Here is a 72,089-nt window from a genome sequence, read left to right as displayed (position 1 = left end):
GGACTTGCTAATGGAGGACTGGTCACTGGGAGAACCATAACTACCCAGGATGCACATTCCATCTAGAAATCCCAGAGGCTTGCACCTTGAGACAATCTGTGGGAGAAAAGACATCAAAGGGAAATGTGTTATAGCAACGGTAGAAAAATGTTTTCTTGTCCACCTTTATTGCAAGTTCTTCATTACTGCCAAGTGGCCAGCTGGTACATTTTTCTCTTTCTTTGGCCCAAGTCCATTTACAAGACCTACACTGGGCTACATCATCGGGCAGGCTCCATTGGACTTTGTCACAGTACATACTGCAAATTAATTCCATGTGCTACAGAAGGGAGGGGCTCATATTCTCATAAGACTTGTAGACTCTTGGAGTGTTAGAGCTGAAAAAGCTCTATTATTTATAAAATCATCTAATTCCTTTATATCACAGATGAGGTAGAAACTTGGGCCGAGGGAGCTTGAATCATTTGTCTGAGGACTCACCACAGGAGCCAGGGCCGGTACCCTAAGTGATGACTTCAGGCTTAGGTCACTTTTCCATCATACCACAATCAGATTTTGTAGTTGGAATTGACCACATTTGGCTGTGAATAAACGACAATCCTCTTGATTAATATTTCCAACACTAAAGGCACTCTTGTCCTCTTGATCATTTTACTGTCTACCCATGGTACGTGATAGTAGTGATAGCTACTATTGCTGATGAAGTAATGCCTAGTAAGTAGTGCCTGGGCTGCAGACCTATCCAACTTCTGGCTGACCCCTTACTAGGAGTGAGGACTCTGATAGGTTTGGCAGAGTCCCAGCCTCTCAGAGCATCTCTTTCTTCTTCTCTGGTACCCACTTCAAAGGACTGTAGTGAGGATGACATGACATATGCAGGAAGAGTTCTTAGCATGGGGCCTGGCACATAGTGAGTGAGCCCCTGATCCCTAAAGAACATTGCCCACTGTTCCAAGTCATGAATACAGAGGTAGGTTCTGTTTTCACCAAGCTCATATTCCAACCAAAATTAACACATATATGCATCTCTACTTGGAGAGAAATGTTTAAAGTATTTCCTCTTAGATAAAGGCACAATGTTTCATGAAATAAACAGATGATTTGGGTTAATTATCTAACTGAGCCAGGGAAACAACCCCATCCTTATTGTTCAGAATTCAATTCAGACCTGCAGAGCAGGGTCTACCTTGGTATGGAGAGTCCTGTCACATATTTCTCATCTTCTCTTTCTCTCTCAGTCCTCTGTAACATTCACATGTGGTGGGGCTGACTTTATTTGGGCTGTTTTAACAACTGCATCCAATTACATCACTGGCTTATTTTAAAAATGATTGAATATAGGAAAAGCAAAATTATAAAGTCAGCAGAATTTCTTTTTGGCAGTACCTCACCTCTCATTCTCTGATCATCTTTCCCTACTTCACACCCTAAACATCCAGTCCCTTTTTGTAACTCTGATTCCTAAAAGCCCCAGCCCTGTCACTCTCATACACTCTGACAGAGTCCCAGGGCCTGAGTGACCTTTTCCTACACTGTCCCCCTGCACACCCTTTACATTTCCCATTTCTTAAGTTGACAGATACAGATGTGAGAATTGGATCATAAAGAAGGTTGTGCACCAAAGAATTGTTGCCTTCTAACTGTGGTGCTGGAGAAGACTTGAGAGTCCCTTGGACAACAAGGAGGCAAAACCAGTCAATCCTAAAGGAAATCAACCCTGAATATTCATTGGAAGGACTGATGCTGAAGCTGAAGCTCCAATATTTTGGCCACCTGATGCGAAGAGCTGATTCATTGGAAAAGACACTGATGCTGGGAAAGACTGAAAGCAGGGGAAGGGGACGACAGAGTTTGGATGGCGTCACTGAGTCAACGAACATGAGTTTAGGTAAACTCTGGGAGATGATGAAGGACAGGGAGGCCTGGTGTGCTGCAGGCCATGCAGTCGCAAAGAGTCAGACACAACTTAGTGAGTGGACAACAATGACAAAGTTGACAAGTCACGTTAAGCATTTTGAGGAAAGAAAATTGAGCTAGTTCAGTCTTCAAAGTGCACTCGACTGGTGATCCAGCTAATTCAACCATATTTTTCACTCTTTCAAAGAAGAAACTTTCAGCCCAAAATGCAGTGGATTTTTCTAAGTTGAGATCTACTCTTCAGTAGGAATGTCTGAGTGAGAGAATTTAAGTCATGTGACCCAAAGAGAGTCACCCAAATGTCCCAATGTTCTGAAAGCTTCAGGGATCACTCATCTCTTTAATACCAACTGACATGGAATGTGTCCCATTCTCTACAGCCCTGTGATGTCAGCTTTCTTTGCCTTGCATTTCTCCAGCTCCTAAGGAATAGTGACATGTTAAACAAATCCATCAGGTAGTGATTTATCAGTTCTTTCTCTGATCTGCTGCTCTGAACATCTTTGCCAGATTCCTCTTTCCACATTACAACCCTGCTCCAGGCTGCCATTCTGCTTTATATGGCTAGGCACTAAATATTGACTCAACATCCACCCTGAGTTTTCCAAAACACAATAAACACCAGGTTAGGTATTTACAAAATTTTACTAGCTTGAGACTATCCCTTGAGAATTGCAATGCAAAAGAAAATAAAATTCAAAATAAAAAATGACTGCTTATAGAACCCAACATCATACTCCTTCCAAAAATATTTCCTACCATCTCTCCTTTAAACATCCCCACCCCATCCTATCCTTTGTGCTGAACTTGTCCTGTGTTCCAGGCTTTGGATCATCTATTGATTCTATAGGAATTATAGAAATGAACTTGTGAGATATCTGCAAAAATATTTCCTCAGTTGGTCCCAGATTCTATGGAACAAGATGGGTTGAGGGGTCAAAGGACATGAGTCAACCAGGAGAGAGACTAACTTTTTCCAGCTGAATTCTTCTCCAGAGATGTCCTAGGAAGACATTTCTTAGAATGATACTTGGCTCAGGAAAACAGGGGATCTCCCAGGATCTGCTTCTGAAATGCATTCAATTGAGAGGGGAAAAAAACACCTCTTTCTCAGGTTTAGCTTCTCCTCAGAGGGGTTGCCCACCTAGGCTCTGTTTCCTCTCAGGTTTTGCCTAATTCTCAGAGATGAGTACACATTTGCCGATTTACTTACTCATTCAGCAATTATTCACCAAGTACTTATTGCATGCCAGGTGCATTGGTAGCTGTCAGGGAGGAAAGAATGAAATAAGATCCTTGGCCCTTTCCTAATGGAGCCTCAGTTAGCAGAGGAGTTAGGCAATGAACATCTAGAAGCAACTCTTCCATATATAAATTGCAAACTGCTGTAAAGGAAAAGAACATGGCTCTCTGAGAGTAACTGGGGAGCTGCCTTTGAGATTGGGTACAGGAAAAACCTTATGACCGTGAGGTGTTTAATCTGAGAATGAAGGATTAGAAGGAACTAGCTAAATGAAGAGAACTGTACAGGCATGGAAGTGCGTGAGTATGGGGCGGGAGGGAGGAGGAAAGAAGAGGAAAAGCATTTACCCCTAAATGAGCAGTCTGTGCAAAAGGCCCTAAGGTCTTTTAAAGAAATGGTGGGGGTGGGGTGTGAAGGATAGGGATGTAGGCTGGCCAGGGGAGAGGGAGGGGAAGCTAGGGTATCTGGGTTATGGTGAAGCAGAGGTTGGCAGAGTTACAAATGGACTATTTTTTTAAGGGTATTCACTTTAAGCCTCAATAATGAGTTTCCTTTTTATTCTAAATATAAAGGGAAGGTCATGAAGAAGGAGACTGTAGTGATCAGTATTATGGTTTCTTAAAGATCACTCTGAAGAGGTGAGGAATTGGCAAAAATGAAGTGGGGAGATGAGTTATTGGACTTGTCCAGGTGATGGGTGGGGGCTTCCCTCATAGCGCATTTGGTAAAGAATCTGCCTGCAATGCAGGAGACCTGGGTTCGATTGCTGGGTTGGGAAGATCCCCTGGAGAAGGAAATGGCAACACACTCCAGTATTTCTTGCCTGGAGAATCCCATGGACAGTGGAGCCTAGCAAGTTACAGTCCATGGGGTTGCTAGAGTCGGACACAACTTAGCGACTAAAGAGAGAGAGGTGATTGGTGATCGTGACGAGAACAGTGGAGATGGGCAAAAGGGAAATGACTCGAAAAATTATGGAGGAAGAATAGCCAGGACTTGATGAAGGTTTAGGGCTTCCCTGGTTGCTCGGACAGTAAAGAATTCACCTGGGATGCAGGAGATCCACGTTTGATCCCTGGGTTGGGAAGATTCCCTAGAGAAGGGAATAGCTACCAACTTCAGTATCCTTGCCTGGAGAATAAAATGGACAGAAGAGTCTGGTTGGCTACAGTATATGATGAAGGTTTAGACATAGAGCAGGAGGAATCAATGACTCCCAGAGCTTCACAAAGGAGCCTTCTGGTGTCTTGCAAATTCACTGTATTCATAAGTAGAGATTTCTTGAACTGCATGCTTCAAACACATACATATATTTTATGCTCTTTACACTCTGTAGACTATACTTAAAAACATATATTTACATAAGGTTTCTGGCTGGGGAGCCTTGGGGATAGCAGCATCCTTTTCTCAGCTGTGGAGGCCCAGGTAGGACAGGTTTCAGTGGGAGTTGGGGGAAGAATCAAGGGTGCTGAGACCCCTGTGAGGCACCTATGTGGACATGGCACATAGGCAGCTGTATTTGTGCATCTAGAACTTGGAGGGGAGACCTGGGAGAAACATTATGGACTGTTCTCATTTTTAGAATTGTACTGCTGCATTCTAAGGACAGTCAGATAAGAAATAATAAACCACACCTTCTGAAAAAAGTTGTAGAAAGTTAAACTTAATATTCATAAAATATTAAGAAGTTTTCTACACAGACTGTTTCTGGTTTCTATTGAAATTGCAAAGGTCTGACGGTAACCAGAAGCCCTACAGGGTCTTCACTGCATGTAGCATTGCTGAAATTCTGGCAGCAGAGAAAATACACATAAGGACCATTTTTAAAAATTATGATTGGCCTAAATTTTATTATTCTTCAAAACCTTTCACAAAACCACAGTGCAGCTGTTTGTATGTTTTTGAAGTGGTTCATAACATATAGACCAAATGTCATGACACCCATGCTTTCCAAAATTTGGGGGGAAAAAAATAATCAGAAAGAAACATTCAAATCAAGCATAAAAATTTTAAAGACCTAAAGGAAATGGTAAGTCACTATGGTTACTTTGTTAGTTGAATATCTGCTAGTTATCAACCATTGGCCATATCTCCCAAATTCACACCTTCTTTTTCTAAGCTTGTAGTTGTAACGTGGGGAATTGAAATTATCCAGATAATTAAATTTTTTTAAATGACCATATGAATGAATCAAATAATCAGGCATTTCCTCTGAAATTATAATTATTATTTAATGATCTGATTATATATTTCTCTGTATCAGTGATCCTTTCAAGATGAGTGAATCTTAGATGATACAATGAAAACAAATATAAAAATAAATATGTACTTTTGTGTTTATACGTGCACACACAACTTTTACTGCTGCTGCTGCTAAGTCGCTTCAATGGTGTCCGACTCTGTGCAATCCCAACTTTTACTACTGACATGCAAATGCAACCATTATGGGATAATGTTTACTATAGAGTAGTTAAGAAATATAAACCCTGCTAGGAATTTGCTCCATGAAGAAATCTGTTTAGAAAGAGATCTGCCACCCACTGAAGAGAACACACTTCAGATCTGGAGCTTATTTACAACTATTTCAGAATGGCAAACTGCATGAGAGTCAAACAAAACATGTAAGCTGCCTCCACCTTAATTATGGTGTGAGCCTCCTAGTGATTTCTGTGGGACTGGGAGAATCATTTTCTGGCCCATCACCATCCAGTTTATACCAAGTCACTAGAGATACCAAAGCAGTTTTGAAACCCCTAAATCCCAATAAATTATACAAATGATCCGTCAAAAGCAAGTTTGATTTATTAGGCACCAAGGCTGGCCAAGACACCCAGGGGAGCCATCCAAGAGCTACTGATAGAAAATACAGAAAGACCGGAGGGCAGAAATGCAACAGGAAAAGACACAAGGGCCTACAGTGCAAACATGGCTGCCTTTGCACATGCATAGCCCCATCGTGTGCACAGTTTTGAAGAGCCAGTCCAGACTCAAAGGACGAGGGCACAGCAATGAACAATGAACAATGCATAGCATGAATGAGGGGCCGCAGTGCTAAGTGCCAATAAGGAAATAATCAGCATGTGTATTCTAAATAGCTACTGGAGGTCCAAGAGACCATAAAACTAAAAGCAGCCAAAGGATACAGGTTCAGCTTATTGGTGGGAGAAAGATGAACATACTGACGTTTAGCAGCTGCAGAGAAATCAGTGCTGTGGAAGAAGGGCTGAGCAGAGAGCTGGAAATCAGACTCCTGGAGCTTGAATCCAGACTCAGCCCCTTCCTAACAGTGTACTGTACTAAGTCCCTTCAGTTGAGTCCAGCTCTTTGTGATCCTATAGACTATAGCCTGCTGGCTCCTCTGTCCATGGGATTCTTCAGGCAAGAATACTGGGGTAGATCGCCATGCCCTCCTCCAATGGATCTTCCTGACCCAGGGATTGAACCCAGGTCTCCTGTGTCTCCTGCTTTGGCAGACAGGTTCTTTACCAACGCCACCTGGAAAGCCCCTCCTAACTGTGTAGTTGGCAAACTCAGGTGCTTCTCTGTGCCTTGGTTTTCTGATCTATAAAATAAGAACAATAATGAGGTCTTTTTAATAATAATGTTTCTCTTCAGATTAAATGAGTTAAATCTTGTAAAGTACTTAAAACAACGTTAAATAAGTAGGCACTTAATATGTAAATGTTCTGTATTGTTATTTGGTGCCAATGAAAACAATTAGCTCAATAGCAAGTTATTCTCTAGACATTAATCTTGGGGACATAATTCATGTTTTGCAAGAAGACAAGAGAATAAACTTATAAGTTTGTCTGTGTCATCACTTACTTTAATTTCTACTGAAAAATGAGGGAGAGTGGATGACCTGAGAGAACCTTGGTCCTTCTCTCTGTTAATTGAACTTGCTGTAAATCCATGGCCATGTCTTCACTGTCCCAGTTGGAACTAAGACACTGGAGACACACAGATATTTAGTACACAAGTATTTTTATATAAATCATGTGCTAAGCTATGTGTAGGGGTATAAAGTGTAATAAAACTGACCTCGGCTCTTACAGTAAATTGTGCAATCACCTTGTGAAATGTAGGCGATCTGACACATAGTTCATGCTCAGTAAACAAGACCACTTTGCAGTCTCATCCCACATGTTAAAGCTTTCTTGGACACACCTTAAATTCTCTAGTACTTCCCAGTTGGAACACAGGGAAAGCAAACCAGGATTTTCCAGTATTCATCTTAATTTTCAAGCCCCATTGCTTACTGTTTTCATGAATTGAAAAAAAAAAATGTTATTTTCCATTGTATTAAAGACTTCCTTTGGTGGTTCCCCACACAGAGAGGAAATGAGATGCATCTATAACCTATTCTGTCATTTCATGCTATTTTTTGCTTATTTAAGATTGTTCCCCATTGAACAATTGACTAACTACAACTGACTCATGTCTTGATATTTCCTCCACTAGTTTTTAACACTTAAACAATGTTAGATAGATTTTGTGATGATAGAATTTTGCTGATATGGATAATGAATCTAGTTCATGATAGAAAATAATAATTTATAGTCCTGGAAAATTGACTCCTACAAGGCAGAAAACAAAATTTAGAAATGTAAATAGAAATCATATTGTAAAATATCTTTGCTGTCTCAATCTGGAACTAATATTTCATATTATTAGAATAGTAAAAAAAAAAGACTTCTATTACATTCATTTGTCCATTTCAGGGTATCATAAATGTTTATACTATATAGATTAAAATTGAAAACTGGACACTTAGAATTTTGTCAACAAAGAACATTGCAAAGAATAATTCAAATGAGAAGTGAATGAATATTGATTACTAGAAGGAAGTATTTTCTCTATTCTAAGTAGTATGTATTTAGTATTTTAAATTATAAAAAGGGGTAATTGTTATGCCAAATTAATATTATTGTGAAAAATTCTCAAAAGAAATATGAATTTATTTTTGGAATGGAGTTTAGTCACCCATAGTAAAACCATCATCCTAGATTTTCTATTTTCTAATGTCTAATGTCACAGTCCATTCATATTTTTTGACCTTCTATAATTCATTCATTCATTCAACAGGTATATTTATTGAGTGACTACCTTGAACACTGAAGTGGGATCAGAGTTGCAGAAGAGAATGAGACAGATGAAATCTTTGTCCCTCTGAGGTGGTATCACCTAGTTCCTGATACCTATCTTAAAAAAAGTGCTGTCCTAAATTCCATGAGAAAAAGAGATTCCTTTGCACTCAAGGCTGGTAAAGAATAGTCAAGGTAAAAACATCAGCATTTTATAGACTTATAGCAATATAATTAAAAAGAAAAGTGATGTATAATAGAAAGATTCTTCATTTACCAAAGACCTGTTATGTATTAAGTTATGTGCTAAACATTGCATATACATTATTTCATTTAACATCATGAAAATCTAATATTACACCATAATTATTCCCATTCACTATTTTTGCCTGGAGAATCCCATGGACAGAGGAGCCTGGCAGGCTATGGTCCATAGGGTCGCAAAGAATTGGACACCACTGAAGTTACTTAGCATGCAATGCATAATCAAAGTATGCTTTGCTTTTCAACGAAAGCTGCACAGCTCTTAAATGAGTATGAAGTTCGACACAGATCTGAGGACCAATCTGTGTTCTTTAACACCATGCTCAATAAATTCTGACTATGGGACTTCCCTGGTAGTCCAATAGTTAAGAATCTACCTCCAGTGCAGAGAACGTGGGTTCCATCCCTGGTTGGAGAACTTAGATCCCACATGCCGAGGGGCAACTAAGCCCACTCCCACAGCGAAAACTCAGTGCTTGGCTGATACTAGAGATTGTTGCAGCACCATAAATTGCTGAGTAATAAAGGAAACCATTTAGAGATGAAAACACAGTAACTGTTCAGAAGTTCTTTATTAGAAAGTCTAGCTGTAAGGCTGTGGAATTAGCATTTACGCAAGGAGCTAAGGGTGGTGCAATGCAATCTGATAAATACATGTGACAGTAATGCTTAACACATGGAAAAGTTGGGTGGCCCAAAGTGAATGCATTGTTCAAGAGGAGGATGCAGCATTCCCAAGCTCTGTTTCACCTTGGTTTGCACCATTCCATTGCATTAGTTCATGGTCTGTTTTGAGTCATTCAAAGATCATCTGATTAGAGAGTTGTTTTCTCAGTCTTTTTCCAGGCACCTCCCATCATGTACTTGTATCTGACCCCTTGTTCCCTGTTTAAGGAAAGTATGAAAATAGCAGTCTCATTCTTTCCAAGTCTTGGAGAAGAATGCCAGACAAGGAGGTTGTTAACCCAAACGGCATGGACACCGTGACAGCAAGCGTGTCATGAGTCAGCGATAGTTAGATTCCATCTCAAGGGCTGCATTCTCCAAGATGCTCACATCCTGACAGACTGTAAATACAGGGGATTTCTCTTTTGTCTGTCTTTAATAAGTTTCCTGATGAAGTCAACTAAAATTCAGGATAATTTGAAATCAAAAGATCTTCTAAGCCATCACAAAAGAAAAAAGCATCCAAGGCAAAGAGAAAACCAGGAATCCTGAAAGTTCAGCAAGCACCAAAGTTGGCTTTTATGTTAGGGCTGAAACTGGAAGATTTGGAGCTTCCATTCTGTTGGCTGTGTGGGGAAAAAGGATGGAGAGATAATACTCAGGGCTGAGAATGTTCCTCCTGCCTCCCAGTCTACTGCTGTGGACATAGAAAGATTCTGGGGGTGCTTCTCTTACTGCTCCCTTCCCCAAACAAGTCAGAACTACAATGAGATGGCAAAGAGGAGAGTGTGGAGAACAGTGGATATGGGTCTGGGACTTGCCCTTCCCTTCCTCTCATCTACATGGTATAAGAAGCCGCCAAGACCTGCACCCTTCTCATCCGCTCTTTGGATCCCACAGGAGTGAATGATACTTTCTGGTAAGTGTACCATTAAAGTCACAGAGCACATGCTTGACCCTGACAGCGAGCACAATGGACTGTGAAGGCTGAAAGCACAGCCCTGCACCACAATCTGCTCTTGTGCCCCTAAGATCCCAGAGATGAACCTGCATGCGTCTTTCATAGATTGGAAGGTGGGCAGTCACCTGGAGGGTACTCTGGAGGCTAAGTTTATTTATACGCCTGGCAGGATTTACACCATGGTCTATGTTTCTCCAGGCCACACTCTCAGATTTCTAGCAAGGTTACTTTGCAGGACTTCTGTAATTGGTTCAAGCCCTCACTGTAACTCTTTGGAGTCTCTTTGGGTAACTACAGATGGGGTGCTAGGACCAGAGACCATCAGAAATACTCATTGCTACCATTTACCGTCTCTGACCTGATACTGCCAGGTCCTCACCATGTGACAGGTCATCCCCATTTTATTGATGTTACAACTGGAGATTTGGAAGGCTCTAGGAATCCACCACAATTGCACAGCTAATTGGTGAGAAAGTCTGGATGCTCCAGCCTGCACTCTAGGGCTACCACACACAGCCTCTGTCCCACCAGCTCCCCCCACTGTCAGCTGCCTTTCTCAGGAACCAGCAGCAATGCCTCTTGGAAGTTGTGAATGGTGGCTGATCCTGGTGTCAATAACTCCAGTAACCCACGTCTGTTCAGTTATGGCAGAGCAATACTTAACAACTCTCTGAGTTTCAAGCTAGGACTTTTTAATACAGCAGGCTAAAGCTAAAACATTTCCAACACTTGAGAGAAATGGGATTCCTAAAATTCTGAAGTTATATTGTTTCCATTTTGGATATCTTATTAAAAAAAACAGCCCAGTTACAATGATCACAGGAAAAACTTTTCTTTTTCCTCTAATTGAATAAGCACAACATATGGTGAGGCGTGTAATCTCTAGGGCTGTGTGTTCTTCCAGACAGAGCTTTCTCATGATCCACAGGACTGGAGTTGAATGTCCTTGGGGCCTTACAGATAAATCACTTCTTTTCTGATTGTGTTAATATTCAGCTGTTATTGAGCTGGTCAATTCTTCAGCTCTGTGAGATCATGGCATACATTTCTGGAAACCCATTCATTTTTACCAGTTGCCTTCCCTCAAAACACATGAAACTGGCTTGAACAAAATATATTGAGTTACGTTTGGAGAGAGTGCTAAAAAAGCCGAACTGATGATCCTCCGAAATCTGCTTGTCACCTACTGTGAGTTTCAAATCATGCCATGAAGAATAAAGTACTGCCAGGAGTGTCTCGGATAAAGTGTCAAAAATGTCTGATTTAATTGTTAGCGTAAGGATTTAAGATGCTGTTTTTCCCTGGTGCTAACACCTCTCATTGATTCGGGAGCATTTCCATTTGTTGTTTAACAGAAACAGCCTTGGTATTTATAGGCCTATCACTCTAGAAGGGAAGCATTTGCAATTTGCACTTTCAATTTTGACTCCTAGACTTCTTTTTTCTTTAAACACCCTTCAAGTGGGTGTCAGACAGCAATTCAATGAATGCTTTGTAAGCGGTTGCACAGAGCGGTTCTCGTCCCCATAGGCAAACATTTCAGAAAGATCCCCAGAATCCATTGCTAATTAAAATCTAAGTTGATGAGCCCCAGTTAGGCCCAACCTTTTATAGTCGGGGCATGTGGGTTCATTTGTGTGTGTTCACGTGTGTGTGCCTGCACCCTACAACTGGAGTCACATCTTCTGGCAGATTGTATTATCTGTAAGTTGTGGCATCAATATGTATTTACATCTCGTTCCACATGTTTTTCTTATGGTGAACTGTTAGCATCCCTCCGGCAGGATATGGACTTTTTGTTTTCTCTTTTTGAACTTGAAGGTATCTTTGTAAATTCTTTGATAAAATGTAGTAGAAAAGGTGCCTCTTGACTTCTGGGGTTCAGTTGCAAAAAGGCAACACATGCTCTGCCTCTCTCTTTGCCTTCCTCTCTGTCTCTCTCCCTCCCGCCTTCTCTCCCTGCTGCCTCTGGGACGCAGTCACCAGGTTATCAGGAAGCCCAGGTCGCCTGGAAAGACCACAGTGGGTGGATACTCTTGTCAACAGCCCCAACATGAGCCGGTACCTAACTGCAACCTCTGTGAGACCTTGAGCCACAACCAATCAGCACATCACCCCCTAACCCACAGAAACTGCCAGAGATAATATGTGATTATTGTTATTTTAAGTCATTACATTTTGGAGAGATGTGTGATGATGTAAATAGGTAACTAAAGCATACTCATTTATCCTTTTCCCTGATTTGGAGACCAATCAGTTCAAAAATACCCTTTTCCAATTTTGGAATTACAAATTCAAGCAATAATTTCAAATGGAATTTTTATTATTAATTGGCTTGTTAAAAACAATAGTTAACAAAACTAAGAGTAAACCATAATATAAAGTATGGACTTTTGGTGGTTATAATGTGTCAATATAGTTTCATCAGTCATGACAAATGTCCTGCTCAGATGGGAAGGTGTTGATCATGGGGGAGATTATGCAGGAGGTGTATGGAAATCTCTGTATCTTTTCCTCAATTTTACTCTGAATCTCAAACTTTTCTAAAAACATTGTCTTAATAAAAAACACAGAAACACTGAATTAATACTAACAGTTTAAAAAATTAACATTTGGGCTTCCCTGGTGGTCAGTGGTAAAGAATCTGCCTGCCAAAGCAGGGGACACAGGTTTGATCCCTGGTTCCGGAAGATCCCACATGCTGCAGAGCAACTAAGCCTGTGCGCCACAACTACTGAGCCTGTGCTCTAGAGGCCTCGATCTGCAACTACTTAAGCCCAAGCACCCTAGACCCCATGCTCACCAACAAGAGAAGCCATTGCAATGAGAAGCATGCGCACTGCAACTAGAGAGTAGCCCCCACTCGCCACAGCTAGAGAAAAGCCTGTGTAGCAATGAAGACCCAGCACACACACACAAAAAGTTAACATATACTGAGAACATAGTATGTACCAGGCATGGTTCTAAGTGCTTAATATGTATCAACACATGCATCTTTGAAATAAACCTGCAAGGTGAGCACAATTAACTACAAAGATATACTACCATGAGAATTTACAGAACGCCCAGGAAATCAGCAGCCCTTCATGCTCTGGGATTAGAAAAATAGGCCCCAGACATGAGTGAAGCTGGGGTATAGGGAGGCCTGGCTATTTGGTAGGCAAGTAAGAAAAAAGCAAATCCTCCTTCCTTCACATGCATTCAGCTAGTATTCCCTGAGCCCCCTCACTCCTACACCTTGTTCCCGGAGCTGCGGATAGAGCAGGGAACAGAGTGGGTAAACCCTGCCCAGGAGGAGCTGACATCCAGTGTTCCAGGCACTGTCTCTGCTGGTTTCCTAGGATGACGGCAGGGGATCTCACTGTGCCTTCCACAATGCGCCCTCCTGTTCTGCTGAGTCATCAGACGCTGAAAAGGAGCGCATTATGGGTATGTTCAGGGTCACAAGCGCATTCTCTACTCTTCCCTAACTTCAAGTAAAAGGGCACACCTCATGGAAGCAAAGCCAGGGGAGAAAGAGGACATTTTCAATATCAAATCAGTACCAACTCAATTTTTTTAAAAAAAGAAAAAGGAGCTTTGGTAATCATTTATGATGGAAGGAAGGAGGGAGGCTATGATGGACACAGGAAACTCTGGACATGGCTTGGGAAGCAGCACACTGGGGTTAGGACTTAGTCCAGGCAAGCCTGGGGTCCCTGGAAGCCTCAGGGACTAAGTTAGATGAGGATGTGGGAAGGAATCCAAAGGAATATTTTTCTTGGAAATTATTCCAGGGTCTCAGAATCAGCCCAGATGGAGACACGAAGGGCTACAAAAATCACCACCATTTCCGAGTCACACAAAGGTCATACAGAAGAGCTGGTTCATATGAAAAACTGCCTGCAAAAAGATTCATCAGTACCATCTTTGTAGACTCCAGAGGAACCTATTTGCAGGGCAGCAGTGGAGACACAGACATAGAAAGCAGTCTTATGGAATGGCGGGGGTGGGGGGTGGGGGGGAGAGGAAGGAGAGGGTGAGAGGTATGGAGAAAGTAACATGGAAATATATACATTATCATGTGTAAAATAGATAGCCAAGGAAATTTGCTGTGTATCCCAGGGAACTCAAACCAGGACTCTGTAACAACCTAGAGAGGGTGGGATGGGGAGGGAGGTTCATGAAGGAAGGGGTATATGTATACCTACGGCTGATTTATATTGATGTTTGTCAGAAACCAACACAATATTGTAAAGCAATTATCCTTCAATTAAAAATTAATAAATTTAATTATGAAGAGAAGAAAAAAATAAACAGATGAGTTAAAAAAAAAAAACTGCCTACAATTTCTGTTCCACTGAGTTCTGAGGATTTGTAAGAGGAAGAATGAAGCTATGAAGCTACCTGAGACGATTCAGGGACTGCTCACCTGAGCTAAGCTGCAGATTTTGCAGAGCACTAGGAAGTCGTAAGTGCAGATGGACTCCTCTAGCTAAACAGGAGGCATGTGGAGAGCCCTTCCCTAGGCTCCAAGCTGGGGAGAGAGCCTGGCCAAACAACTGTTGGCGCTTCACAACACAGAAACCCAAGCCAGTAAGGTGGCTCATAAGGAAAGACTGGAAGCTCTGCCAGGGCACTAACGACTTTCCAACAAACCTGCAATGGAAGTGCACGGCCAAGAGGTGGTTAGCTCGGAATCCACCTCTGTACTCAGCGGATCTCTCCACTGTCTTGTGAGAAACGATGATTTTCCCTTTCTATGATCAAGTTAATTCAAAATCTTAACTTCATTAGCTTCTGAATTTCTATTAAAATCTCAAAGATTTCTGGCAGTCTTTCATTACAACTATGGCTAAGAGGAAGCAAATAAAATCTGGGAATCTTAACAGAGATGCCTGCTATTTCTTTACCAAAGAGTTCATAAGACAAACTTGCTCTCTAGGATTTCTTCAGATTTTGTCAAATGGCAGAGGTAAATGTGTCATTTAAATAAAAATTCCCCAAACTAAAGCTCATTTAAATGGAGAAAAATCACAAAGAGAGTGACCTGTGCTTGGAACACATGTACCCAAGATAAAAAGTGTTGAGTTTAAAATTGAGAAAGTATTAAAGTATATTTTATGTCGTATTAGGAGTAAGCTTCATATTTGAAGTCAAAACAAAAATGTTCTTTCTTTTTCTTAGTAGTTATTTCAGGCTTCTTTTGCCCCACATTAATTGAGAAGCAGGGAAATAAACAGTGCTTCATCTGACCACAGGGAGGGAACCAAACTCTCTGGGCTTAGCTTTCTACTGGGCATTCTGTACCTGGTCAGGAGAAGGTGGTTACTCTTCTTCCCTCTTCTTCTGATAAAAGAATACTCAGCCATCTTTGAATGGAAGCAGAATCTTTACCTGTATAATGAGATGTAACTTTAAAGAAAATAAATGAAAATACACTTTGGAAGGTAAATGGTTATACAAATAGGTAGGTTTTTTTTTTTCCCCCCCTGAGATGTTATATAACAGAAAAATTAAAACCTCTGTACAAAAACCACAGTCTCAAGGGAGCAAGGACAAATATATTTGCCACATCTATGAGCAATTAAAGGTTATATTTTCCTATTTATAAATAACATTCAAGTCAACCAGTAGAAACATGACTTATAACCCAGTAGAAAAAGTTGAGAAAGGATATGAACAGGCAGTTTACAGAAGACAATGCAAAAAGCCAGTTAGCATGAAAAAGAGGCTTGTCTCATTCCTTAGTGAAAATGTAATTTAAACATTAATGAGATTTCATGTTTCATTTTCTCAGAAAAGCAAAAATTAAACATTTGAAGTTTGTGCTGTCAAAGATCTGGGAAATATGGGCTTCTATAAATTGTAGATGAGATAATAATAGGGTATAATTTTACTACAGGAATATTTGCCAATTCCTATCAACATATGACACATGTGCTTTTAAAGCCAACAATTCTACTGCATGTACACATACCCAGATAAAAAAAAATTACAGCTAAGAATTTCCCTGGGGAGTTCCCTGGTGGTCTAGTAGTTAGTATTCAGTGCTTCCACTGCTGTGGCCTGGGCTTCAATCCATGATTGGGGAACTAAACTCTTGCAAGCTGCAGGACATGGCTATAAATAAATAAATAAGAATTTTCCTGGATATACTTGAAAAAGTATATATTAATGTGTACATGTGTAAATATGTGTGTGAGGGTGTAGGGTGACCATATCTTCACTCATATGGGTTTTCATTGGACTATTGTTTGTAAAAGACTAAAACTGGATACAGTTAGAGTCGATCAGTGGGGGTTAGGCAAATTATAGGAAGATGACCTAATAAAACAATGTAAAATCATTGAGAAGATGGAGTTAGATTTGTATGAAATTAAATGGAAATATCTCATAATGTAAGTGAAAAAAGCAAAGGATGGCATAGTACACCTAGTATGATCCTTTTGCTATAAAGTAAGAAAAGATATATATATAGAGAGAGAGATGCAATTATATGCAATGCCCTCCTCACTCTAAGATATATAAAAAACCATAAATCAGTTACATTTTGGAGGCATCTTGAGAACTGAAATTTGGGGCAAGAGAAAAAAAAATATTTTTCATATTATATATTTTTAGATTTTCTAACAAAATACATTATTAATTTCATCTGATAAAAATTCTCACAAGGTTATCTGAGCAAGGAAATTGTAGTTCAAATCTTGTTTTCTTCTTTGTACTTATCTGCATTAAAAAAATGCTATTAACTATTTCATTAAAATATGCATATCTTCCTCACTTGTTTTCTTGCATGTCGAGAATCAGAATTGAATTCCTCTACCAGTTATATAAACAAAGTCTGCCAGATTCAAAGAGAAATTAAAAGAAACATTTTTAAGAGAAGAAGTAGATAAAGATTAGGCTACTGATGTGCATCTCAATAAATACCTCTATTGTAAAATAGCAATAGATTTTCTAGTCATCATTTTCATGTGATTCTTCTGCTTATATCAGTGCACATCTTGGGGTGATTCACATGTCCTTAGTTAAAACACTTTAAAAAAGTAAAGAATATATATACACACACACGCACTCGTGTGTGTGTGTGTATAAGAGTACACCAAAGTACATAAAAGAAATCTGGTGGCCATGTTCAGTAAGTATTCTATTTTATGCAAATAAATTTGAATTATACTAGAAAATACATAATTAGATATTAATATTTAGCTGTTATAATAGTTGTGACAGTTATAAAGAGCATTTAGTATCAGAATAAAGTCAGGGCACATTTCCAGACAGATGAAGTTTTTTCCCCCAAGGTAGCATCACTTTAAAAAAAATTTCCAAAATAGTCCAAAAAAGAAAAAGAAATTCTGAATAGCTTTATGCTATTAAACAAATTGGATTGCTAGTTAAAACCTGCCAACAACCACAATACATACACTACAAGTGCTAAAATCCAAAACAGACAATACCTAGGCTAATAATCCATATGGAAATAGATTAGAATTGGAGACATTAGTATGAACTCCTGCTTGGCTTAATATAGACACACATAGTTACACACGGAAATAGTTACAAATAATATATTGTGGTAGTGAAGAAATCCAGATATCTATATGAAAAAAAAGATCTCTTACATCATAGCATAGAAAAAAATTAACTTAAAATAGATCACAGAACTAAAGGTAAAACTTAACTATAAAATTGCTTAAAAAAACCACATAAGAATAAAAATCTTTGTACCCCTGGGACAGGCAAAGATTTTTAGACGGAACACAGAAAGCCAGAAGGTTCAAACCATAAGTTTAAAAAATTCATAAATTTTATTTAATCGAATTAAAAACATTTTCTCTTTTGAAAGACATTACTATGAATATTGATTCCCTGGTGGCTCAGATAGTAAAGCCTCTACGTGCAATGCGGGAGACCTGCATTCCATCCCTGGGTAGGGAAGATCCCCTGAAGAAGGAAATGGCAACCCACTCCAGTACTCCTGCCTAGAAAATTCCATGGATGGAGGAACCTGGTGGGCTACAGTCTATGGGGTCGCAAAGAGTTGGACACGACTGAGTGACTTCACTTTCTTTCACTATGAAAATAAAAGGCGAACCACAAAATGGAAGAAAATATTTCTAATATGTAGCTCTGACATAGGACTTTATTCAGAATACATCAAGACATATCACAATTCAATAGTAAGACAAACGATGTGGTTAATAAACGAGCAAAAGATTTGAAAATACAGGCTAGAAAAGAACATGACAGCCAATAAGAAAGAAAAGAAAGTGAACTTGCTCAGTCGTGTCTGACTCTTTGTGACCCCATGGACTGTAGCCCACCAGATTCCTCCATCCATGGAATTTTCTAGGCGAGAATACTGGAGTGGGTTGCCATTTCCTTCCCCAAGGGAGTTTTCCCAATCCAGGGATCGAACACGGGTCTCCTGCGTTGCATATAGAGGCTTTGCCATCTGAGCCACCAGGGAATCGTGCGAAAATGTGTTCAACATGTTGTCATGAAGCACACAAAAACTAAAATCATAATGAGATTCCATTATATATTCACTGAAATAGCTGGAATTAATAAGACTGAAAAAAATCAAACGTCACTGAGAATATGAAGCAATTGGAATTTTCATACTGTTTTGTTGGAAATATAAAATGGTAATATCAAATTGAAAAAAATATTTAGGAGCTTCCTATAAAGTTAGACATACAGCTACTCCTAAGTAATTGCCCAAGAGAAAGAAAAGAAAATATAGCCATACAGTAACTGGTATACAAATGTTCATAGCAGTATTTTTCATGATGCAAAAATACCGGGGAGGGACTCCCCAGACATCTATCAAGCAGAAGAATAGAAAAACTAGGATATGCCCATACAATGAAATATTACCCACCAATAACAAAGATCAAGCAACTGATTTATGCAACAAAATAGAGGAAAAATAGAGGAATCTCAAAATAATGTGTTGACTGAAAGAAATAAGAATACATTATTTTTATTTTTCCACTTGTATAAAATTTAGAAAATGCAAACTAATAATGAGAAAAAAATAGATTTTTTTCATTAGTTGCCTGGTGACAAAGGCAGGGAGTAAATTGGCTTTTTAAAGGGGTAAGAGGATATTTTGGCAGAGAGGGGTGATAAAAATATTCTGTATCTTAATTGCAGTGATATTTCTTGGGTGTATTGACATGTCAAAGCTCAAGTAATTGTACTTGTTATATGTATGCACTTTATTGTACATAAATTATACTGCAACAAAATTATTTTCAAGGGTCACATACCTGTTGTTTTGGAGGGAACACCAAGAATTGAAAGAAAAATACACTAGAGTTGGAGTAAAGGATAAAAGCCAAGCTTTAGAGCTAGCTGATACATATCAGGAAGAAAGATACTTAAGGGAAAGATATCCTGGGTCCTAATTATAAGAGTCGGGCAACTTAAGAGCTCTGACTCTGCCATCTTCAAAGGTTCTAGTGTTCATCTTCCTGATAGATGTTATCTGATCAAGTCACAGACTGATTCAAGCCTTCCTTACCTCCTTCCTATGCTCTCCATCTTCAGTAAAGCGATGGGTACTGAGCTAAACACCTTAAAACTGTGCTAGGTAAATTATTTTATGTTCACCTAATGTCTCAGATAGTGATGTCTGCAAATTGTTTAATGGCCTCATCCATTTTCACCCCCACGCCATTTGAAACATTTGAATTTCAACAGGGCATTCCTATACTCAGTAGTAGAACCCACAGTGAGCACTCTCTCTGAAGGTGGAATGCAGGCATTGTGGCTGGGGAAGGGCAGAGTTGAGCTGGCCAGTGGAACTTTAGGCTCAGCTCCTGTAACTATGAAATGCTCTTCCCTCTAACACTAGGCTCAGTCCTGACAAGTCATAAAAGAATGCAGGGTTTTTAATGGAAGGAAAATCTTGTATAGACAAGATGAGTTTTCACCTTTACAAATTTGTTATGGCACACAAAATCAGAGTCTTGGAAAAATAGTTCTTTTATGAACAGCTTCAGAGTTCTTCCTCTGTTATCTGGATCATGTGGTCCAATAGAGGACTCAGGTGCAAAGATGGGGCACACATACTCTATTTGACCTTTCCAGAACACTGACCTAGTTCTTTCAACTGCTTGCCCCTCTGTGAAAGGAATCCACTAGGATCAGAGGATATATATATATATATATGTGTGTGTGTGTGTGTGTGTTTATATATATATATACACACACACATATATAAAGCAGGTATGTAAAAGCAGGTATGTTATTTTGAGTGGGCAGCTCTTAAACCTCTCTCTTGTGGGAAATGTTAACATCTGAAGCAATCAAAAATTATATGGCATGTATAGTAATCATTTCACAGACTAATAATTTTCCTTCTCTTCTCCTCTTTCCTTTCCTCATTGCCGTCCATAGTGGTTTGAGTTGTGTCCTACAAAAAGATATGTCAAAGTCCTTACCACCAATATCTGGTGATTTTTTTTGAAAAGAGCATCTTTGCAGATGTAATTAGTTAAGGATCTCGAGATGAAGTCATCCTGGATTTAGAGTCCTAAATTGAATAATTGGTATCTCTATAAGAGTAAACACAGAAAAAGAGCCATGCAAAGACAAAGGCAGAGACTGGAGTGATACAGCTACAAGTCAAGAAATGTCAAGGATTTCCGGGAGACAGCAGCAGCTAGGAAGAAGTGAGGAAAGATTTTCCTCAAGTGTCTTCAGAGGGAACATTGCTCTGGTTTGGCCTTCTGGCCACCAGAACTGTGAAAGAATAGATTCCTGTTGTTTTCAGCCACCAGTTCAGTTAAGTTCAGTCGTTTAGTCATGTCCGACTCTTGGTGACCCCATGGACTGCAGCACACCAGGCTTCCCTGTCCATCACCAACTCCTGGAGTTTACTCAAACTCATGTCCACCTAGTCGGTGATACCATCCAACCATTTCATCCTCTTGTTGTCCCCTTCTCCTCCAGCCTTCAATCTTTCCCAGCATCAGGGTCTTTTCCAGTGAGTCAGTTCTTCCCATCAGGTGGCCAAAGTATTGGAGTTTCACCTTCAGCATCAGTCTTTTCAATGAATATTCAGGACTGATTTCCTTTAGGATTGATTGGTTGGATCCACCAAGTCTGTGCTAATTTGTTACGGCAGCCCCAGGAAAGTAATACATGGGCCAATCCTGTAACTCCATCAAAATTGCCAGCAATACTTTAGATAAATCATGCTCCAAAGCTATGAGCTATGTCAGAAAAACTTGACTCTGAAATTAGAGTCCAGAGTTTTTCATAAGTCCATTGGAATATAAAAGTGAAAGTCTAAGCAATATCATGCAGAGAAAAGAAAAAGGCTGTGGTAAGATTACCAATGGCTACCATTCTTTTGGAAAATAATCTTGTATAATCCTTTAAAAAAATTTTATTGGAGTATAGTAGTTTTAAAATGTTATGTTAGTTTTACTGTACAGCAAAGTGAATCAGCTACATGTCTACATATATCCCCTCTTTTTTGGAATCTGCTGTTACCTTGTAAAGTTGAAGATGTGCACAGTCTTTGAGCATAACCTCTGCAATGGAGAGAAACTGTTGCACATGAGGACAAAAGTTGGAACTTTTAAAAAACTTTATTGTTCCTAATAGCCACAAACTGGAAAAAAAAAATCCAAATGCCCATCAACAGGATGACAACAGATGAAATGCCCTGCATACTTATAAACAGCATGTTATCCTACAGTGAATATTCATGAACTATAGCTACATGCAACAAACTGAATGAATTTTTCAAACATAATGTTGAACCAAAAAAAAAAAAAAAACAGGACAAGAATGTACACTTAGTATGCGTCCACCTATAGAAAATCCTGAAAATAATCCTCAAAATGAAATTCTATTATTTGGAGATGCATCTTCAGATAATAAAGCTATAAGGCAGAGCAAGAGAGTGATTACTATGAAATTTAGATAGAAGTTAACTCTTATAGGCAAAGCAAGTGGCTATGATGAGGGGAGCTATAAACACTTTGGTGATGTTTCTTTTTATTTAGCTCTGTGGTTGTTTCACAAATGTTTATATTTTTATTTTCTGTACCTTTATTCATTATTTGTTGTTCCATTCTCAGTCATGTCCAACTCTTTGGACCACGTGGACTGCAGCACGCCAGGCTCCCCTATCCTTCTTAGTGTCTTATATATAAAATAATTTAAATATTTTTTAAAAAATTTTTTGGAAAAGAATAAAGAATAAAAAGAAAAGAATCTATAGATGCTTTAAGAGCATAAAATGTTCCAGTTCCCCTTGAATAAATTTGTATGTTTTCGTATGGTTCTTTCACATTCTTCTTTCCTGTTCTAATTTCTAGTCTGTCAGCTAAAGTCTTAGTCAAGGCATTTCCTACTAAAACCTAAGGTTCTGGAAAAGAAAGGGAATATGATGAAAAAGCTCAACAGATCTTAATTGTTGCCTCGAGGTCAGGCTGTGTGGGCATGTGGTATTTAGCTTTGCCGTAGATGAGCTCCCTGGAGGCTGCTAAGTGGTGGCAGAGACTGGGTGGAGATGCAGATAGGTTTGTATGTAGAGGGAGGCCAGCTGATGCGCTGCACTTTGCCATCATGCAGTCTCCTTGGAGCCTCAGCTGTGAGAAGATCTTACTTCTGTTTTACTCATGAGATTTTTAAAGAAGTTAAAAGACTAGTCCAAAGTCTCAACTTTGGTAAATGACAGGGGTGGAATTGGAAACTAGGTTTTCTCCATCCTAATGCAGTGACTTTCTAAAAATTTTATTTTATCAATATATTGAAGTTTAGTTGATTAACAATGTTGCATTAGTTTCAGGTGTATAGCAAAGTGATATGCTAGAGAGCGTGGGAAAGCTATATTAAGCTGTATGGTGATTTCATGGGTATTTACATTTTTATTTTCTATACCTTTGTTTTATTTTCTATAACTTTATTCATTATGAAAGTGAAAGTGAAGTCACTCAATCATGGCCAACTCTTTTTGACCCCATGGACTGTAGCCTACCAGGCTCCTACGTCCATGGGATTTTCCAGGCAAGAGTTCTGGGAGTGTGTTGCCATTTCCTTATTCACTATATTCTCTTATATATAAAATATTTTTAGTATTTTTAAAAATGAATTTTTTGAAGAGAGGTAAAGGATAAAAAAGAGAAGAATCTGTGTGTTAGTTGCTCAGGCATATCCAACTCTTTGCAACACCATGGACTGTAGCTCCTCTGTCCAAGGAATTCTTTAAGCAAGAATACTGGAGTGGGTTGCCATTTCCTTCTCCCAGGGGATCTTCCTGACTCAGGGATCTAACCTGGTCTCCTGTATTGTAGGCAGATTCTTTACTTTCTGAGCCACCAGGGAAGTGTAAAAGAATCTCCACTGATGCTTTAAAAGCATAAAATGTTCCAGTCCATACACATGTAGCTTTTATTTTTCAAATTCTTTTCCCATTGAGGTTATTAAAGAGTATTGAGCAGAGTTCCCTGTGCTCTACAACAATCAACCAGTAGGTCCTGGTTGATTTTCTATTTTAAATATAGCAGTGTAATGCAGTGACTTTTAATGGAGTTTTGCAGCAAACTTACCAATATCAGCATACCTGTACAGGAGACTTGGTGGTACTAAACTGCTTTGATGCAAACATCTCAAACTCTAGCTATGGAGACATGTGCTGAGAGACACTTGGCTATGCAGAATACAGAAAACATTTAAACTAATCATAGTACCTCTGAGAATTTTGTCCTTTGTAATGCTTTTACTCATGGCACAGTCAAAACACAAAACTGATATTTCTTGTGGTGGTTTGTGCTCTTAGCAAAGTTCTCTGTTTATCTTCCTTATGGTTGATATTTCATCCCCCTACCCAAATACTTATGCTTTCTTAGCCAAGCCCCAGTTCTTTACACACTCAAAGCAGTGAATTACTTGGTAAAACATTTCAGATAAACAGATATAATCATATCTCTGTTTGGACTTCATGCTGGAGGGAGTGTGCAGAGACCCCAGCTATTTCATATTGCAGAGACCCAACTTTTTTCATATTGCTGCCTTTGATACCAATAAATCAACCATTTACAATACTGCCAAGAAATCCCCCAGGCCTTTGTGAGGATATATGAAAAGGCTGAACAAATATCAGCATTTTATCCTCATTCCTGTCCTCAAAGCCTTTACAAACTTACACAAGCTCTTTTTCATGGTGTCTTCCACACAGAGGATGTCTGAAATCTACTGAAACCATTCCTGGTACTGATACTTCAGTTTGGGAGTTGAATAGCAAACATTGCCTCTCTTAAATGTTTTGATAAAGCAATAGAAATAAAACAGAAGCTTAAATGAAGCCCAAACTAAGGTCTCAGTTGGCATCAATTTGGATGTATTTCTCTTACTTTCCACAGTTGATTCTTTCCTACACTCTAAGACTCGGGCTTATCTGAGTTATCAGTTTTGTAGAATGGTAAAGCTTTGTGAAGACCATTAGAATCTGGGGGATAGAGACAAGGCAAAGATGGCAATGTAAAGAAAAGGACACGCAGTGACAAAAGTGTTTGCTTATTATCAATTGAATTACATGTGATGCTCTGTCTAGGCATATTTCGGTAGTACTCTAACATGGGTCTGGCTGCCTGATGGATATGTCTGTCAAAACAGCCTTCAAATCACCCCCTTTCTCTCTCCTGAGAGTTACCTCCATAGGACAAATGCACACACCCTCATCATGCAACATAATCTTTCTGTCATTGCCATACTTGCATTTAAAATGAAATACAAGAAGAGAATGAGTTAAAATATCAGTACAAACCTTTTGAAAAATTAGGAAGCCCTACATTTAGAGTTTATCTGTTAAATTGGAACAGCACATGTATCATATAATCAATATGTAAAAACAAAGCTATTAGTTCATTTTTAAGAATCTGGTGGAGTTTAAGGAAAGGCCATGGAGAGAAAGACTGTCATCTTGAGCTAGAATCCAGCATACCTGAAATGGATTACACTAGTAGTCCAAGGAACATTCACATTCCTTTCTCAGTGTTCTGATTGTACGTCTGTAGGCAAATGAAGTTGCATCTGATGTGAAAATATCCAAAGAAGTAAGGAGAAGCAAATCTATATGGATTCTTAAACCAAAGTCTGCAGAAAGAATTTTAAGTATTTTCAGACTTGAAGGATATCTTCACTTGGAATTGCTGGAAGACTCAGAACTGATAAACCTCAGTTCTCAAATCTGTAAGTTGGGGATAGTTGTACCGTATTCAATGGGTTGCAGCACTGGTTTAATGAGATCATATAAAGAATTTAACAAGAAGTCAAATACTTAGTAATTGCTTAATAAAATGACAATGAACAATTATATGTACAGTTTCCCAGAAATAATCATTTGTATATGAAATTTCAGGTTCTCAGAGTAAATAATAGGAAAACTACTACAGCCTGGAATGTTGTGTTCAGCCTACAAACCAGATTTTCCTCCATTATGTTATTTGCTGCTCACAGTCAGCTTGAGTTTCTGTATTTCCACATTTCAGAGGACAACAAGGCCAGTCACTTTAGAAGTTCATAAACAAATAAAAAGCAGGAATGTTGCCTTACACTTAATGCCAGTATTATACACACATATAAAAGTTGGTTTCAACTAGTTTAAACTAATATCCCTTTGAACTATATTTTTATAATTTTGACCATGACAAAATGTTCTTTGAATCATATTCTGACTACTCTGTCCAAGAAATGCCCTATTCACTGAGAGCTCTTTAATTTTCTTTTTGTGCCTCTTTCTTATATATATATATATATATATATATATATATATATATATATGGTAGAAATGTAGGAACATTTATCTAAAGGCTTCTCATGGGATTTTAATTCACTGTTATCTTAGGAACCTGAGGGGATGAAATATAGGTACAAAGAATTTAGTGGCCTTTCCCTTGTTTTTAACAAAAGCCTTATCCAGTTTTCTATGGAATAGGTTAATGATAATTTATTATAGAAAAGTTGCGTTATATCTGTGAAGTTCTGTTGTTTTCATGGGAATTATGTGGTCATTAAAACTATTCAGTAGTTCCTTAAAAGCAAGTGACACCTATTCTAGGTAAGGCAATAAGCTAGCAGTTGCTGCCTGCCCACCAGAATCACCTAGAGCTTTCAGAAATGATTCATGTCTGTGCCTCACCCCTGAGAAATGCTGACTTAATTGGTCTGCAGTGGGGCCTGAACACTGCTGATTAAAGGTGCTCCACATGTTTCATGTCTGTAGCCAAGACAGAGAATTACTGGGACATAGCTGAGAATTACTGTGATCCATGAATATAAAACAAGCAAGCAACGTTTAAACCTCCCCTCAAGGAGCTTCAGATTCGACTTAGGAAAATATACTTTTAAAATTCACTGACATTCTTTAAAAAGGTGTTAAATGATGCAATCTCTGATACGTCCCATACCCCTTTTATCTTTCTGTCTATCTCTCATCTCTTACTCTCTAGTAATAGAAGACCAGAGAAATAGAGAAATCACACCTTGAAATAAAAAGTAGAAACATCACAGGCCACTTAATAATATGCTGTTACAGATTCCTCTAGTCGTGTGGAAAAGGAATATTTTTTTTTTTTAAGAAACAAAATGTACCCACTAAGTGTCCAGGAATTATCACAGATGCTTGGGGAGTGTGGTCATTGTGAAAACTGGGCATTGAAAACTGATAGTGCTGGCTTTATTTAAGGTTGTTGATGCTCATTTGTTTGGTGATAAAATCGCAATCCCATGCTCTCCCATTAGCTGAATTTCATTCCTGCCTTCCCAGCTGAAGTGCACAGAGCTCTCACACAACCCCTGTGCTGCTATTGTACCGGGAGGAGCCAAGTTGGCCTTGTTAATAGGCTATGCCAAAAGCTGGAGCAGCCCCAGCAGAGGCAATCTGATTCCAATCTGGGGATGAAAGTACAATCCCCCCTGCCAGGTTTAAATTGAGAGCATATTACTCATTTTTAGTTAATTTCCCAGCCTGCAGAACAATTCGGCACATGTGCTCCATGTATGTTCCCTCAGCTGCTTCCTTAGGGACCCTGACCTTGAGGGGATAGTTGTAATTGGGGGAAAATGTTAATAAATGACAGTCATAGTCAAATACCCTATTTATGTAAGAAAATGCATGTATTAAAACTAAAAGCAGAACAAACGCAAGAGAAGTAGATTAATACATTTTTCTTGTCTCAGGTTTAATTCTTTCATAATGTCAAGCTTGGAAGCACCATGGAGGTGAGGGAGTGAAATGCAATGGTTCTCAAACCACAAGTGCTGGAAAGAAACATGGTCACAGCAAGTAAGTGTGGGAGAAGCCATCCTGTTCATGGGAAAAACATACCTGCCTGCAGGTTTTAAATCTGCTTCATCTGGGTAGACTTCTTGGAGGTGTATTGAAAACTTTGAAGGAGATTTTGCAATCTTTTCCTTCCATCCTTTTCAAGTGTATCCTTTTAAGTATTAATCATTGTTGCTATCGCCTACATGATGGAAGCGCCCATGATTCAGAAAAATGTGTAATCATCAAAACTCCTGTGAATTCAGTAATGTTTTATGTGCTGTTTGTGCCAAGTAGATTCGTCGTGTTTGACTCTTTGCCACCCTATGGGCTGTATCCTGCCAAGCTCCTCTGTCCATGGGATTCTCCAGGCAAAAATACTGCAGTGAGTTGCCATGCCTTCCTCCAGGGGATCTTCCTAACCCAAGGATCAAAACCGGGTGTCTTATGTCTCCTGCATTGGCAGGTGCACCAACTGGGAAGCCCCAATCATCAAAATTCCTATGAATTAAGTAATTTTATATATATATATATGTGTGTGTGTGTCTCTGTGTGTTATCATGTTACACACATGTATTTACATTTATATATTTATACTGCTTTATGTGTTTATATATGTGTGCATATTTATGTAATTAAGTGTAATTATACTTGCATACATTTGAAAAATATGATTCATACAGGTCACCTGAATAAATACATATTTTTCAGTCCATGGTGTCCTTTCCTTTGATAGCCCAGAATAATTCCCAGGTCCTCATCTTAGGTATCTGCAGTATGTCCAGCCCCTCATACTATGTTCCTGGGAAGAATGCTTTTCCTTCTAACTCATTCTTCTCTTCCTACTCCCCACCTTGCCTTCACAGCTCCGGTCCTTCTATCCAAATCCATCACCCCATGGACATACACTCTTCTTCCTTTGCTAAATATTCCTAGGACACTACTGTTGTACAAACAACTTTCACTCAAGATTTGGGACTAAAAGAAGGGTGCAATCATTTGAAAATCGAATAGCATGCATCTCTGTTCTGTCATCTGTCCAGCATTCCTTACCAAATCCTCTTTCTCCTCCCTCTCTGTCTCTTCTCAGGATCTAGCCTGACTCCATTTTGCTGGAATCTGGTCTCTTCTAACCAAGAATTTCTCCCATGTCTGACACTCCTCCTTCAACAGTCTTCCTCCTTTTCCACCTCAGGTTCCCCCACCAAAGCACTCAGATTCCCACCTGCCCTGTCTTTGACATCAAGATAAAATGAAAATCTCTGTTCTTTTATTACACAGAGAAATTTTCATGCTTTCTCTATTACTCTCCTGGACACTATGGCTAACTTAAAAAGCCCCAGTGAGTGTCTTTCCTTTGGGTTTCCCCAAACAATCCACCTGAATGTCAGTCAACTTCTAACATCCCAGCTTTCCTCCCTACCACAAACAGGGCTGAGGGTTACTGATTTGGCTGCAGCAGTGGTTGGTGCACCCCTTTGAGTCAAATCCCCTGCATCGTGGCCCAGTCAGTGGTCCAAAGCCCCTCCAGCCTGGAAATAGGTGATCTATACATTCCTCAAACTATCTCGTGGGCAGATGTGGCTGTTGAGGCAGTTTTCTTTTCTCTCCACTTTATCTTGAGTTTTCCTCCTTTTCCTTCTCTTCAGTTGCTTTCTGCGTGTGAGCTAAGTTGCTTCAGTCATGTCCAATTCTTTGCAACCCTATGGACTCTAGTCTGCCAAGCTTTTCTGTCCATGGGATTCTCCAGGCAAGTATACTGGAGTGGGTTGTCATGCCCTCCTCCAGGGGATCTTCCCGACCCAGGGATCAAACCTGCGTCTCTGCATTGGCAGGCAGATTCTTTACCACTAGCGCTACCTGGGAAGCCCCACTTGCTTTCTATAAGGAAGCTAAAGAATACTTACAGATAAAGGGGTAAAAAGAAAGTTAGTGAAGTATTCATTCTTCCAGAGGCATTACATTTTAATGCACAACATAGTCTTAAGCCAAGATAGTTTCAGGCAAGAGTGTCTCTGGCTGGGGGATATTAATCACCCAGAAGCCAGTGGAGATATATCTTTGGGGGAAGGGAGCCTCCCCAGCCCTTGAGAATCATGCAGCATACCATGACTTCCTATGTCATCTTCCCACTCGTTTCCCCTTTCATAAACCAGCTTACTTAATAGAGAAATTAAAATGGATGCTCTCCAAGTAAAATCATGTTTCCCTTCTCCAGGCTACTGGTTTACTATCTCATTTATGCTTCTTTCATTGTCCTCCAAATCGATCACAGCTCAGCCCTGAGTTCCTAGTTGATGCTAAGTAGATTCTTACATAAGAAATCCTAGTGCCCAGATCTTACGGAGCATTGATCTATTTCCAAAAGTCAGAAATAGGCATTTTTCTTCTTCTGAAAGGAAGTTAATCAAATGGAAAACTCACCAATCAGGATGTAGACTTGCATTTTGGAATAGTGCCAAGTAAATATTCAGTGACTGGCATTATGTTGCAGAGGTTAGGATTTTGAATCAAAATGAGATCCGCCAGGTCTGGCAACTCAGCTCTGACACTAACCAGGTGACCCAGGGCAGGTTACTTAATATGTCTGGTTTACTTTCATCCTATGTGAAATGGGAATAATAAAGTACCTCTCCCATGGTTTGGTGCATAATGAAGTGGGGCAATTCCATTTTAGTGCTCAAAACAGAATATATTTTTTAAAAAAGAATATAACAAGAAATTCAAATGTGCCTCCTCATGTCTGCTTTCACTGAGGCATCTGTGTGATGGGTATTGATGTCGAGGTGACTGTGAGACTGAATTCAGAAATTACAAAGAGAAGTGCAATGAATTGGCTATACAACTCTTGAACTCCCCGCCTCTTTGAAACTATCAAAAGTAAAGAGAGGAGCAAAGGAGTAACCATTTATGAAGGGTTTTCTTTGGAGACAGCCAGAGCTGTTGTGAGCCTCTATGATTCCTTTTGGGATTGGAGATTCAGGTATATGGCTTATTATCCTTTAACCCACTGTTTTTTTAACTTTGAAGTGAGAATGGTCTTCAATAGGACCGCTTTGAGACCTTGATGTACCTTGTCTGGGGCCAGCGAACATTATGAAACCAGACTTGACTCCTGCTCCATTCATTCTGAGGGCGGAGACAGAGATCATCTAAGTGCCTGGGTAGCAGAGAAAGGACCGAGCTGCTGGGTTAGGGCAGCTGCAGAGCCATTATTTGTAAGGGCAAAGGATGCAGCGTTCTCCACTGACCAAATGGAGACCACCCAGTAGAGAGAAAGTTACCTAGTACTAGTCGTGTCAGACAGAGTTGCCTGAGAGGGGTGGAGCACCCCAGGATCCAGAGCTGGAAAGGAATGCCAGTGTGTTAGAGGCTGTGAAAAGAACCGCACGTGACCACCTAATATAAAGAGGCATAAGCTGGTTCATGTTTATTGCAAGAGGGTGGATCCAGCCAAGCTTCTTCAATAAGATGTGGGAAGAGTCAAGAAAGTGTTGCAGAAAGAAATGCCAGCTTGTTTAGCATTTGTCAGGTTGTACAGAGATCTGTTCAAGGAAGACACTTCCTGGCCATCTCTCACCACTCTGTTTGCTGTGTCTCTGGCCTGAAATGGTCAGGAACTGGCTAGCAAGCCGCCAGCTGGTTGCATGGGTTCTTCAGAGAAACAGAACCAATAGGATGTATGTGTGTGTGGTGAGAGACAATGGAGATAGGATTAAGATATCCATCTATCAGGATATTTATTTTAAGGAATTGGCTTCCACAGTTGTGGGGCCTGGCAAGTCTAAAATCTGCAGGCAGTGTTGGTTGGCCGGCCAGACCTCCAGGAAGGAGTCGCAGTTGGAAGAGTCTAGAGGCAGTCTGCAAGCAGAATTCCTTCTCGCTTGAAGGAGCTCAGTCTTGTTTTCTTAAGGCTTTCAACTGATTGGTTGAGGCCCATTCACATCACAGAGGACTGTCTCCTTTACACAAAGTGTGCTGATTTAAATATTAATTCCATCAAAGTTTAAAAAGGATAGTAAGACACCAGAAAGAATAAAACAAAATATGTCTTTTGACTATTCCATAATTATTTATGGATAATATACCAGTTACAAGTGCTGGGCAGCTAGTAAATGTTCAATAAATATTCACTATTGATATTATATATACATACATGTATGATAATTTCCTATCAATAGGACATTTTATATATATATATATAAAAATATGTGTGTGTTGATATATATGTTAACATTACATCTTGATGGTGATGCAAATTAGCCTGATAACCTAAAACAGATGCATAGATTTCACTGAACTGATTGACCGGTGGGAAGAACAAAAAAATGAAGTATTTACTTCTTTTATGAAGTTATATTTCAATTACTGTGCTTTATGTATTGATGTTTCACATAAGTATATCATCTGAACTTTTCTCTGTGGTGGGATAAATATAAACTTTGAAATTTAAGTATGTTCATGTCCTGGCAAACACAATTGCCTTTGTTGGTGTTTATTATTGTCTATAGCTGGGGGCAATATTGATTCAGGTAAACAAATAATTAGCTTGCTCATTTGAAGTAGGAAGGTGTAATTAATGAATTTGCTTAACGTTCTACCTTGCTGCAGACACATAGCCCTTTGGGTCATTGTTCTTTCATTCTCAGTCTCTCTCTCACTCTCTCACTTTCTCCACCTACTGCTATCTCTGTTCACAATATACCTGCTTATTCTGCTACTTTGGATTCCAGAAAATATAGTTGCATATGGTACTTAAAGTAAGGTGTTGACTCAGACACATCAGTTAACCTGGCCCGATGCTAATGTTCAAAGGTACTTTTTTTAGATGTTATTTTCTTGGCTGTGCAAGCAGTTTTTTAACAGATGCTTTTAAAATTGAAGATGAATATCAATAAGAATAAATTCGATGTCTGGATGTAGCAGGCTTGCATTAGGACAGAAATAGACTCTATTACGCAAATAAACCCTTTCAGTTATAGCCTTTTGTTCAGTTGCTAAGTCATGTCTGACTCTTTGTGACTCCATGAACTGCAGCACTCCAGGCTCTCCTGTCCTTCACCATCTCTCTCAATTTGCTCAAACTCATGTCCATTGAGTCGTGATGCCATCCAACCATCTCATCCTTTGTCATCCCCTTCTCCTCTTGCCCTCAATCTTTCCCAGCATCAGGGTCTTATTCCAATGAGTCGGCTCTTCACATCAGGTAGCCAAAGGATTGGCACTTCAGCAGCAGTCCTTCCAATTCAGGGTTGATTTCCTTTACGATTGACTGATTTGATCTTCTTGCTGTCTAAGGGACTCTCAAAAGTCTTCTCCAGCCTTAGTGAGTCCATTTTGCCAATGACTTTCTTGATCAACCTTTGCTTTTTTGTATGTATTGTTCAAGCAATTTTGCTCTAAATTACACGACACTACACCTAAGATTGTTACATAAATCTTCAGTGTTTTTAAAAACAATTCTGCTAAAACAGTAGTCCAAGTTGTTCTCACATTAAAATTAGATGTATGTGTAAACTCATGGGATCTGTAACCCAAAATAAATTACTGTAGTGGGACCACCTTTTAAAAACAGAGGTGACTAGGGATGACATTGTCTTAAGTACCTCACTTTCCTGAGCAACACTGAGAAAGGTTTGGCTGCATCCTTTGGCAACATATGGCATGTTAACTAATATGTGGTTAAGATTTAAACACGACTCATGCTGGGAAATCAGGCAGTTTCAGCAGCCTTGTCCTCATTCCATCAGACCACTTTGAAGATAAGATCTGCCAAGAGTTTAAAAGTGGGATGGGAAGAATGTAAGCCTCACCATTGACTTTTCAGTGCTGTATAAATCAAAAGGCTTGCCAGCTAGAAGACAGAATGAACGCGAGTCCACAGTGATGCTGGCAATTGCTCTGGTAAATGTCGAGTCTCAGAAATTGAAACTGTGAGACTATTCTCATATTAAACAGCAGAAAGGAGATCAGCCTCAGATCTTCTATTGAGTCAAGCGACTGATACCTTTTTAACAACCTGTGGCTTTTAGTTAAAGCTCAGAAAAGCATTCTGTTTTAACAACAACAACAACAAAAAATCCATGTTTCATTCATCAACTCTCTAGGCAGTAAATCATAACCAGTTGATGTTCCTTGAACATCTACCAGGAGCTGTGATAGACATTAAGAAAATTGGGGAACAGATTTACCCAAGTATGAAATATAAAAATCTAAAATATAAATCAGAAATACAAAAAGAAGACTAACTTACATGAAAATATAAAAAGGAAAAAAAGTAGATTTTGAAAGAAAAAAGGGTAGTAGTAAGAAAGAGGCTGTTGCTTGCACCCCAGGGTCCACTGTGGCTACATCACATTGCTAACCTTTGTTGCCAACCTTGTCAACAAGGCTTGTCAGGATTCTTTTCAGATCTGAAGATCATTTTTATCACAGCTTTTAAGATGCGCTCCCCATTTCTCACTCAGCAGCCAGAGTTGCTGAAAGGCAGATCTTATGGATGCTCTGAGAGCTGAAAATACAAGAAGGTGATGAAACTGACTGGAATCCTCCTTGCCAGAGGGACACAGGTCTCTCCAAGTAGATAATGATGACAGTGATCATGCCGAGAGGCAGAAGGAGAGGTCCTATCTGGGTGAACAGGACATGCTTCTCCTTGTGACCCCTGGCTGACCTCCCAAGGAGAAGGGCCAAAGTAGTCTTGTCTCCAGCCAGTGAAATCAGCAAATCAGCGTCAGTGACAATTGAGGCTCAGACAACTCCCTGATCTGGGGAAGGAGCAGAGCAAAACAGCAGTGTTTCTAGGCAGAGTGAATGATAATAACACTGCAGAGACTCATTGATTCCCAGTTTGTTCTCCACTGCCTGTCACATTTTCCTGTGGTAAATACCCATTAGATTGATGGTGGGTTGGTTATGAAACCAGTTATCCTGCTGTCCTCAAATAGCAGGAGAGTATTTACAACTTATAGTATGTGATATATGAAGATGCAAAGCCCTTTTCATTTTAATTGGGCTCCCAATGGAACAGAGAATGTTGAGCCACTATTGTGGTTTTGTGGGCTTGTTTTTGGCAATCACCATGAACCCCTACCTTATAAATGTGATAAATAAATATGGAAGGAAGACTTTGGGGACAAACAGGCCTTGGCATCATTTAATTTCTTCTTGTGTTCCAGCCAGTTGGATGAATGGTGTCTGTGGTGATTAAACTCCCTTTGATAATTAGGCACTAAGGATTCTCAAACTGCTGAATGTTAATGAATATTTTCCAAGTATGGCCCCTGTATCTTCTAAGTGCTGCCAAATGGAATTGTCCTGTTGATCATTAAAAGTTAGAGTTCTTTTTTAAAAATTCCATATAGATAGTTGAAATGAGAAATAGAAATTTGATTTTGTTGCTTTTCTTTACAAGTCTGGGCAGGTTGATGAAATTTGAATTGAAAGTGAGTTTTATTATGAATGAAATAATAGTTGAGCTCACACCTTGGAACTTGGAAGGTCACACATAGCAGTGCAACATTAAAGCCATAGACAAGAGATAACTCCTGCCTCACCACAACTGTCTACAAACAGCCCTTTGGTGTACGCTGTATGCTATCTGGGCTAATAATCTGAAGCTAAGGCCCCTGGAGAAGGAAATGACAACGCACTCCAGTGTTCTTGCCTGGAGAATCCTGGCAAGAGGAACTTGGTGGGCTGCAGAACATGGGGTCACCAAAGAGTTGGACACAACTTAATGACTCAACAACAACAAGGCAGACAAAAGATGTGGGCTTTCTTGGAGGTTTGTGCTCCACACAGAAATGTACAATGGTACCACTCTGGGTTTTCTACCAGTAGATGAGCCATATTAAGCATTTTTATCTGAAAACTATGACCCCTCCCCTCTTTTTTTCCTTTGACCCCATCAAATGACTTTATTCACATAAAGTAAAAGTGTTAGTCACTTAGTTGTGTCCAACTCTTTGTGACACCATGGACTATAACCCACCAGGCTCCTCTGCCCATGGAATTCTCCAGGCAAGAATACTGGAATGGGTAACCATTCCCTTCTCCAGGAGATGATCCCTGGGATCTTCCTGACCCAGGGATGAAACCCAGATCTCTTGCATGGCAGAAGGATTCTTTACCATCTGAGTCACCAGGGAAACATCCCTTCATTTACAAAGCCTCAGTCATTCATACACATTAGGAGGATCCACAGTGTTTGAGGAACTTAAATATAATGTATCATATCAACCCAAGTAAACCAAATATGAAAAAACTAATCTTTGAAGTTATTCACACGTAGGTCCTAGCTCACCAGCTTATGTGTTAAAAAAAAAAAAAAAAGAAAGAAAAAAAGAAAAATAGATTAACTAATCTTTGAAACTAACCTTGTGCCTAAGTTGAAACCTCTTTCACATCCATGTTGGCCCCATGTGAATATAAATCACTGCAATATACTCTCCTGCTCTGATGAAAAGAAGTGTCTGGAGCACAAAAAGCTTTCTTTAAAATGTCCTTAAATAAACTCCTTTCCTGAAAAGAGATGGGGAGGCTCCTTCCTGTTACCACCCCTGCCCCCCACAGTCTTAGGGGTCTCTGAGAACCGGTGGCAGTGGACTCAGCCCTCCGCTGTGGATGCTGACATTACCCAACTTCAAGGCACCCTTCTAGTGCCCCCCCCTCCTCAAAGCATCTCTCCAGACAGGAGCCCCAGCCATCTAAGCCCTTGATAGTTTGTCTCTCAAGCTTGCAGTGCAAACCAGTAAACAAAAACACACTTAGATCAAACACTAATCATAAATACAACTACTGAAGGAATCATTTCTAGGGCTTGCCCTAGAAATAAATATAATTATTTATTTCAAATATTTCAAACACTTAAATATTTCAAGTATTCAAATATTTATAATCAAATATTCCCAAATTCCTTCTTACAGAATCTTCCTTAAAGGGGAAAGGAGGGAGTTGAGCAGGGAATTAGTGTTTCTTGAGCAACCTTTATGTTCTAGGCCTTGCCCTAGCTCTCTGCATACCATGATTCCATCACTGAAAAGTCATGCATGGCACATTAATTGGAAAGGACTGCTTCTTCTGTTTTTACTGGACAAGGCCACATGTGGCATTAGAGCTAATCCAATATAATCTAAGTTCTAGTAGTCTATTACTTAAACAACAAATACACACTCAAGCACTAAGGTCAAATCTAGCTCTGCCACTTCAGTACCATATTGAAGAGACCTCTCTGAGCCTTGAATATCTCTTCATAAAAGGCAGATAATAATTCTGCATACCAAGGTTGTTGGAAGGATTAAGCTTTATAACATGGGGGGAAAAAACATAGCTCATTTCCTAGTATTTAATAAATGCCCTTTCTCCCTTTCCTTTCTCCCTTCTTCATAGGTTAAGAGATATTCACCTTTTCTTCATGCTCAAATGTGATCTTAAATCAATTTTAATTGTGATATCTAATATAGGCAAAATGGAGTGAATAAAATAAATCTTAATAATGCAAATCACAGAGATAGTTTTGAGGATCTTATATACCTTCCTCATGAGTGGATGGAATAAAAAAAAACAATAAACAACAAAACCTTTTAGTAAGGAAACCTTTAGACTCCCTTAATAAAATCCCAATCTTCCAAGACTGGTGCTAGAGATTGTTATATTTCATCCACATTCAGATAACAGGGCAGAACTGAGGACATCCCAGCTAGGGGAAAGAGTAGAACCAAGCCATGGTTTCTCCTTTTAGGTGCACTTCTTCAAAGTTCCAATAATTCTTAGGCTTACATTCAACTGGCCAGAGCTCAGTTATGTGGCTTTGCTTAGATGCAAGGAAGTCTGGCTAATGCAGTTTTTATTCATGGAGGCCAAGTGAAAAAGTGAAAGTGAAAGTTGCTCAGTTGTGTCTGACTCTTTGTGACCCGATCGTCTATACAGTCCATGGAATTTTCCAGGCCAAAATACTGGAGTGGGTATTCTTTTCCCACTCCAGATAGAAGAAGCCAGGGGATCTTCCCAATCCAGGGATTGAACCCAGGTCTCCCGCATTGCAGGTAGATTCTTTACCAGCTGAGCCACAAGGGAAGCCCAAGAATACTGGAGTGGGTATATGCTAGCTAAAAGATAGGTTCTATTAACAGTAAAGAAGGATCTTCTTTGCCATAAAAAAGTCATTACAAAATTCAAGATAAGAAGTGTTAGTGGCTTGGATGCTAGATGCATTTTGAAGGTAGAGGTAAACAAATCTGTCAAGTGATTGAATGTAGAGTCGTTAGAAGAATCAAGGTCAACACCATGGTTTTGGAATCTGAGTGCTGAAATGACATATTTGCCTTTTATAGAGTTGGGAAAGACGGCAGTTTTTGTGGGCTAAACCAGGATTCATTTGGGGGTGTGTGATTTGAGGTGCCTCTTATAGATACACCAGGGAGATGGGTGATATACAAGAGTTCTGAGGGAAAGTCTGCCATGAAGAATTGATGTAAACATCATCAAGGAATAGAGGGAGCATTTCCAGGTCTGAGCACAAGAAGCTGATATTAGAAATGTGAAGAATGGAGGAACTGACAAAAAACGTTGAGAAGAAGCAACCAGTGAAACAGGAAAAAAGAAAGTGGTGGACTGGTGATGGGAGCATGTGGAAAATCCCCTGTGGAGTTTTTCTTTTTGGAGGATGATAGGATAAGAAGCAGAGCATCAGCAGAATGGGAGATGGAAGGGGGTGTGCTGGAGGATTGTGGGTAGAGAAGAAGGTGTGAAATAGCTGTGGACAGCATACCACTTCATCACTGATCACCATGGTGGTGCTGTGGCAGTTTAATTAAGCCTTGGGAGCACAAGCGTCCACAGAGGAAGAAAAAAACAGCATCTTGGGAGGAGCTCTTCTTTTCTGAGCAAGGAAAAAAAAAAAAAAGAAAAAGAACCAGATAAAGATCAAAGAAATAATCAGAGATATCAAGGAGAGAAAATGTTAAAGGCAGGATAACACATTACATAAGGGTGTGGATTACAGAGTCATATTTAAATCCCACATTCATCTCTTTCTGGTTTTGTGACATAAGCAAGTAACTCAGCATCACTGAACTTTACTTTCCCCATTGAAGATAGGGAGGATAATAGCACCTGCCTTAGGACTCCCCGGTGGTCCAGTGCTTAAGACTCTGCACTTCCACTGCAGGGGGCTTGGGTTAGATCTCTGGTAGGGGAGCTAAGATCTTTCATGCTGTGTGGAACAAAAGAAAAAAAATTCTCTATAATAGTAGTACTTGCCTCATAGGATTATTGTGCAGATTATACGAGCTATTGCTTATAAAGTACTGAATAACACTGGCTCATATAAGCCAGTGTTATCATCAGAATTGATGCAGAAGGGGAGCTGCCAAACAGCCACACTCAATCTGAATGACGTGTGGTGAGACTGGAAATGACCATCTTCACTGTCTCTGTAGTGGGAACATATGCCTTCCCAGGCTGATGTTGCTGAGTGGTGCATATTTTGGTGCCTGGCCTTCCCGTCTGTTCTTGCTTGTCTGGTCTTGCTTGGCTGTCCTGAGTCATTGGCAATGATTTTGTGCAGAAGTTGCCAGGCCAGAGATGTCTTGGTGGAGACTCTGAATTCACCAACCTTAGAATCACTCTCTCCAGACATTCCATTTCCTATGATTCAAGTTGGGATTCTCTGCTACCTGCAGTCCAAGTTATTCTGTCCAATATGAGATGGAAACAAGACCCTCCTTGACTCAAGTAAGAATACATTGAATCACATTGTACTTTTTTGATAGTTGGAATGGTCACAATAGAAGGCTCATCTTTATCTTAATTTTTAACAGTCATATACAAAACTCCCAAAGGCAACAAATTCCAGTGTATTTTAGAGATATTCAAAAGCCAAATTTACATTTTACTGATGCAACTGAAAAAAATTCCCAAATGTCTTGATATGTCTTCATTGTTACTATAATAACTGACTTCTTTATTATATTCAAATTACTCTGCTTTCAATTAAGATATTATAATAATACCTACTTTATAGAATAAACTTTCACATATTTGCCTTAATGTTGTTATTAAATTAATGATAAAAAGACTTCTGGTTTCAGCTTGTAGATGTAGAAAGCTGTAAAAAAAATATTATTCCCACCCTTACAACAAGGAAAAAGCTGGACCCATCATAGAATTGAGGTTTCTGGGCAAACAAGTAAACTCAAATATTGAGAGAGACAGACGCCTTTAGGGATAAATAGCACCTGAACATTACTTACCTGTGGCAGATTCTGCTAGATTCCACATAAGACTGCAAGAAGACACAGCTAAAACATTTTCAGAAATTGCTGGAGGCTGAGTAGTCTAGTGTGAGAGTGTAAAGCCCCTGGGTGTGGCAGATATAGAGGTGTTTGCACATTCTTGCAGCTGTACTCAAAGGAAAGACTCAGAAGAATCCTGAGAAAGCTTTTTTCATGGTGCCGACAGAGAAAGGGAACAGCAGCCTCTGCTCAAACCCATCTCCTCTATCTCCACTGTAGGATGAAAGGCTTAATCTGCAGGGGAAACAGCTTAGGGTACTGATGGAAATCCACTGCATTTGAGGAAGGGCACAGAACAGAAGAAACATGCTTCTTCTGGGAACCATGCCATATGAGTACTTATATTTTTCCTATGAGGAGAAAGGTTACCCAGGTGGTGCTAGCGATAAAGAACCTGCCTGCCAATGCAGGAGATGCAAGAAACTTGGGTTCAATCCCTGGGTGAGGAAGACCCCTGAAGGAGGAAATGGTAACCTGCTCCCATATTCTTGCCTGGGGAATCCTGGCAGGCTGCAGTCCATGGGGTCACAAAGAGCCAGACCCGACTGAGCACACAGCACAGCACATGGGGAGAAAGACCTGCAAGGTCCCGCTCTGCAGCCGGGTGGGCAGAATGCTTGTGAAGGCCATCTCCCAGAGCAGGGACAGAGCCCTGTCTGAGGCTAAGACTGAATCATAACACAAGGGCACGCTCTCCTCACTCCCCCATGTCCCTCATCAACCAGGCGAGCAAGCTTAGAGTAAAACAGCAGTGGGATACCCTGGGAGACCCACAGGAGATTGATCTTCATAGGCCACAGTGCAACGGGAAGATGAAAATCCACGGAGGGAACAGACATTAAAAGAACCCCCAGCAGATCAGCCCACACAGTAATCACAGGAGTCACTAGAGGAACTTTAAGCCTGCAGTACACTTAGAGTAACCATAAGAATGACAAACTCCAAACTCTGCACAGGTTAACACAAACCCCATACTGAAGGTCTAGCTCAAGAAAATGGGTGCTCATCTACTATAAAAAATATTCACCCCAGGATCTTTAGCACTACACAAGTTGTCTGACTTTCAACAACAACAACAATTCTAATGTAGGTGAAAAGGCAAACACACACACATACACACACTCACACACTCACAGACTAGTTGAAGTATCAGAATCAGACTGGCTATGACACAGACGTTGGAACTACAGAATTTTAACTAATTTTAATCAATATGTTACTGACTTTAATAGAACAAAGAAAATGACATGAAATATGAAATAAGTAATTAAGCAGAGAGATGGAAACTATAAGGAAGAATCAAATAAAAATACTGGAAGTAAAATAATCAGTAACAGCTTTAAAGACCTCCAGTAGGCTCAGTAGACTCAACACAGCCAAGGAAAGAATCTGTGAATTTGATGACAGGTGAGTGAAAATTAACCAAACTGAAAAACAGAGAAAGCAAACAATGAATAAAAAAGAATAAATCATCTAATAAATAGAGTGGGACAATTTCAAGCAGCGTAACATATACTCATGGAGAAGAGGGCAAAAATGGAGCAGAAGAAATATTTTTTAAAATAATGGCACAGAATTTTACCATTAGTAAAATTAGTAACAGATATGCAATCGCAGATCCAAGAAGCTCACAGAACTCCAAGCAGGATAAACATCAAACACAAACATACACACACATAGGCATACAGTATTCAGATTTCTGAAAATGAGAGAGAAAATATTGAAGTTAGCCAGAAAAGGAAAACTTCTCTACAGAGGAACAAGCATAATAATTAAAACAGACTTCTCATCAGAAACCATTTAAGCAGGAAGTAAATGTAGTGACATATTTAAAGTATTAGGGAGAAATATCAACCCAGAATTTTACAATATATCTAGTAAAAGAGAAGAGAGAGAAAAAAGCAAACATTCTAAAACAGTTGAGAGAATTCATTGCCTGACATACTTTATAAGAAAATATTAAAGGAAAGAAGAAATACTAAAGGCAGAAGAAATATGAGGTCAGTTGGAAACTTGGATCTACACCCAAAAAAAATGAGGAGAAAGGGAACTGGAATGAATGAAAATGAGATAAAAGTTATTTCTTATTTGTAAATGTGCTGAAAGATTACCGGCTGATAACATACATGGCACATATGAAAGTAAAGTATGTGAAAACAATAGCACAAGGAATAGGTGGGAAGAATTAATACACTGTTGTATAGGCCTTACATTACTTATAAAGTAGTATAACATTGTTTGAAGGTAGACTCAGATTAATCTGAAATGTATGTTGTAAATCCCAGGGTAATTACTAAAAAATTTAAACAGAGGTATAACTAGTAAGACAGGAGAAATACTTATCCCAAGAAAGAAAGAAAAACAGAGAAATGAAGTACAGTACAAATGGAACAAAGAAAAATAGCTAGCAAGGGGTTAGATTTTAATGTGATATTGATAGTCACCTTAACTGTGAATGGTCTAAATATACCAATTTAAATATAAAGATTGTCAGACTGAATAAAAATACATATATGTACTGCTGACAAAAAAACTCATTTAAAATATAAAGACAGAAGATGGCAGAGGAATAGGATGGGGAGACCACTTTCTCTCCTACAAATTCATCAAAAGAATAACTGAACGCAGAGCAAACTTCACAAAACAACTTCTGATCGCTAGCTGAGGTCATCAGGCACCCAGAAAAGCAACCCATTGTCTTCGAAAGGAGGTAGGACAAAATACAAAAGATAAAAAGAGGGACAAAAGAGCTACGGACGGAGATCCGTCCCGGGAAGGGAGTCTTAATAGAGGAAGTTTCCAGACACCAGGAAACCCTCTCACTGGCGGGTCTGGGGGAAGTGTTTGAATCTCGGAGGGCAACCTGACTGGGAGGGAAACAATAAATAAAACCCACAGATTACGGTCCTAAAAGCAACTCCCAGCAGAAAAGTACCCCAGACGCCCGCATCCGCCACCAGCAAGTGGGGGCAGAACGGAGAGGAGCGGGAGGCATTGCTTAGGGTAAGGACCGGGCCTGAGTGCCTTGAGGACAATCAGAGGGAGCTTTTGTGAGTTACCAACTTAAACTGTGGGATAGCAAAAGAGAGAGAGAAAATTAACTGGCCCGAACACACTGCTGGCCGTTCGCAGAACAAAGGGACCGAGGAAGTCCAGAGAAGAGCTCGCAGGCTGTGGGCCGGCCCAGCCCCTCAGGAGGCTGGAGGCAGGGGGCAGGGGAAAGGGGCAGGCTCGGCCCCAAGGACCGCATCCCCTACCGCACTGCAAACAGGCCTCCAGTTTCTAATCAAAGACCTCCTGAGATTCTGGATGGTCAACATCCGCTGGGAGGGTCGCGGTGAGACAGAAGGCACAGGCACCCGACCGGCGCGGGTGGGACTGGGGCTGGGACCGCAGAAGGGAGAAGGCGCCCGTCAAGCCCCTGGCTGCCTGGACTGCTCTGACGGGGAAGGCACAAAAAGCAGGCGCAGCTTTTTAGTCTGTGCTTTTGTGGAACACCAGAGGGCTGGAACCGCGTGCAGCGCAGGGCACGCTCCATATAGAGCAGCCGGGAGCCTGAGCAGCGCAGACGGAGAAAGCAGCGCCAGCCCCTCCCTGCAGCGTGACAGAACTAGCTACCTGAATAAGAGTCCACCTCTGCCCGCTTGTGTTAGGGCGGAAATTAGGCACTGAAGAGACCGGCAAACAGAAGCCAAATAAACAAAGGGAACCGCTTCAGAAGGGACCGGTGCAACAGATTAAAATCCCTGTAGGTAACACCGACTACACCGGAAGGGGCCTGTAGATATCGAGAAGTGTAAGCTGGAACGAGGAGCTATCTGAAACTGAGCCGAACTCACACTGACCACAACAGCTCCAGAGAAATTCCTAGATATATTTTTACTATTTTTTTTTAAGTAAGAAAAAAATTTTTTTTTTCTTTTTCTTTTTTCTCTTTTATTTTCTTTTAAAATTCCCTATTACTCCCCCATTACTCCTTAACTTTAATTTTCATAGACTTTTATGATTTTTTCAATTAGGAAAAAATTTTTTTTTCTTTTTCTTTTTTTTTCTTCTTTTTTTTTTCCTTTTTCTCTTCTATTTTCTATTTTTCTTTTTCTCTTATTTCTTTTTAAAGTCCTCTATTACTCCTCTACTACTCCTTAATTTTCATTTTCATTACACTATAACCTTACAAAAAAAAAAAAGAAGAGAAGCCCTATTTTTAAACCAAACTTCATATATATTTCTAAAAATTTTTTGTGTGTATGGTTTTTGTTTTTGATATAGTATTTTTAAGAGTCTAACCTTTACTCTAGATTTTTAATTTTTGTTTTTCAGTATATGATATAAATTGTGAACATTTAAGAATCCAATATTTAGTTCCCATTTTTATTCAGGAGTGTTTTGATTATTCTCTCCCAATCTTGACTCTCCATTTTCTACCTCAGAACACCTCTATTTCCTCCTTTCCCCTTCTCTTCCCAATCCAATTCTGTGAATCTTTGTGGGTGTCTGGGCTACGGAGAACACTCTGGGAACAGACAACTGCGTAGATCTGTCTCTCTCCTCTTGAGTCCCCCCTTTCCTCCTCCTGCTCATCTCTATCTCCCTCCTCCCTCTCCTCTTCTTCAGGTAACTCTGTGAACCTCTCTGGGTGTCCCTAATGGGGGAGAATCTTTTTGCCATTAACCTAGAAGTTTTATTATCAGTGCTGTATAGTTGGAGAAGTCCTGAGACTACAGGAAGAATAAAACTGAAATCCAGAGGCAGGAGACTTAAGCCCAAAGCCTGAGAACACCAGAAAACTCCTGACTACATGGAACTTTAAGTAATAAGAGACCGTCCAAAAGCCTCCATACCTACACTGAAACCAACCACCACCCAAGAGCCAATAAGTTTTAAAGCAAGACATACCACGCAAATTCTCCAGCAACGCAGGAACATAGCCCCGAATGTCAACATACAGGCTGCCCAAGGTCACACCTAACACATAGACCCATCTGAAAACTCGTTACTGGGAACTCCATTGCTCTCCAGAGAGAAGAAATCAAGTTCCATGCACCAGAACACTGACACAAGCTTCCCTAACCAGGAAACCTTGACAAGCCAATCTTCTAACCCCACCCACTGGGTAAATCCTCCACAATAAAAAGGAACCACAGACCTCCAGAATACAGAAAGCCCACTCCAGACACAGCAATCTAAACAAGATGAAAAGGCAGAGAAATACCCAACAGGTAAAGGAACATGAAAAATGCCCACCAAGTCAAACAAAAAAGGAGGAGATAGGGAATCTACCTGAAAAAGAATTTAGAATAATGATAATAAAAATGATCCAAAATCTTGAAAACAAAATGGAGTTACAGATAAATAGCCTGGAGACAAAGATTGAAAAGATGCAAGAAATGTTTAATAAAGACCTAGAAGAAATAAAAAAGAGTCAATTAAAAATGAATAATGCAATGAATGGGATCAAAAACACTCTGGAGGGAACCAAGAATAGAATAACGGAGACAGAAGATAGGATAAGTTAGGTAGAAGTTAAAATGGTGGAAATAAATGAAGCAGAGAGGAAAAAAGTAAAAAGAATCAAAAGAAATGAGGACAACCTCAGGGACCTCTGGGACAATGTGAAACGCCCCAACATTCGAATCATAGGAGTCCCAGAAGAAGAAGACAAAAAGAAAGGCCATGAGAAAATACTCGAGGAGATAATAGCTGAAAACTTCCCTAAAATGGGGAAGGAAATAGCCACCCAAGTCCAAGAAACCCAGAGAGTCCCAAACAGAATAAACCCAAGGCGAAACACCCCAAGACACATATTAATCAAATTAACAAAGATCAAGCACAAAGAACAAATATTAAAAGCAGCAAGGGAGAAACAACAAATAACACACAAAGGGATTCCCATAAGGATAACAGCTGATCTATCAATAGAAACCCTCCAGGCCAGAAGGGAATGGCAGGACATACTTAAAGTAATGAAAGAGAATAACCTACAACTTAGATTACTGTACCCAGCAAGGATCTCATTCAGATATGAAGGAGAATTCAAAAGCTTTACAGACAAGCAAAAGCTGAGAGAATTCAGCACCACCAAACCAGCTCTTCAACAAATGCTAAAGGATCTTCTCTAGACAGGAAACGCAGAAAGGCTGTATAAATGTGAACCCAAAACAACAAAGTAAATGGCAATGGGACCATACCTATCAATAATTACCTTAAATGTAAATGGGTTGAATGTCCCAACCAAAAGACAAAGATTGGCTGAATGGATACAAAAACAAGACCCCTATATAAGCTGTCTACAAAAGACCCACCTCAAAACAAGAGACACATACGGACTAAAAGTGAAGGGCTGGAAAAAAATATTTCACGCAAACGGAGACCAAAAGAAAGCAGGAGTCGCAATACTCATATCAGATAAAATAGACTTTCAAATAAAGGATGTGAAAAGAGACAAAGAAGGACACTACATAATGATCAAAGGATCAATCCAAGAAGAAGATATAACAATCATAAATATATATGCACCCAACATAGGAGCACTGCAATATGTATGGCAAACGCTAACGAGTATGAAAGAGGAAATTAATAGTAACACAATAATAGTGAGAGACTTTAATACCCCACTCACAACTATGGATAGATCAACTAAACAGAAAATTAACAAGGAAACACAAACCTTAAATGACACAATGGACCAGCTAGACCTAATTGATATCTATAGGACATTTCACCCCAAAACAATCAACTTCAACTTTTTCTCAAGTGCACACGGGACCTTCTCCAGAATAGATCACATCCTGGGCCACAAATCTGGTCTTGGAAAATTCAAAAAAATTGAAATCATTCCAGTCATCTTTTCTGACCACAGTGTGGTAAGATTAGATCTCAATTACAGGAAAAAAATTGTTAAAAATTCAAACATATGGAGGCTAAATAACACGCTTCTGAATAACCAACAAATCATAGAAGAAATCAAAAAAGAAATCAAAATATGTATAGAAATGAATGAAAATGAAAACACAACAACCCAAAACCTATGGGACACTGTAAAAGCAGTGCTAAGGGGAAGGTTCGTAGCATTATAGGCTTACATAAAGAAACAAGAAAAAAGCCAAATAAATAACCTAACTCTACACCTAAAGCAATTAGAGAAGAAAGAAATGAGAACCCCAGGGTTAGCAGAAGGAAGGAAATCTTAAAAATTAGGGCAGAAATAAATGCAAAAGAAACTAAAGAGACCATAGCAAAAATCAACAAAGCTAAAAGCTGGTTTTTTGAAAAAATAAACAAAATTGACAAACCATTAGCAAGACTCATCAAGAAACAAAGAGAGAAGAACCAAATTAACAAAATTAGAAATGAAAATGGAGAGATCACAACAGACAACACTGAAATACAAAGGATCATAAGAGACTACTACCAGCAGCTCTATGCCAATAAAATGGACAACTTGGATGAAATGGACAAATTCTTAGAAAAGTATAACTTTCCAAAACTGAACCAGGAAGAAATAGAAGATCTTAACAGACCCATCACAAGCAAGGAAATCGAAACTGTCATCAAAAATCTTCCAGCAAACAAAAGCCCAGGACCAGATGGCTTCACAGCTGAATTCTACCAAAAATTTAGAGAAGAGCTAACACCTACCTTACTCAAACTCTTCCAGAAAATTGCAGATGAAGGTAAACTTCCAAACTCATTCTATGAGGCCACCATCACCCTAATTCCAAAACCAGACAAAGATGCCACAAAAAAGGAAAACTACAGGCCAATATCACTGATGAACATAGATGCAAAAATCCTTAACAAAATTCTAGCAAACAGAATCCAACAACATATTTAAAAAATCATACACCACCACCAAGTGGGCTTTATCCCAGGAATGCAAGGATTCTTTAATATCCACAAATCAATCAGTGTAATACACCACATTAACAAATTGAAAGATAAAAACCATATGATTATCTCAATAGATGCAGAGAAAGCCTTTGACAAAATTCAACACTCATTTATGATTAAAACTCTCCAAAAAGCAGGAATAGAAGGAACATACCTCAACATAATAAAAGCTATATATGACAAACCCACAGCAAGCATCACCCTCAATGGTGAAAAATTGAAAGCATTTCTCCTGAAATCAGGAATAAGACAAGGGTGCCCACTCTCACCACTACTATTCAACATAGTGTTGGAAGTTTTGGCCACAGCAATCAGAGCAGAAAAAGAAGTAAAAGGAATCCAGATAAGAAAGGAAGAAGTGAAACTCTCACTGTTTGCAGATGACATGATCCTCTACATAGAAAACCCTAAAGACTCTTCCAGAATATTACTAGAACTAATCAATGAATATAGTAAAGTTGCAGGATATAAAATTAACACAACAGAAATCCCTTGCATTCCTATATACTAACAATGAAAAAACAGAAAGAGAAATTAAGGAAACAATACCATTCACCCTTGCAACAAAAAGAATAAAATACTTAGGAGTATATCTACCTAAAGAAACAAAAGACCTATACATAGAAAACTATAAAACACTGATGAAAGAAATCAAAGAGGACACAAACAGATGGAGAAACATACCGTGTTCATGGATTGGAAGAATCAATATTGTCAAAATGGCTATTCTACCCAAAGCAATCTATAGATTCAATGCAATCCCTATCAAGCTACCAATGGTATTTTTCACAGAACTAGAACAAATAATTTCACAATTTGTATGGAAATACAAAAAACCTCGAATAGCCAAAGTAATCTTGAGAAAGAGGAATGGAACTGGAGGAATCAACCTGCCTGACTCTACTACAAAGCCACAGTCATCAAGACAGTATGGTACTGGCACAAAGACAGAAATATAGGTCAGTGGAACAGAATAGAAAGCCCAGAGATAAATCCACGAACCTATGGACACCTTATCTTTGACAAAGTAGGCAAGGATATACAATGGAAAAAAGACAACCTCTCTAACAAGTGGTGCTGGGAAAACTGGTCAACCACTTGTAAAAGAATGAAACTAGAACACTTTCTAACACCATACACAAAAATAAACTCAAAATGGATTAAAGATCTAAATGTAAGACCAGAAACTATAAAACTCCTAGAGGAGAACATAGGCAAAACACTCTCCAACATAAATCACAGCAAGATCCTCTATGACCCACCTCCCAGAATATTGGAAATAAAAGAAAAACTAAACAAATGGGACCTAATGAAACTTAAAAGCTTTTGCACAACAAAGGAAACTATAAGTAAGGTGAAAAGACAGCCCTCAGATTGGGAGAAAATAATAGCAAATGAAGAAACAGACAAAGGATTAATCTCAAAAATATACAAGCAACTCCTGCAGCTCAATTCCAGAAAAATAAATGACCCAATCAAAAAATGGGCCAAAGAACTAAACAGACATTTCTCCAAAGAAGACATACAGATGGCTAAAAAACACATGAAAAGATGCTCAACATCACTCATTATCAGAGAAATGCAAATCAAAACCACAATGAGGTACCATTACACGCCAGTCAGGATGGCTGCTATCCAAAAGTCTACAAGCAATAAATGCTGGAGAGGGTGTGGAGAAAAGGGAACCCTCTTACACTTTTGGTGGGAATGCAAACTAGTACAGCCACTATGGAGAACAGTGTGGAGATTTCTTAAAAAGCTGGAAATAGAACTACTATATGACCCAGCAATCCCACTTCTGGGCATACACACTGAGGAAACCAGATCTGAAAGAGACACGTGCACCCCAATGTTCATTGCAGCACTGTTTATAATAGCCAGGACATGGAAGCAACCTAGATGCCCATCAGCAGATGAATGGATAAGGAAGCTGTGGTACATATACACCATGGAATATTACTCAGCCATTAAAAAGAATTCATTTGAATCAGTTCTAATGAGATGGATAAAACTGGAGCCCATTATACAGAGTGAAGTAAGCCAGAAAGATAAAGAACATTACAGCATACTAACACATATATATGGAATTTAGAAAGATGGTAACAATAACCCTATATGCAAAACAGAAAAAGAGACACAGAAGTACAGAACAGACTTTTGAACTCTGTGGGAAAAGGTGAGGGTGGGATGTTTCGAAAGAACAGCATGTATATTATCTATGGTGAAACAGATCACCAGCCCAGGTGGGATGCATGAGACAAGTGCTCAGGCCTGGTGCACTGGGAAGACCCAGAGGAATCAGGTGGAGAGGGAGGTGGGAGGGGGGATCGGGATGGGGAATACATGTAACTCCATGGCTGATTCATGTCAGTGTATGACAAAACCCACTGAAATGTTGTGAAGTAATTAGCCTCCAACTAAAAAAAAAAAAAAAAAAAAGTCTAAAAAATAAAAATAAAAAAAATAAAGTATCTTGGAATAGTTCAAAAAAATATATAAAGACATAAATGTATGTCTTTGAATATTTAAAGCTTAATCATATAAAATTTAGAAACTATATTACATGTATTAAAATATTAAAGTTCAAACTATTAATAAAATACATCATTAACTTCTGTAGGCACTTATTCTGTGCCATATATTGAGTTGGCCCAAAAGTTCATTTTGGTTTTTCTGTAAGATGTTTCCAGATGAACTTTTGGGCCAACCAAATACATACACATTTTACATCATCCCAGTGTACTGCAAAGCACTTCTTATTATCCATCACTTTAGAAATGAGAAAATTGTGACTTAAAAGGTTAAGTAATATGTCCAATATTTCTTACTGAATGAATGGCAAGTGAGTTAAAACCTAGGCTGTCTTTTTAGAAATCTTACACAATGATTCACTATTTGAAACTATAAATCATTTTTGATTATGAGTTTAATAATGCCTCTGAGTCTATTGGTCAAGAATGACTTTACAATATTTTCTGATTTTTCTGCATTTGTGCTTTGAACAATTCTGAAAAGAGACTTGTTTCATTATGGAAAAGGCAAAGATGGGAAGATAGCATAACCTCAATTTGAAATAGTTCTGATCACACATGCCAATATTTTACAGCTCTGTAAAGCGTATTTGTAAGTATTTAGCTATCCAATTTTACTTTGCCACTGTGATCTTAAGTTCTCAAGATTTCAAATTTTCTAAACATTAATTCACATAATACTGTTTATCTTACTCTTTTCTTAATACTCTTCTGTTTTGAAAATAAATATTGTCTAGAATGCCATATGCCTTGGAAATATTCAAGTTTCTATAAACTTAGCATAGGTATTGATTTTTTAAACACCTTATCTATTGCATGTGTACATTTTGAATCCATTAAGCTATATAAAAATATCATGTAAAGATAAAGCCAGGGACTGGAAGTAATTTTCTGGAAAGCTTTGAATACTGCCAACATATGTTTATGTAAGAAAAAAATTAGATTAATAGGATGTTTTTATTTAAATATTAAAGTTGTAAACTTTATAATTTAGAGTTTTACTTTAGGTATGACTGCCTGAATAGTCAGCATAGAATAAAATCCTGTGTTCCTTATTTGATAGTCACGTCGGTGTATTTGGATTGGAAAACTTCAAATTCATTTTAGCTACAGATGGTTGTCATAAAGAATAAAAAAAAAAGTGGTCATAAAGCAATTGGCCAATAAACACACCAAAAACAATAAAATGTATCTGGAACAAACTGATTTTAATAGCACATACCACCCATGGTAAGCACCAGTATCAGTTTCAGCAATAAATAAATGGGTATGAACTAGGACAGCTGTTACATTTTGGTCAGAAATGCTAGACATGAGGTGGGAGTAAGAGAAGAAAACTTGGAGAAAAATATATCATTTTTCTATAAGGCAGTGAGCCTGTCTTACATAGCATACTGAATACTACTCCCCACCCTGGAATTTCTCTAATGCCTAAAGTCAGTCTTCTAGTTTTTCTGATTGATTTCAGTGTCCAAGTGGAAAATGCATACTTGGCTGTGCACTTTGGCCCCTAAAGCTACTATCATGCTCCATTTCATCCACTAGAGAGAATAATGAATGAGATCCAAAGAGCCATAGGCATCAGTCTGATTTCTCTATAGCTCAGAAGGATAACTGATGAGATGTTTTTTCTCACTGCCCCATGACATAAACAAGTGTCGCACGTCCATCCAACTTGGCTCTCAACCTCATACATGTGATTCCCACCAGAAACATTTTCTTCTATTGGTAGTTGAATAAAATCCCTTTGCATATGTTTCTACATACTATTATAATAATATTCTATTTATTAGTACATATTACTATCAGTCATTGTAAACCCATTTTAGAACTATCACCTCATTTAATGTTAACAACAATTCTCAAAGTAGCTTTTGTGTTATGACTGTTTTATGAGTGAGGATTGTCAAGTGGGCTTAGGAAGCATCACTACAAACAAAGCTAGTGGAGGTGATGGAATTTCAGCTGAGCTATTTCAAATCCTAAAAGATGATGCTGTGAAAGTGCTGCACTCAATATGCCAGCAAATTTGGAAAGCTCAGCAGTGACCACAGGACTGGAAAAGGTCAGTTTTCATTCCAATCCCAAACTAAGGCCAGTTTTCATTCCAATCCCAAAGAATGCTCAAACTACCACACAACTGCACTCATCTCACATGCTAGTAAAGCAATGCTCAAAATTCTCCAAGCCAGACGTCAACACTAAGTGAACTGAGAACTTCCAGATTTTCAAGCTGGATTTACAAAAGGCAGAGGAACCAGAGATCAAATTGCCAACATCTGCTGGATCATCAAAAAAGCCAGAGAGTTCCAGAAAAACATCTACTTCTGCTTTATTGATTACACCAAAATCTTTGGCTGTGTAGATCACAACAAACTGTGGAAAAACCTTCAAGAGATGGGAATACCAGACCACCTGACCTGCCTCCTGAGAAATCAGTATGCAAGTCAAGAAGCAACAATTAGAACTGGATGTGGAACAACAGACTGGTTCCAAATAGGGAAAGGAGTACGTCAAGGCTGCATATTGTCACCCTGCTTATTTAACTTATATGCAGAGTACATCATGCAAAATGCTGGGCTGGAGGAAGCACAAGCTGGAATCAAGATTGCCGAGAGAAATATCAATAACTTCAGATACCAGATGACACCACCCTTATGGCAGAAAGTGAAGAAGAACTAAAGAGCCTCTTGATGAAAGTGAAAGAGGAAAGTGAAAAAGCTGGTTTAAAGCTCAACATTCAGAAAACTAAGATCATAGCATCTGTTCCCACCACTTCATGGCAAATAGATGGGGAAGAAATGGAAACAATGACAGACTTTTTTGGGGGGGGGCTCCAAAATCACTGCAGATGGTGATTGCAGCCATGAAATTAAAAGATACTTGCTCTTTGGAAGAAAAGCTATGGCCAATCTAGACAGCATATTAAAGAGCAGAGACATTACTTTACCAACAAGGGTCCATCTAGTCAAAGCTATGGTTTTTCCAGTAGTCATTTATGGATGTGAGAGTTGGGCTATAAAGAAAGCTGAGTGCCAAAGAATTGATGCTTTTGAACTGTGGTGTTGGAGAAGACTCTTGAGAATCCCTTGGGCTGCAAGGAGATCCAACCAGTCCATCCTAAAGGAAATCTGTCCTGAATGTTCATTCAGGAAGGACTGATGCTGAAATTGAAACTCTGATATTTTGGCCAGAACTGACTCCTTGGAAAAGACCCTGATGCTGGGAAAGATTGACAGCAGGAGGAGAAGGGGATGACAGAAGATGAGATGGTTGGATGGCATCACCGAATTGATGGACATGAGTTTGAGCAAGCTCCAGGAGCTGGTGATGGACAGGGAGGCCTGGCATGCTGCAGTCCATGGGGTCACAGCGTCGGACATGACTGAGTGACTGAATTGAACTGAACTGATTATAAGAATATGAAAAGTTAAATATCTCCTTCAAGAGTACTCAGTTGTATGTAGTAAGCTAGGACTGAAATCCAGGTACCCAAGTGACATTTGAACTGAGATCTGGAACCCAAAAACCAATAGGAACCAATGCACCAATAGAGGGTGCTATAACAGGGACCACACTACAAGGGAGGTTTAGCCAATAAGGCATTTTGTGTGACTTAAATGTAGGTCATGAGTGAGGAAAGAATGACTTTGGTAGAGACAAGCTGTCAAGTCTTATCAAGACTGGCTTGTCCAGAAAGTCATGGGCAAGCTCATTGGCCATAGAAAGTCATGGGGCTTTTGGGAGTTTGGCAAGGGAAAACTGCTTGAAATGTTTAAAGAGTGCAGTAATGTGATTGGAGTTGCATTTATAATTGTAAGATGATCAGTAGCTCCTTCTCTAGTTCAGATGAGGTAATGCTGTTGTTCAATTTTTAAGTTGTGTCTGACTCTTTGCCACCCTGTGGACTGCAGCACACCAGGCTCCCCTGTCCTTCACTATCTCTTGGAGTTTTCTCAGGTTCATGTCCATTGACATGGTGATGCTATTTAACCATCTCATCCTCTGCCACCCTCTTCTCACACCACCCTTTAAGAGATGACATCTACTTCTCCTTGCTTTGCAGTTTGGCTAGTGTTTTAGCTAGCTTTGCCAGGAATTCTGTCTCCACTCATGTCCAATTTTGGTCCAGTTTTGAAAAAGCAGCTTTTTACCCACATTTCATTCAGTTGGGAATTTTAGCTCCTTTAAATTTGTGACTTTTTGGGATTGGGGACATATATTTTATAGCTCTCCTGTGGCCCTACTTTAGGTTTCTTCTTTGTAGGTAGGTTGTTTCTGGTGCACTCTGCTTGGGAAGGGCTGATGGCTTGTGTTCAGGGACCAGTCAAAAGCCATACAAGCCTTAGAGACATTTAAATGATGTTTTCACATACTGTTTCTGCATGTCAGAAGTTGAATTCTAGTGTCACAAGTTCAAAAGCTATCATCACATACATACACATGCATACTGTTTGAGCTTTTAGTTTGGGGAAATGGTTTGGTTTAGCCCAGATTGCTTATGAATAATTTCCAGATTAGAACAGGCTATGGGAGCGGTTGTTGGGTTCAGTATCTATTGAAAAAAAAAAAAAATTGATTTCTGGGAAAGAAAAAGAATAAACCATTGAAGCTATTTGCAGATTTCAATTTATGTATGAAAAGGAGAAAAGCAGTATTTAATTTCTTAATGGAAACCTGTTTCCCACCTGAAGAGATCTGTGGAATAAACCTGATACTGCAGGAACAAAGGCAGTCTTCATGAGAGCAAGAGCAATGGAGTCAGCCTACCTGAGGAAACAATCTGGCAATTAATTCAGCTACCTATACAAAATGACACACTTGGCTTTAGAGTAAAATTCACATTTCTTTTTGATTCTCTATTATTTTTGGTCATGCTTTTTCATTTCAAATAAAATTTTTCTATAATTCCACTTAATAAAAGGTATTTAACATGTTACATTTTTAAGTTCAAAAAATTTTGAAAAATTTTGGTTTTTTTTCACATTCCGTGCACCCCCCCGCCCCCCCCCCCCACCGGTTATGTCTGATTTATCATCTGAATCAGGAAAACAAATGTCATCTCTTACCAGGGACACAGCAAAAATAGAATGATTGATATCACTTGGCACCTACAGTGCTGAATGTCTGAAGTGGAAGGCTATGGATCAAAGGCAGACCCAGGATAACTGATAATTTGTATACTGAGTTCGTAACCAGACAACCATTGTTCTGATGCAAACAGAGAAGCTATGTGTGTACTGAAACTGAAATACTGGAGAACCCAATCTGGGCAAGGATTTAACAACATCATATTCTTTCTCCCACTGTGATTTCTGGACATCTCAGTGCCTCCATTCCAAAAGTACATCTAAACAGGCTCTTCAATCTTGGGCACTCTGGTTTTCAGGTCTGGTTCTATAGATAAAATTATGAACCATAGATAATAGGCAGATGCATAATGTTTCAATGATATTGGCACATATATGGCTTAGTTAGTTCAGTTCAGTCACTCAGTCGTGTCCAATTCTTTGCGACCCCATGAACCGCAGCACACCAGGCCTCCCTGTCCATCACCAACTCCCAGAGTCCACCCAAACCCATGTCCATCGGGTCGGTGATGCTATCCAACCATCTCATCCTCTGTCCTCCCCATCTCCTCCCGCCCTCAATCTTTCCCAGCATCAGGATCTTTTCAAATGAGTCAACTCTTCGCATGATGTGGCCAAAGTATTGGAGTTTCAGCTTCAGCATCAGTCCTTCCAATGAACACCCAGGACTGATCTCCTTTAGGATGGACTGGTTGGATCTCCTTGGAGTCCAAGGGACTCTCAAGAGCCTTCTCCAACACCACAGTTCAAAAGCATCAATTCTTTGGTGCCCAGCTTTCTTTATAATCCAACTCTCACATCCATACATGACCACTGGAAAAACCATTGCCTTGACTGGATGGACCTTTGTTGACAAAGTAATGTCTCTGCTTTTTAATATGCTGTCCAAGTTGTTCATAACTTGCCTTCCAAGGAGTATGTGTCTTTTAATTTACTGGCTGCAATCACCATCTGTAGTGATTTTAGAGCCCAGAAAAATAAAGTCAGCCACTCTTTCCCCATCTATTTGCCATGAAGTGATGGGGCCAGATGTCATGATCTTAGTTTTCTGAATGTTGAGCTTTAAGCCAAGTTTTTCACTCTCCTCTTTCACTTTTATCAAGAGGCTCTTTAGTTCTTGTTTCTATTAAATCCATCAGAGATATTTATGCACAGGAATATGTTCAAATAGATAGGGAGAAAATAGAGAATGAGTGTTTTTATTGCCAATTTCAGCAGAAGTGGCATTTTCCTTCACAGTATATGCATAAGCCATTTCAACTAGCATTACATAGGTCAACATAGGATAAGAGTAGACAATTTCAACTAATTTCCAGTAAACTCACCAAAATTCTCACAAAAACAGATACTAAGCAAAGGGACAAAATGAGCAGGTTTGTGTGGGTTAGTCGCTCAGTCGTGTCTGACTCTTTGCGACCCCACGAACTGCAGCTCGTCAGGCTCCTCTATCCATGGGATTCTCCAGAGAAGAATACTGGGGTGGATTGCCATTCCCTTCTCCAGAGGATCTTCCTGATCCAGGGATCGAACCCAGGTCTCCGGCATTGCAGGCAGATTCTTTACCATCTGAGCTACAGGGAAGATCTCAAGAGGCCAGACAACTCACACCTGATTTTAAATCACTTTGATTTGTTTATAAAGAACACCAATTCATATCTCAAGGCATTCATTATCAACATTATAAACCACTACATTATACTTTAAAACAAGGTCAGATGCTGTGAGTGGGGCGGGCAAGTCCATAGTGTGGTTGGGGAAGTAAGTGTGTGTGTGTGTGTGTGTGTGTGTGTGTGTGTGTGTGTGTGAGAGAGAGAGAGAGAGAGAGAGACAGAGTGAGTCTTTGGTGTTTTTTTTTTTAATAATTTTTCATTGATTTATTTATTTTTGGCTGTGTTGGGTCTTCATTGCTGGACAGGGTTTTCTCTAGCTGTAGCAGGCAGGGCTGCTGTCTAGTTGTGGTATGAGGACTCTCAAATGCATGGGCTTCAGTAGTTGCAGCAAGCAAGCTCAGTAGTTGTGCTGCAGGGGCTTAGTTGCTCTGCAGCATGTGGGATCTTCCCGGATCAAGGATCAAACTCATGTCTCCTGAATTGGCAGATGGATTCTTTACCATGGAGCCACCTGGGAAGGCCCCTCTTTGGTGTTTTTGAACATACATTTATTAAGGCATAGGAGGCTTGGTTGAAGCATGATTTTCAAGACTTTGGTGAAAACTTGCCCTGAAGGACAAAAGTATATTTGAAGATGAATACTTATGACAGTTCTTCACCTCGTCAAGCAGCAGCAGAAGAAAGGAGAAACAATCCAAGAATGTTGATCGGCACATAAATTCAACAGAGAGAGATGATTATTTTCTGACCATTCAAACAGTAAAAATATTCTGGTAGCAAAGACAGTACATAAAAAAATGCATTTAAGAACATCTCTAGCCATTTTTTCCTATGCCAATGATGATAGCAGTACTCACGGATTATCAAATCTTTTACCATTAGAAGTAATCTTCCTTGAATTTCCTTTAGCATTCCTAATATATATGACTTCACTCTCAACAGTAAACAGACTTCACTCTCACCCCTCCCTTTCTCTCCACCCCTAATTCTCCTCTCCAACACACACACATACATAGAGCCCTGGAAGCCCACTTGGTTTAAACAGAGTTTCCTACTGAGGAGATGGCGGGCCTATGGAATTATGATCCTATATAAGAATGTAATAACATAAAGCTCTCTCTGGTTTTAACTTTTATGGCCAACTATAAAAGTGTAAGTTTTTTCTTGTTTGAATTCATTTTCCAAATCTTCAAGCCAGAAAGCTCTTAGAAATTATCTACTCCACCTTTCTCCTTTCTCCTATAGATAAGAAAACCAACACTCCAGATAGTTAAGGGACTTGTCTGATAAACTTGAGAATACAATCCTAATGGTGACCCTTTCAGGATTAAACTCTTTCATAGCTCATTCGCCTCTACAAAATAAAGTATAAGCTCTTTGCCACTCTTTAAGCTCTTCCTTTATTTTCAGTGTCATCTCCCATCCCAACTCCCTTCCATGATTCTGTTCAGCAACCCAGAATTGCTGAGGGTTCCCCATAAGGCACACTGGTTCTGGCCTGGAGGCCTTGCTCATGGTTCTCCCTCTTTTCCTGGAGCACCCTGTCCACCCCAGCTCTTCTGTCTGACGCCTTATAACCAGCATTCAAAACTCAGAACAAGACATCGTGCCTTCAGAGCTATGCATTTGATTCCTTGTTTGGTGTGGGGCCTCTCTGTGACCTCGTAGGACTGAAGACCTTGACACGGTTTTAGGCCATTGCAATTGTCTGTTGATGGGGCCCTCTCACATTTTCCTCTAAGCACTTTGATGACAGAGACTGTGTCTTTTCATCTTTGCATTCCCAGCAAGCGTCAGGAACAAAATACTTTCTCAACAAACTTATGGAGCTTCTATTTTTATTGCTAAAATAAACTTATCTTCTCTATTACCATCTATATGGTAAGCATGGGTCTATTAGAGTTAGGGAGAGAAAGTCAATAAATATATATCATTTATACAGAGACAATTTCTTACAGCATTTTCACGTGCATTGTTTCAAGTAGACATTTGTTAAGGCAAATTATTTCTCTGTAAAGCAATGTCCAGATTTGTAAAAATAGAGGAGCGTTTAGGTGCTCTAGAGATTTAGACTAGGGAAGAAACTGTCAAGGGAATCAATGTTTTAAAATACCTGAGATGTTTTATGTAAAAATATTATTTATATTGAATTGTAAATGTGTGAATAAAAGGAGTAGACGGAGATAGAGAAGCTGGTGATCACCAGTTAAGATTGGTTTATAGAGACTTCCTATTCTGTGAACTCTAATCTTCTATGAAATACTAAAAACTAACAAAAAGCAAATGGTTCAGTTTTTATCCTCCATAGAAATGTAGCTTTTTTCAATGAAATGCTAAATGATTTTAACTTTTAAAAGTCTTGACTGTTTTCTATATATCTTAAAAGGAAAACTTTAGTATAATAAAACCTCAACTATTTCACTAAGGAAAACTTCAGTATAATAAAACCTCAACTATTTCATTGGAATTCATAGGGGAAAAAAGCTTATGTCAAAGACTGATCATATTTAGCCATTACCCACAATACTAAAATTATTTGCATTGATAAATGACTCATGTGTTGTCTTTTATTACCAAAAGATGGATAAAGTTCCATGGGGCAAAAAAGTAGAAATTAGAAAAAGGAGTACTGTTTGTTCTCTGAGAGCATATATCATTCTGAACTTTCCTTCTGGCTTCCTGGCAACCTCCAATTTCAAATTCCATCAATAGGCGTAACCTACATAACATAAAACTCAGATGGCAGTCGACGCGTCTTTCTATTTGCTTTGGCAGACCTCTCATTTCTCTTAACAAGACTTGGGTAACAGATGAAAATCAATAAAATTATAGTTGGTTACAAAAGACTGCAGTCCTAGCTTACTCAGGGTTTGTATTCCACCTCCTAGGGAATGCAAATTCCACAGATTTTATGCCTCTTGGGGTGGGCCAGCTCAGTTACTTGGACAAATGAAGGAAGAGGATTTACAAGTTGTTCCCAGTAATTTTCCCAGGTGTTTATTTTCTTTAAAAAATATTCATAGCTACTTCAGATTTTCTAGGGAAATCCAAGCATTCCTGGGGCAGTGTCTTAGTGGATCCCTCTGATACACCTCTCTCATTTGGTTTCAGTGCCTTTCAAATTGTTCTTTTAGGTTGTTTTCTAAGCATCAGTATTTAAACTGATGGTTTTTACACATGCCCATGGGTACATACAGATTTATTTGGAATTCTCTAAGGAGTAGCTATACCTAAATCCCTTTTATTTAATCTCAATAAGGCATATCAAAATGTAAGAAGAGTGGTTATATAGATAACCTTGAACCTGTTCTGGTTTTTGTTCAGTAAATCATTTTCAAATGTCTACACTTTAACTGTTATTGCTAAGGAATTGCAACATATCCGGCATCTGATTGCCTCATCCAGATGTCCTCACTGAGGTGGAGAACCACTCTTTCAAAGCTAGAATGGAATTTGACCTGCCCATCTGTGGTTTTCCAATTTGAAAAAATTTATGCACCAAACTTTTATTTAGGCTTCCTAGGTGGTGCTAGTGGTAAAGAACCTGCCTGCCAATGTAGGAGACATAAGAGACACAGGTTCAATCCCTGGGTTGATCCTCTAGAGGAAGGCATGACAACCCACTCCAGCACTCTTGCCTGGAGAATCCCATGGACAGAAGAGCCTGGCAGACTATGGTCCATAGGGTTGCAAAGAGTCAGACACAACTGAAGCAACTTTGCATGCACAAGCCTTTATTAATAAATGTATCTCATAACCATTCAAACTGCTTTCCTCTTTAGAAGTGTGTGTTACTTTGATGAATTTTACCCATTCATTCTGTTGAAACACTGAAGCTGATGTGTCCATATGAATGCAGTGACATTCATTTCTATACTCATGGAATATGTTTGTTATTTTTTAACCTAACTGTAAATCTCATAGCCTATAACATGCAGCTTGCACCATCTTCATGACTTACTAGTTCATTGCCTACCACATTGGGGATAAATTAACTCAAACGAGTTATGATACTAGTGTGACAGAGTATCCCAACTGCTCCATTTTAAAAACAAAGTCTTTATGTTCTTGAATAAGATGGGCAGTTGATAGCTTACAGCTTGATGCGTGCACAAGCTGGAATCAACTGGGAGAAATATTAATAAACTTAGATATGTAGATGATACCACCCTTATGGCAGAAAGTGAAGAAGAACTAAAGAGCCTCTTGATGAAAGTGAAAGAGGAGAGTGAAAAAGTTGGCTTAAAGCTCAACATTCAGAAAACTAAGATCATGGCATCCCATTCAATCACTTCATGGCAAATAGATGGGGAAACAGTGGAAGCAGTGGCTGACTTTATTTTTCTGGGCTCCAAAATCCCTGCAGATGGTGATTGCAGCCATGAAATTAAAAGATGCTTGCTCCCTGGAAGGAAAGTTGTGACCAACCTAGATAGCATATTGAAAAGCAGAGACGTTACATTGTCAACAAAGGTCCATCCAGTCAAGGCTATGGTTTTTCCAGTAGTCATGTATGGATGTGAGAGTTGGACTATAAAGAAAGCTAAGAGCTTTGTTGTTGATGTTTTTGAACTGTGGTGTTGGAGAAGACTCTTGAGAGTCCCTTGGACTGCAAGGAGATCCAACCAGTCCATCCTAAAGGAGATCAGTCCTGGCTGTTCATTGGAGGGACTGATGTTGAAGCTAAAACTCCAATACTTTGGCCACCTGATGCAGAGAGCTGACTCATTTGAAAAGACCCTGATGCTGGGAAAGATTGAGGGCAGGAGGAGAAGGGGACAACAGAGGATGAGATGGTTGGATGGCATCACCAACACAGTGGACATGGGTTTGGGTGGGCTCCAGGAGTTGGTGATGGACAGGTAGGCCTGGCGTGCTGTGGTTCATGGGGTCACAAAGAGTCAAACACGACTGAGCAACTGAACTGAACAGAACTGATGTGTGCCTAGACTTTTCTTTTAGGGTGTGAAAAAAGGGAAAGAAATTTTTGAATTGGTTCCAGGAAAAAAAAATGAGGAAACTCAAAGTAATTGAAAAAGGTGACGTGGCATCTCTCTACACTACAGTTTGAAATAGTCTTGATCCTCAACAGAAAGGGTAGAGCCTTAAGCTGAAGAAAATGTTTTCATGAAACACTCTGTGAGCAAAAACTTTCTAAGCAGTGGAACTTTTGAGAATAAATGAAAAATTGCAGCTTAAAACTGGGAATGGAAAGGCTATCTTCCCCACTTACACCTGGACAGCACTTCACTAGTGCCCTGAGATCTTAAGGTTTCTCTCCAATCTGAGAGTCTTGCTCTTTTAATGGTTCAGTTCATTTTATTTGCATTTATTGGCATGGTCGATATATTTGTTCTTAGTTTTTATATGATTTGTTGTCATTGTTTTCTAAATTATCTATTTTTAAAACTCTATGGCCCATAAATGTTTTGCTTTGGGTATGTTTCCCACCAATGGCTTGGAAGGTATGTACTCCGCTTTTAGATCTTGAAGACGATGTTTATACATTTTAACAATAATCTTAATTTCTCTCTCTCTGTCTCTGTCTCTGTCTCTTTCAGTTTCAGAGAGTCCATATTGACTTTCTCCTTGAGTAAACTGAAACACTCGCATTTTCTTCCTCTTTCCTCCTCCACTCTGTTTCTTTATTTTAGTTAGTCTGTTCTTAATTTACATTTTTCTTATGGATCTCATTATATCTTGAAATAATGTATTTAAAGATATATTTCTACTTTTTTTTTTTTAAGTCTTTATTGGATTTGTTACAACACTGCTTCTGTTTTATTTTGTTTCTTTGTTTGTCTGTGGCATGGGGGAATCTTAGCTCCCTGACCAGGGATTGACCCCACACCTCCTGCATTGAAAGGTGAAGTCTCAACCACTGGACCACCAGGGAAATTCCAAGATCTATTTCTTGATTTGTCTGCTTTAAGCTATATTAATCAACTCTCTAATTTGTAAGGTTGGAAATTTAGTCCAATTACATTTTTTCCACCATTCTCCTCCTTCAAGAGTTTTACTAACATGGATTTCCTTGGTGGTCCAGTGGTTAAGACTTTGCCTTCGAGTGCAGGGGGTATGGGTTTGAGGGTCGAGAAGCTACGATTCCTCTTGCCTTGTGGCCAAAAAGCCAAACCATAAAATAATTCAGTAAACTCTAAAAATGGTCCACATCGAGATATATTCCTATATCTACATTTTCAAAGCTTTAAACATTTAAATTCTGATTTAAAACTAAGTCTCTACATTTGCCTATTGTTAATGATAGATCTGAATAGATTATTTATGCTCAGCCTTTTCCCACAACATGCCCCTCTGATGGACCAGAGCTGAGGGATGCTTTCATTGATTGGCCTCAGCCCCCACACCTTGTCATTATAATAAAGGAACAATGGGTCCATCAGAGGTATTTTTTTTAACCAAGATTCAGTAAATCTGACTGAATAAATGCCTCTTGAATTATTATGTACCTCAGGATGGTACTTTAGCTACAGATAAGAGAGGTTAAATGACCATGACATACATTGTCTGTGTAATGAAGAATCAACCGGTGGACGTTTGCAGGGTGGTTCTCAGTGGGTCAGATCCACTGCATCTTTTCCTACTGCCAAATTTGACTTGTTCACTTTCCCTTCAGGCTGACTCCTTTCAAGGTATTCAGACCATTGCTATATTTCCAGGAATCACATGCAGATAGTAATATTCAGAGGCAGTAAAGAGATTCACCTATCTGTGTTCTTTTTCAAGGTGAACAAAAGTCTTCCAGGAGAACCCTGTCATACCCATTTTCTAGACGTGTGTCACTTATCAATCTCAACTTAGTGACAAAGACAAATTATGTCGATGGCCCAAGACTAATCATAATTAACATCTGAAATTCATGACGACCCCATGCACACACAAATCCAGGATCTATTGACAAAGAATAAAGCCAGGGGCAGAGACATGAAGAGGGAGGTAGTGTGTATAAGAAAGGTCTATCAAGTGGACAACCTACAATGTCCACCATAGCTGAGACATTGTCACAAGTCCACAGGGTGTGAGTCTGCCCTTAGGATTGTCCTGTTGGATCTGTCAGCTAGCCTTATAATTTTGTGTATGTGGTTGTAGGAATTTCCCACATTTATTGAAGACAGTCTCTTTCTTTTATTCTTTATGTTTTGTCCTCTTTGTTCATTTTGTTGAGTTTCAGAGGCAGTAGTGACAAAAAACAATTTCATTCTTTTCTCTGTCAAACTAGAGACCACTGAAGTGGAGATTTTCCTAGAGATAAATAACTGGAAAAGGCAATAAACAGTAACTTTAGTAATTCACCAGCAAGAAGAATACAAATAGACAGCTTTTTCTTGGAAAATTAGGAAAGATTCATTCATCAAGGATTGATCATTTCTCTTACTTAAATCTCATAGAGACAAATATTTCACTGCAATAAGAAGAGATAGAAGTGGATTAAACGATTTCATGTACTTTGTTTTCCTATCAGATTCAACACTCCAAAAATATTCCTTACACTGATTTCTTTCAAGGTTTTCTGTTTTGCTTGGTTGTTTGTTTTTTCCATGAAAGTAGCATTCTTGGTTCAAGTGGTCCTGTCAAGTGGCCTGACCTGGAATAGCTTGTTTGATGATGGGAGGGGACAAAGATGGATTTGATCCATAACCTGTAGCTGGTCATCTGTGGGGACACTCAATTGAGTGTTTATAGCAAAAGGAGGATACATCTTTATCCTTTTTAGAACCTTTTCTGGGCAGAGATTGAAAGAGGTTGATGAAATCTTCTCACAACCTTCTGTTGCCTAATCCCATTAAACTTCACCCAGGGGAAATCCCATTAGATCTTAAACAAAGAACAAGTCCCTCCCTAAATAGATTAGAGGACATATATCAAGCAAGCAGGCTTTTTGAACAAAGGAGCTCCAAGCAGAGTTATTTTTTTCCCTTCAGTGCAAACAAAGCAGGTATTTTAAAGGGAAGGATGCAGTGACCCTCCGCCAACTTGCTTGAGAGCAATGGCTGCTGTCTTGGTGCACTGATTTTTTGTAATAAGGATAAATCACTACATGATTAAAGCCTTGTATAAAGAAGTATTTCCTGATATCTTCTTATAAAGAAACACATTTAGAGGACTCTGAGATACAACAGCTGGGAAAATTAAGGGCCGGGAATGGGGGATAGAACCCATCAGAATTTGGACTGTATTGTTAACTACTTTAACTCTATTAATGTTACTATACCTTCATAAAACTCTCATGTTTATAAGACTAAGGGGTATTCAGGTTATGTATATGTGCAGTGTACATAGGTTAGCAAAACCAAAGTCCTTGCCCTTAAAGTAAATTGGTCTCTGCTTCTTCTCAACAGACCTCTGCCAGGAAGAACTAAAACTGATTGTACATAGAACCCATCCTTGGGATGGAGGCAGCAGCTGTGGCGTGAAAGGATTCTAAGAATTCTTTGGGTGCTAACCTTCAGACTCTTCAGATTCAACCACTCCTTGATAGCACAGTCAGGAGAGTCCCAGGAGGACCAGGCATACATTGTTAGATGAATCCATTGATTCTAACCCTAACCCTAACCCTAATCCATTGATTAATTTGATCAAAAAGTAGAATCAGAAGGAATCTCAGAACTGCTTTGATATGATTGTAGTCCAGAGTAAGATAAAAAGCTAGCCAAATGGGAAACCGGAGGAAATACAAAACAACTCCTCTTTGTGACAAACACTCCCAGTGGTTAGATAAGCATGGTGTGTGGACTGCCACTTTTCAAGAAACTGAACTCTGTACTTAACATTGTGGAAACATTAAATTTTCTTTCATCCTTTTTGATTATTTAGGTGGCACTTTTTATCTTGTATTTTCTTTTCTGTATTCTATAATTGCCATCTTATATTTCTACAGGAGAAAAATGGGCTTTTTTAATGTTTTAGAGTCACTTTCTACATTAGATAAGGCCTTAAAGAGGGAATGGACATATTAACTACTGTGGTTTATTCATTTTGAATATCCTCCATCATAAGAGTCCCTAAAGACTAATCAACAGAAACGACCTGATTTTAACATCTGCCAGAATCTTTTTTCCAGTTTATTTGAGTAACTGAGACAATTGCCATTAAACTGGCTTAAAATTCATCTTCTCTCTAAAGAGAAAAAGAAGTATGCCTTTAAATTTTTGAATTATCTAAATGATTGTCTCATAGTCTTGCTATAGATCTATATATACAAACAAAGCTGAAGCAACTGCATCATAAGTTCAAGAGCTTAAAAAAAGGAAAACATAAGATTTACCTGTTTCTATGGTGCCTGTCTCCATGGTACCTGGTTAAAAGGACACATACCTGACCCAGCAAGTCTTTTTCCTCTAATTTATGTCAGTGGTGCTAATGGTGCTTTGCACAATTTAAATCAGATGTCTTGTTTGGATCTTACATTTTAAAACAATTATTTCCTCATACTGTTCTCTTTGGGAAAAGGGGACATTATTCTATCCATGACATGAGGTTATTTCTAAACCATCTCATTTCTTCTATTTTTTTAAATTAATTTATTTTTTATTGAGGGATAATTGCTTTACAGAAATGTGCTGTTTTCTGTCAAACCTCAACATGAACCAGCCACAGGTATACATATATCCCTCCCCTTTTGAACCTCCCTCCCATCTCCTTCCCCATCCCACCCCTCTGGGTTGATCCAGAGCCCCTGTTTGAATTTCCTGAGCCACACAGCAAATCCCCATTGGCTCTCTATTTTACATATGGTAATGCAAGTTTCCATGTTACTCTTTCCATACATCTCATCCTCTCTTCCCCTCTCCCCATGTCCATATGTCTATTCTCTGTGTCTGTTTCTCCATTGCTGCCCTGTAAATAAATTCTTCAGTACTACTTTTCTAGATTCCGTATATATGCATTAGAATATGGTATTTATCTTTCTCTTTCTGACTCACTTCACTCTGTATAATAGGTTCTAGGTTCATCCACCTCATTAGAACTGACTCAAATACGTTCCTTTTTATGGCTGAGTAATATTCCATTGTGTATATGTACCAAAACTTCTTTATCCATTCATCTGTTGGTGGACATCTAGGTTGCTTCCATGTTCTAGCTATTGTAAATAGTGCTGCAATGAACAATGGGATACATGTGTCTCTTTCAATTTTGGTTTCCTCAGGATATATGCCTAGGAGTGAAATTGCTAGGTCATATGGTGGTTTTATTCCTAGGTTTTAAGGAATCTCCATACCATCTCCCATAGTGGCTGTATCAATTCACATTCCCATCAACAGTGCAAGAACATTCCCTTTTCTCCACACCCTGTCCAGCATTTATTATTTGTAGACTTTTTGATGAGGGCTATTCTGACTGGTGTGAGGTGATATCTCATTGTGGTTTTAATTTGCATTTCTCTAATAATGCGTGATGTTGAACATCTTTTCATGTGTTTGTTAGCCATCTGTGTATCTTCTTTGAAGAAATGTCTGTTTAGGTCTTTTTCCCACTTTTTGATTGGGTTGTTTGTTTTTCTGTAAATAATTTTCATTTCTTTTAAATAGTCTATCTCATTTCTTCTTCTGCCCACCAAAATGTGTATGTTGCAGATCAATCTAAAACAGTTTATGATAGTAATTGAATGTCTTCCTATAGTAGTGATCAAAATACCATTCCCTTTAAACAATAGAATCCATTAAAGGGTTTTTATTACCGTTGGCTACTTTGATTTTTCTTACAATTAAATCCAGGGCTCATCCTTAACTTTTCTTGGGCATATAGTTTTTCTTTTTGAGCTATTGTTAATCACATGTTTGAAAGTAAACACTGAAAGATGAAAATTCATATTAACATAAACACATGAACATTAAAAAAAGTTGACTAGAATGAATCTGAAGAGAATGATAGTAATAATAATACTATTGCTGTAGGAGATGGATCAATGAATTTGATCTAAAGTAGAATCAGGATGAATCTTAGATTGACTCTATTATTATAACCATAGTCCTGAAATAAGACAAAAGTTAGCACTAAAGAATTTACTAAGCACTGGGCGCTGTTCTGAGAAAGAACTTTATATGTATTACCTTATTTAATCTTGGTATCAATCCCATAGGTGATTAGCCCTATTTTGCCCCAGGGAGAAAATGATGCTCAGAGAAGTGAAGTAACTTGCTCAAAGTTACGCAGTTGGAGCCTGAACATGAACTGAGGCTGCCTGGCTATAGTCTGCATTTTGTAAAACCACACAGGCTGCACTGTGTACTAATCATTATACTGGGGGGAGAAGCAGGAGGTAAAAATGAAAATCAATGCCAGAAAATGGATCCACTGATGGAGTATTTCTCTCCCTGTATCTTTAGTCCATCCTTTGCCCTGTGATGCTGTTTCCTGGCCCCACCTATGTTTTCTACCATAGATTCTCTACAACTCGATCTTGCTTCTCCTCATGCTTAATTCCCCACCTCCCAACAATCTTCATGTCAGAGAAATCAAACAATCTCAAATATCCGTCTTGGGGACAGAGACAGAGAAGATACATTGAGGTTTGTCACAAGGGAAATACATTTTTGGAATTTCAATTCTATTTTCAAGAAAATTGGAGGTTTGTAATACTTGGGGCAAGTAGTCCTTTTTTTTTTTTTCCCATCATCTGAAAGCCATGCATCTTAATGAGGCAGAGGGTCACATGAGAGAGTTCTTTAGGTGGGTGACCATGAAATTTGTTGTCCTAACTGGTACACTTCTGGGGAGTCAAAGGCTGTGCTCCTAGCAATGATGTGAGGCCCACAAGCAAGAGATGGGACTGTGTTGGGCAATATGGGTTAACTGATTATCCTACCTATAAAGACTGGAAAGAGGCACAAAGATGACTGTTGGGAAACATATGTGACTTTTTCTCTTGACACTGGACATGTTAAAATTTATATTACACATGTTTGTATTGTCTCTAGTTCTGTTCATTTCCTAGTCTCACCACCCCCAAGTGAATTTATTGTTGTTGCCATTATCATTTCATTGATTGGGAAAGTACTATTGAACTGGCACCGTACTGAGGACTTAATTTGTATTGTCTCACTTATATCTGATCACTGCAAGGAGATCAAACCAGTCACTCGAAGGAAATCAATCCTGAATATTCATTAGAAGGACTGATGCTGAAGCTGAAGCTCCAACACTTTGGCCACCTGATGCGAAGAGTTGACTCATTGGAAAAGACCCTGATGCTGGGAAAGATTGAGGGCAAGGGGAGAAGGAGTTGACAGAAAATGAGATAGTTGGATGGTATCACCAACTCAATGGACATGAATTTGAGCAAACTTTGGGGGATAATGAAGGACAGGGAGGCCTGGCGTGCTGCACTCCAAGGGGTCACTAAGATTTAGGTATGACTTAGCGACTAAACAACAAAAAATACCTCATCAGAATCTTACAAGATAGTAATATGAGTGGAATTTACATTTTGGAAATGAAAATAAAATGACTTGGTCAAGATAACACAGGTTAGAGATGATAGAACTAAGTCTTGTGCATATAAGAAGTGAATGCAAAGCCTATCCATACTCAACTACTATAGTCTATGCCTCTCAAGTTATTTGACCTTAGAATACTTTTTAATGTGTAATATTGATATTCTCCACCAAGAACTTGTGAGATACAATTTGTCTTAGAGTACACAAAAGTGACTATCTCATAGATACATTTATTACCAAAAGAAAAAATTAAAAATTTGGTTGATACTATTAGAGTAACATTAAGTAAAATCACAAGTACACATTCAAATAAAGGAGCAGGTTCCATGGCATGTGATTATTCATAGAGAATATTCTCTGAAATGGTTGACTAACACCCAAAATGCTTATTTGCATCACACACAGATCACAAAGGCATATGATCATTTCTTAAAGTCAAAACTATTCCATAATGTGAAGAATTACATAAATGCGCTTACATAATACTTTATACTTGTATGGTGTTTCCTGTGTGTGAGGCACTGTTCTAAGCCCTTTGCTTATAGTAATTCAATTTATCCTCACAACTTTCTCAAGATAAAAACTATGGTAAGCCTCATTCTGACATACAGAAATGTTAAATAACCAGCCCAAGGCTAATGAGTGCTGGAGCCAGGATTTAGACAGTCCTGACTCTGCCATCTGTAGGGTAGCACAGAGTCGGACACGACTGAAGCGACTTAGCAGCAGCAGCAGACTCCAGATCAGGGCTGGTAATTCCATGTTGGTGTAACATGGAATTACACCAACCTTCACAGCAGTTTTCAAGTATTTGTTATTGGACTGTGTGGAAATGGAAGATAGATTTAAAAATCTTCTAAAATACATGCTTGCTCCAGTTTATTTATTTTCCAGGAAATATACATATGTGTATGTGCTCATACCCTACTCAATCACTTCAGTCATGTCTGACTCTTTGCAACCCCGTGGCCTATACTGGAGTAGGTTGCCATGCCCTCTTCCAGGGGATCTTCTCAACCCAGAGATCGAACCCACATCTTCTGTGTCTCCTGCACTGCAAGCAGATTCTTCACCATTGAGCCACAGTGGGTGCAGGGGGGTATATAAAGGAGAGTAGAGTTTTTCCCAGTGGTAAGTGAGATCAAGAGTGAGTATCTGAGACTGGTGTTTAAGCAAAGAGACGGTGAAAAAAATGTCAAATGCATAAATGAAGACATGCATTCTCTCTATTCTCATGATGCACATGTGACATCACCAACTGAATTTTGAGACTGAGTTTTTGCTTCATTTTTCCTTTGTAGTTATACTCCTCCCTGTGTTTCTTATGACTAGCTTCCGTTGCTTTGATGCAATCATCTAGAGGTTAGCTCCTCCAAGTGTGGGCTGTGGGTCAGCAGCACCCACATCTCCCAGGCACTTAGGACAAATGCAGATTCTTGGGCCTCAGCCCCACCCCCTACTGACTTGGAATCTGTCATCTAAGAAGATGCCAGGAGATTGCTTAAGTATATGGAAGTCTGAGAAGCACTTGTCTACAAAACCATGTTGAAATCCTTCCCTAATGACTAATGTTTTCTTTTTAAATTTTTAGAACTAAACAAATGGAGGCAAAATCAAAGCCAGTCATCTCTGTGGAGGAAGTGGGAGGTGGGAGGCAGGAAGGGTGCTTGGGTGAAGAGATATAAACAAGACTGTTCCTTGCCTGCTCTTCCAGCACCCTCCTTTGAACCCAAATCACCACCCAAGGATACAGTCAAATCTCAGGATGAATACACAGCTACACAGAATAGTGAAGTCTGTAAGATTTATATCCAGGACAGTGTAATAGGTGAGATTAAATCTCAGAAGAGGTGCCTGCAAGGCAGTATTGGTAAGAAGTTTTCTTAACCCAATTAACATATAGCTAGGAATTTGTGGACTGGTTAACTAGGTCAAATGTTCCAAAGGATTCAAAACACAAAGGAAAGTAGAATGAGGCTGAAAGTTACTGTGGGTCTACCATGTGCTTTTTACAGAAAATATTGCTAAATCCTCACAAAATAGCTGATGAGGCCCTTATCTCCTTTAACAGATTAGGACACTGAAGCACACAGAAGTAAATAAAATTGTAAGCTGAGGCTGGTTGAACTCTGGTTCTCTGACTACTAACCACTGTTCTAACTGTCACCCAAAGCTGAAGGTGTAAAAAAAAGCAGGCAGGGGGTTTCATAAAACTGAATACCTCCTGCCTTAATTTTTCTTTCTGTTTTGCTTTAACTTGACGAGAACTGTTTCCAAAGTCCACTTCTGGTGAATTAGCTACAGTAGATGGGAATCTTCTGTTTAAATGAAAAACACAAAAGACTTGTAAAGTGAGGTCCCTGCCATGGTGGAGTTTACAGTTTAACTAAGCTGAGAAATTAATCTGTGTGTGAAAAACAGAGGGATACAACTTGGACAGTTGCCAGCTGTTAACAGAGGAAATCAGAGAGGAGATCAATTAAGTCATTGCAGTTATCTGAGAGATTTTTGAAATGAAGTGGACCCTGGGATAAGATCTAGAGATTCCTCACTCAGGTGTAAGTGTCATTGAGTTAATGTGATTCTAGACCTTTAGCCCCACACCCTTGAGAGAAGATTAGACTGGTTCCTTTTTGTACTTCCAACTAAGATTGCATTTGGAGAAGGGTCCCTTGGCTAAAATCATAAGATAACCATCTTAATTTTATTTTTAATAAAGGTGAGCTGGTTAAGTAATGGACTGGAGGGAGGTGACACCTGGAGCAGATAAAGATGGAACAGGATCCTGAAAGGATGTAGAGAGGGTG

The sequence above is a fragment of the Cervus elaphus genome, chromosome 33, assembly GCF_910594005.1.
Source record: "Cervus elaphus chromosome 33, mCerEla1.1, whole genome shotgun sequence".
Classification (NCBI taxonomy): domain Eukaryota; kingdom Metazoa; phylum Chordata; class Mammalia; order Artiodactyla; family Cervidae; genus Cervus; species Cervus elaphus.
Note: the sequence above shows the minus strand (reverse complement) of the source record.